Source organism: Nicotiana attenuata, unplaced genomic scaffold, assembly GCF_001879085.1.
Source record: "Nicotiana attenuata strain UT unplaced genomic scaffold, NIATTr2, whole genome shotgun sequence".
Lineage (NCBI taxonomy): Eukaryota > Viridiplantae > Streptophyta > Magnoliopsida > Solanales > Solanaceae > Nicotiana > Nicotiana attenuata.
The window spans coordinates 102192-173274 of NW_017672467.1; the positions used below are offsets into that span (position 1 = coordinate 102192).

The following is a 71083-nucleotide window of genomic DNA, read 5'->3' on the forward strand; positions in this document are numbered from 1 at the left end:
TGGTCCCTGAAGTTTCTACGCCTGCCGCGGTTTTGCCGCGATCGTGGTGGAGCCGCGGCCAAACACCCTCGCGGAATCACTGAGTTTCTGCAGCTGCTTTCCACCGCGGTTTTGCCGCGGTCGCGGTGGAACCGCGGTGGACCCAGTGTTCTGAATGTTCGGCCTGTTTTGCATGGTTCACTTGGGAAATTTCACAGTTGGCCTCTTTTTCATCACTTTTAACTCCAAAACTGCTCCTTAGCCTTCCTTATACATATATCACCTGCAAATCATGAAAAGCACTAATAAGAGCATTTTGTTATCACTTATAGCATTAAAACTACACAAGAAGGTGATTATTTAAGGTGTGATTATAGTCAAATTCACCTATTATCAGTTCTCCTCTTTTCCAGCTTCATGTCATCATCTTCATCTCAATCTAGTTCTTCAACCTCTAGTGTTATGGCCGCCTCTTCCTCTCTTCCAGTTTCATCCCAATCTGCACTATATCTTTCTAACATAAAAGAATCTTGTTCCCACTGTTCTTGATTACACCAACTACATGCTATGGAGAGAACTCTTTTTACCGTATTCAAAGGTCATGGAGTTTACGGTTTTATCGATGGGAGTTATCCTTGTCCTTCACCTACTGTTCTTAATGATAATGGCATCTCCACTATAAACCCAGCCTTTCAACAATGGATTCAACTCGACTCTATTGTTCTTTCATGGATTCAAGCTAACTACTATTTCACAAGAGATTCTTCAAGCTATTATCAAACCCAATCATACTCTAACCTCTCCTGAAGCTTGGCTTCAAATAGAACGTTTATTTCGTGATCAAGTTTCCTCTCGTACTCTCCAACTTAAAGTTCAGTTTCATAACCTTAAAAAAGGCGATCTCTCCATTAATAAATATGTTCATCACCTCAAATCTATTGCAGATGCTTTAACCTCTATTGGCAATCCCATTTCTGAGACAGATCTAGTCCTTCAAATCCTCTCTGGCCTGCCTGCTGAATATATTTCCATTAGTACCTCTATCTCCACTCGTGTCCCTCTTCCTTCTTTTGTTGAAACTCGTTCTCTTCTTTTTCTTCACGAGTCTCAATTGGCAAGTATCTCTACTCCTCCTTCAGATCAATCAACCACAGCCTTTGTTGCAAAACAACAATTTTCTACTTCTCATGGTCGAGGTCGTGGTAAAAATTATAATGGAGGTCGTAACTCTAATGGCGGACGAGGTAGAGGCCGTCATAATCATGGATACTCAATGCCTTTTGTTGCCATGCCTCATCAATTCAACCCTCGACCTCGTGCTTCCTCTATTTTAGGCCCACCACCGCAATAATTTTCGTCATTCCGTGGTTACTCTTCCATTCAATGTCAACTTTGTTTCCAACCAAATCACACAGCCCGTGAGTGTCCTTCTCTTAACCAAAAATCACTTTTTTCAAACACTCAACCTACTCATGCAACAACATCACATTCTTCATCAAATAATGATGGTCATTAGTTTGTTGATACCGGTGCTTCGTCACTTATGACACCCAATGCTACCAATCTATCCTCAGTTTCTCTGTATAATGGTAATGATCGTGTAATCATAGGTAATGGCGCTTAACTTCCAATCTCATACACGGATCATGGTAATATTTCTACTCCCTTTTCAATTTTTTCTCTAAAAGATGTCTTAATTGTTCCAAATCTATCCACTAATCTACTTAGTGTTCAAAAATTTGTCAAGGACAGTAAGTGTTCTATTGAAGTTGATGATTTTGGTTTTTCTATTAAGGACTTCAAGACGAAGAAAACTCTTCTCAGGTGCAATAGTACTGGACCTCTCTACACTCTATCGTCTTCCTTTGGTGATGGTACTGCTTCTACTGCTTTTGCTGCAATTCGTGCTTCTCCAATTCTTTGGCATCGCCGTTTAGGACATCCAAGGACTTTAATTTTAGTAAGTTTAGTTCGAGAAAATAAATTACCTTGTACTTCTTCATTGAAGTGTTTAAATTCCTCATGTAATGCTTGTCAACTTGGCAAGCACCATAAATTACCTTTCATGAATTCAAGTTCTTTTACTTCTTTTCCATTTGAATTGATACATAGCGATATTTGGGCTTCTCTTATCCCCTCATTTACTGGTTTTCATTATTACATACTCTTTCATGATGATTTCACTAAGTTATCTTGGGTTTTTCCTATTAAACGCAAAAGTGAAGCTTTCACAATGTTCAGGCAATTTTATGCCTATGTTCTTACTCAATTTTCTTCTAAAATTAAAATAATACAATGTGATGGGGCTGCAGAATATGTTAAACTTGGTGATTTTTGTTCTTTTCTTAATGACCACATATGCACCAACAAAATGGCAGGACCGAGCGTATGCATCGCACTATTCTTAATATGATACGCTATCTTCTTTTTTAAGCATCCCTTCCCTCTCAATTTTGGGTGGAAGCACTCCACACTACTGTTCATCTCCTCAATATTCTACCTTCTTCTATAGGTAATTATAAAACTCTATTTGAACTTCTATTTGGTAAGTAACCTACGTAAGATCATTTACGTATTTTTGGTTGTTCTTGTTATCCTAATTTAGGTGACTATTGTCAAAATAAAGTAAGTCCTCGTTCCAAACATTGTGTTTTTCTTGATTATCCATCTAATTACAAAGGTTTTCGATATTTTGATCCTTCAAGTAATAAAGTTTTTATTTCATGGCATGTACGATATGATAAAGATTATTTTCTTTTTCCATATCTAACTTCAAAACTTTCTAATTCATATTCCGTATCTTTCTTCAAATATCCTAACAAAATTGATCGTTATTTGCCTAAAAAGTTTCCTGTTTCTACACGGCATTCCATATTAGTGCCTAATATTTCTCAATCATATTCTTCCTTATCCTTATCTTCTAATCTCAAATCAAATCCTATGACCCCTAACCACACCCCGTTGAAGATTCTTCTCAATCTTTTACTCAATTTCCTAGTGACCAACATCTCCCTTCTACAAGTCAAACTCAAACTAGTGCATCTACAATATCTTTATCCTTAGCCAACCAACCATACAATCCTAATTTTACCAAATTCCAGCTCTTCTACCAACTTCATCGATTCCTCCTATCCATACTACACCTAGAATTTCTGAAAATTTACTACCTTCTCCTATCCAACAACATGCATCTCCAAGCCCGCAACATTCTCCTAGTACTTCAACTCAACTTATCACCTCTACTCCAACTATTAAGATTCATCATATGGTTACTCGCTAGCAAACTGGTTCTCTTAAACCACGGATACTCCCATCCTTAATCACCCATATCTCTTCTCTTCCATCTGAACCATCTTCTTTTACAGAAGCTAATAAATGTCCTCATTGGAGACGTGTGATGGCTGACGAGTCTAATGCTCTCATGGCCAATCACACTTGGGATTTAGGGCCTCCACCATCCAATGTCAATATTATTGGTTGTCGCTGGGTTTTTCGAGTTAAACAAAAATCGAATGGGTCACTTGAGCGTTATAAAGCTCGTCTTGTTACTTAAGGTTATAATCAACAATATGGACTTGACTATGATCAAGGGTTTAGTCCAGTGGTTAAACCAGTCACCATTCGCATTATTTTAGCTCTTGCTGCATCTAAGAGTTGGCATGTCCATCAATTAGACGTTAAAAATGCCTTCTTACATGGAAAACTTGATGAACTGGTATACATTAATCAGCCTACTGGCTTTGTTCATCCACAATTTAAACATCATATTTGTCGGTTGAACAAAGCTCTTTATGGCTAAAACAAGCCCCAAGGGCATGGTTACTTCATTCCTTCTTCGTAATGGTTTTCGGAATAGCATGTCTGATTGCTCACTTTTTATATATACTTGTCATTCTGAGATTGCTATTCTTCTTCTCTATGTAGATGATATTCTCCTTACTGCATCATCTACTACTTTGCTCAACTCTTTGATCAAGACTCTTAAATCTGAATTTTTAATGAATGATTTGGGTTAATTAACTTTTTCCTTGGTATCTCAGTCACTCCCCAGAATAATGATTATTTTCTTTCTCAATCTAAATATATGAAAGATCTCTTTAATCGTGCAAATCTTCTATCTTCTAAGCCTGCTGCCACTCCCATTACTCCTAAATATTTTCTAAATTCAGATGAGTCTCCTCTTTATATGGTAGAAATCGAAGAGCTCGATTTCTAAGGATGGATTACACTCCGAGTCCGAGTTCTGGGAGCTCAAAGTAAGAGTCAAGCCAGGCCCGGATGAGCGCACCTCGAGAAGCAAATCGGGAACGCGTCATGATCTGCCTCGAGGGGAGTACAATTTCAATGGTACTCAAGAAAGAGCCGGAATTTCTCAAGGACAAGTGGGTCAGGACATAAATTATAGGATAAGATTTGCACGAAAGAGGACAAGTCCGTACTAGGTTGTTATACAGTTGTACCAATAGAATTCTTTACCATAATTGGAAATGTACCATATTAGAGTTTTCCCCTTCTATATAAAGGGACCCCAATATTTGTAAAGGATATCTCATTCTCTGCAATAGAACATTCTACTTTGCTTTTCTTGTTTAACGTGCTCAACAATTGTTCTTCAGCTTTATTGTTCATACTTTATTGTTCTTAGCTCACCTCGAGGCCCCTGAGATAATCGAGCTCGAGGTCCTTATTGCTCTAACAACACTGGTTTGGTTCATCAATTCTTCTTACTTAAACTTAATATTATTCGTATATTCACTAGTATTGAAATAAATCACATATCTTTAAAACCACAAATCATATTTTTGTTATTCATATTTTTCGAGGTAAACAGTTTGGTGCCCACCGTGGGACTAAAGATAATAGTGATTATTTTGGTGCTATTTTTCTGATAACACAAGTTATTATTCACACTTTTTCTTGCCGAAGATTCTTTGATTTCAGGCTAAGATATGTCTAGCACACAAAAGGCACCAGCTCACGACAGTGAGGAACTCGGAGAAAACAGCAGTATAAGGGTCGGTGTACCAGTGCCAAATATGGAGCCAGTTGATATCAGTTTGCATAACGCTCTAAACACGGACGCGAGCACAGACTCCATAAGGAATGCACACAGGGAGGCTCGGCCAGGGGACCAAGGAACGCCAGGAATGGAAGAAGGGGGAGACAGCCTCCAAGTGATATTCGAGATGCTGCAAGCTCAGCAAGTCACCATCGCTCAACTTCAGAGTCAGAATAGAACTCCAAACACAGTTGAACTAGTGAACACTCAGCGTGCTGAACCAACGCTAGAAAGGCCCGATGAAAATGGCTCGGGGACTGACCCCGCTATTATGAAAATGCTCGAAGAACTAACCAAAAGAATCGAGTCCAGAGAAGAGAAAATTAAAGAAAATGACTAAAAAGTTGAGACATACAATTCAAGGGGTTGACCAAATACTAGGAACACCTCCGATTTTTGAAGGGACTGGACTCGAAAATATCCATACAAAAACCTTTCCCCCCAAGTGCGGCTCCAATGCCCATTCCAAAGAAGTTTCGCATGCCCGATATACCGAAATATAACGAAACAACTGACCCTAACGAACATATTACTTCATACACTTGTGGAATCAAAGAAAATGACTTGCATGACGATGAAATCGAGTCAGTATTATTGAAAAAGTTTGGGGAAACACTATCAAAAGGAGCTATGATCTGGTATCACAACTTAGCTCCTAACTCTATTGATTCATTTCCTATGTTGGTGGACGCCTTCATGAAAGCACACGCCGGGGCAATAAAGGTGGCCACAAGAAAATCGAACGTCTTCAAAATAAAACAAAGGGATGACGAGATGCTAAGGGAGTTTGTCTCCCCGATTCAGATGGAAAGAATGAAATTACCACCGGTCTCCGATGTCTAGGCAGTTAAGGCCTTTGTGCAAGGTTTGAATGAAAGAAGCTCGATTGCATCTCGACACCTAAAGCAGAACTTGATCGAATATCCAGCTATGACATGGTCGGATGTGCACAATCGTTATCAATCAAAAATTAGGGTCGAGGACGACCAGTTGGGAGCCCCTTCGGGCTCAGTTCATCCTAACAGATTTGCAGCCAAACCCCCAAGGGACAAGGACCGGGGATCAAGGCTCAACAAAGAACGGTATCAACCGTACATAGAAGATTGAAGGAACATTTCAAGGCGTAAAATACCTCGGAATGATCGAAGAGCAGATTGAGGCCAAAGTTCCGGGGGACTCGTGAGCAAAATCTGGTTTGATAGGCACTCGGGACCGGTGGAGACACCCAGATTACTAAGATACAACTTCAGTGTCGATGCCTCGGGTATCGTCTCAGCCATTGGAAAAATTAGAGATGCTAGATGGCCCAAGCCTATACAGAACGATCCTTCTCAGAGGAACCCCAACTTAATATGTAAGTATCATGGTACTCACGGGCATAGGACCGAGGATTGCAGGCAGCTCAGAGAGGAGGTAGACTGATTGTTCAACGAGGGGCACCTTCGTGAATACCGGGCCAAGAACCATTTATGAGAAAGAGATGCAAACAGGAAGAATGAACCTGAAGAGCCTCAACATGTCATTCACATGATCATCGGTGGAGTCGACATCCCACAGGGACCTATATTCAAACGTACCAAAGTATACATCACAAAGGAAAAATGGACTCGGAACTATGTGCCCGAGGACGCTCTATCATTCTGTGACGAGGAAGCAGAGGACGTATCCCAACCTCAAAACGACGCCCTGTAATCTCTATCCTTTTAAATAAAGTTCAGGTTAAACGTGTTTTAGTGGATCCAAGTAGCTCTGCGAACATAATTAGATCGAGGGTCGTGAAACAACTCGTCCTGCAAAATCAGATTGTACCTGCGTCCCGGGTGTTGAATGGCTTCAACATGGCAAGTGAAACCGCAAAGGGAGAAATTATCTCGCCAGTAAACGTAACCGGGACCATACAAGACACCAGGTTTCATGTTATCGAAGGTGACATGAGGTATAACGCACTCCTCGGGAGGCCATGGATACACAACATAAGGGCAGTGCCTTCGACTCTCCATCAGATGATGAAATTCCCGACAGAGGAAGGAGTGAAAACACTCCATGGAGAACAACATGCTGCAAAAGAGATGCTTGCAATCGAGGAAGTGGTACCGATACCGAAACCCTTGACCTCGGAGAAGTCGAGCCTCAAAGGTAAACAGGTAGCTAAGTAGCAATCACAGCTCCAAGCCTAGACGGAAGCAGGATAACAAGTAACTGATGGCGAAGACGGGAACTCCCTAGCTCCTCGAACCTTCGTTGTTCCCGAGAAGCCTGATGCTACCAGGTCAACCGCTCAAAAGAAAGGTACACCTGGGAACGGGATTAACTCCCGAACTCGGGAAAAAACTTATTTAGTTTCTTATTAATAATATGGATTGCATTGCTTGGTCCCATTTAGATATGATAGGGATTCCGCCGGAAACCACCACACGTAGGCTGAGCAACAGTCCCAGGTTCAAACCAGTAAAACAAAAGGGAGGCCGTCAGTTCGGAAAGCCTCGTATCAACATCCAGTCAATAGGATATTTGAAGAACAAACAGGTAAAATAACGAAAGACTTTATTAATGATATGACTGGTTAGGTCCCTGTGCGCAGAGGACCACTTTAATTCATTTGCAGGAAACAGTCAACATTTCGGGGCGATGTCGTACGAAGCTCAACCTAGAGAAACGTACCTTCGGAGTTGGCACGGGTAAGTTTCTCGGATTCATGGTGTCAAATCGGGGCATCTGAATCATCCCCGACCAGGTCAAGGCTCTCGAAGATATCACGATCGCGAATAGAAAGATAGGACCGCATTAAGCCCTCGGAGTCGTTGGTAAAGGATCTTACAAGCTTTGCACAATAGAAGCTCTCAAAGGCTCGTGATCTCGAAGACACCCCTTCTTACACAAAGGCCTTTGGTTTTAAAGCACGTGTTGCACTCTTTTTCCCTTGGCTCGAATTTTGTCCCAAATGGGTTTTACCGGCAAGGTTTTTAACGAGGCAACAACTATGTGCTACCTAAGGAAAGCTCGATAGTATCCAAGTTATTTTTTAATCAACCCCGCATACTGGGGGGCATAACCCTCGGAGGTTATATTTTCAAGAAAAATACTTCATGCCTAAGAGAACCTCAGAAGGAAAACTTTGTAATGGGCCAAACGGTCAGATGAACCGTGTCCATATAGTAGTCAAGCCCCGACAACAAAGCATGTACACATGTATCAATTTTGTTAATATCAAAAACACTTGGTGTTTCAAAGAAGTCTACTATTCCACGAACTTTACATCCCACGGGAAACGGCTTAAGAGCCGAAGCATAGAAGCACCCCGAATACTCGGGGACTGCCATCGATAGTCAGTACACCCGAGTCATCAAAAATTCGGATTAATAAGACCTCAAAGAGGCACCCCCTCGAAACAAAGGCCAAGGACAATATACTCGGGGACTAACTTCTCGAACAAATTCGGAAAATTATCGGGAAATGAGTCCAAGTGACATACCCGAAGGCTACGACCATACTAAAGACTACGGTCATATAAAGGCTACGCCAAATAATGCGGCTCGGAGACGTCCGACTTCCGCTATAAATTAAAGGCCTTAAAAAACTTTGTAAAAACTGGTTAAATCAAGCTACCCTCGGAAAAAGCAAAACATGAAGGGCTTCGATAAATTCAGCCCTCGAAAAATCTGAGGGCTTCGATAAAATCGGCCTTCGGAAATATCTCAAGAGGTATTCGATTATGTTTACACAAACAAATTACTAATAAGGTTCCAATATGTCAAACCTTTGAAAAAACCTACGGGTGCAAAAAACACATGCCAAGGCATAATTAAAATTTCACCAAGTCTTTTAAGCCGAAATGAGGGAAAAATTATATAGCCATTCTAAGAGGCCGAATCGGCCCAACTTAAAGAGACTAAGGGCTGATATATAAGTGCCCAAGGGACAACTTAAAGAGCCTAAGGGCCGATATATAAGAGCATAAGGGCAACCTTCAAAAGGCTTAAGGGCCAAAAACGTATTATACGAGACTCCGTTCTCACTCAACCCGGACTCAAGAGTCACGGTATCCCGAGCTTTATCGGATCGATTTAAACTTAGCTCAATGACTATTATTTCTATCAACAATGATCTAAGGGTTTATTATCCCGAGCCCAAACCCATTTCTAAGCCCATCGTTCAAGTTATGCAGAAGAAGCATTCCATAAATCAAAACAGTATGAAATCCAGTACAAGTCGGAAATGAGATGAAGAGTTCCTATTATATTTCCAAAAGATGGTCACAAGGAATGTTTTCACAAGGGATACCTACACAAAAACAAAACAAGGAAACCTAAAACTACTTCGGAGTCACATCTTTGGCAGTTGCATCCTCGGGAGCTTTTTCAAAATACTCATCCTCGGAGACTTCACCTTCGTCTCACCCACTCTCGGAGCCACTGGATGAATCATCCTCGTCAGAAAGAAGAGTGGCAGAGTCTTCTTCCAAAATCTTTGCCTTTTCAATATCGGCTGAGAGATCGAAGCCGCGAGCATGCACCTCTTCGAGGGTTATCCTCCGAGATTGACGCCTATCATGGTCAAGTGCACTCGATTACTTGACTTCTGCTGTAGAAGAGATCTCCTTTTCCTGAGCATTAGCTGCTTTGGCATCGGCTCGGTACAAAGACATAATTCCCTCAGCGTCAGATTTGGACTTAGCCAACTCAGCAATGGATTTAACTTTGAGCTCCTCGATGTCGCGGCCTCGAGCTAGGCTCTCCTCCTTCACACTTTGGAACTAACGTTCGAGGGAAGCCAGCTCTTCTCAAAGAGTTTCTTTCTCGGAGGCGAGACTATCCATGCTTTGCCTCCACCCCAAGGTCTCGGCCTCTTTCATATTAAGCTCCTCCTGAAGCTGCGCCACCAAGTTGGCCTTCCGATAAAACTGCAAAATTAAAGGTATTAGACGTCAAGAAAAACAAGTTCATAACAGGTCCTCAAAGGATATATTACCTTCTCAACATACTCGCCCCATCCTTGGCAAGCCCGTGTCAATTCCACTCGAAGATCGTTGATCTCCACCTCTTTCTTAACATAGAGGTTTTTAAGATCGTCCCTCTCTTTTGAGATCTTTTTAAGCTCAGCCTCACATCGAGCAAGATCGGTTCGAGACTTGGAAAATGCCTTTTTGTGGAGCACCACGGCCTTCACAAAAAAGGAGGAAAAATGGATTCAGAAACAGCAAAAGCGCAGGCAGAGGCATAACAAACAGGAAACTCACTTGTTTGAAGAGTCTACGAGCCTTATCGAAAATGAAAGAAGCGTCTGAGTCGGGGACATCATCAAGACCTGCAAGGCATTCTCGAAAGATGTCATATCCTTCATGGCTTGCCTCTACTTCAGAAGACCTCATATTCTGAGCATCTCGAATTTGCCCATCGGAGAACTCGGAGCCAAGAGGTGATTCATCTACATTGATTACTCCAAAAGATACACTTGGGGCGTTCTCTTTATTTTGAAGAGGCTCGGGACTGGGCCGTTTGGCCTCACCCTCCAGATGGCCTCCTAGGCGAGGTACCTTTTTTCTGCACGACAGCTCGGGGGCTTTATTTGAACTCCCCTCGGAGATTTCTTCGATCGTGGAATGTGCCGCATTGACCTTCACCGGCTCGACGGACTTCGAAGCACCGACATTTCTTTCTTTCACGGGCTACTAATTGTTGATACCTAATTTTTTCCTATAATATTTTAAAATACATATATACCTTAAACATATGCATTAGCATCAATTGGCATTTTCCATAATTTCTATGCTTAAATTAATTTGCCCTATCATTTTTATCTTATATAAATAATCACAAAATTGCATCACAAATGATTTTAAACTATTTCTTGATCTAATATTACCATTTATGGTCCTGTTAAGTCCAAGTTATTTCATAAATGGCCAGATTGGCACTTTTTGGTTACAATTGCAATAACTTTGCAATCGTGGCCCATGCATAAATTATTGCATTATTATACCAGAAATTGGTCCATTATTTTTTTAAAATACTAAATAATTATTGCAAAATATTTCTATGCATAAAAATCATTTTTATAATTAGTTAATTATTTCACAAACTAATTTATTTCAATTGTTTTGGGTATTTAATAAACAGCCCTTTTATTTTCAATTTTGGCCTAAAATAACTAGCCCAACACCTCTTTATAAATTAGCCCAAAACCTTAGGCCCAAATCATTTACCTGCCCGACCCAATGCTTAGCCAATCCTTGCCGTTGATCATTTTTTATCAACGGACCAGGATTTTCCTACCATAATTAAACTAACCAAACCCCCTCTAACCCTAATTATTTACCCCTTCACTTCGCCGTCATTCTGCTCCTTTCTCTCTCAAACGCTCTCTAGCGAAACCCTAATTTCCCCGCCGTCACCGGCTTACGCTGCTATTCCATGGTGTTTCTTTATCATCTCAGGCCTCTACCGGCCTCCTACCGGCTATGGTCTATCATTCTCCTAGATCCTTGAGGGGATTTTAAGGGACCTAGGCAGATATGTTTTGCACCTTTGGATTTCTTGCCTGTTTCAGGCTATTTGTCCGGCCTTGAATAAGAATGTTTCTTATTTTGTTACGAATCCATGATTTTCTAAGCCCATGTTCTCGTCTCTGTTGCAATTGCTAAAAAACCCTAATTTTTGGTCTCCGATCTTCTCAGATCTGTACAGATCTGAGGCGAATCGAACATATTTCACATGTTTTCCTTGAAAGTCTTCTAGTTTTCAACTGATTTCCCGTTTTTCCTAAACTAGGGTTTACTATAAGTTATCTTCTCAAAGGGTTTCTGATTTTTAATGCTTAATCGTTTGTTCTTATGCGTTCTCCACTGATTTAGGCTAAGGCCGCCTAAGCCCTAGTCGATTATGTGAAAACCCTAATTTTCTAATGCTTTACTTCAATTCTGAGTTTTTCCATGTTACCCATTGCATTGTTTCATTATGTATTTTGACTTACATGCTTTTCCTTAGTCAGATTCATTGCTTTGTGACTTTTACCCTAATTAATCCCTATTAGGGTTTCAGAATTATTTTCCGTCTAATTTCTCTATGTTTATGGAATTTTACTTAGCCTATCTTCTATTTGTGGAAGTTGGTATCTTTCCAGAAATCAGTATCACTTTGAAATTCTGATCGGCTGATTCTCGATTATTTTCCTGTTTATGACCTTAATTGGTCTTCTTACCTAATTTAATTGCCTATAATATTTACTGATTCCTTATGTAATTATTTCTATAATTAGACTCCTAATTATTCACTCTTTGCTTAAGTCTGATTTGATTTCTTTCCTTAAATATTCCTGTCCTTACCGTTGGTTAATTACCCTTAATTAAGGGAAGACTATACAGATTTTCTTCGTGTAGTTGATTCTGTGATCCTCCCTTGATTGACTGAAGTTGGTACTGTTACCTTATTTGCCCTACCTTTGAACTACTATATAAACTCCTCTGTTTTACTTCTTAAGACACGAACATTAGTTCAAAAAAACGCACACTTACACTCAAAACTCTCCTTTTTTTCTCTGCTACTTGTGATAATCACTGATCTAGACGGCTGTAAGCCAAGGCTAGATATTGAACTGCACTCGTTTTACATTCTGTGCTCTCTTCCTTAACTGGTATGTCTCTGACTAGATTTTGAAACCTAAACTCTATGTGTTTCATTACTGCACTATTTCGTTGACCATGAATTCAACCTGTTTTCTTGTTTACTTCTTTGCTTAGCATGTTTAAGTTCTGTCCTGTTCAATGTATGATTAGCATGTCTACACTTCACCTAGTTATCTGATACTTAACCAGCCTGCTTGTGAATATCTTTTTAATCCTTTAACTATGTGATCATGTTGGTTATTTGATGTATGTAATTGACCCTGCCTGTATACGTAATCCTGTTTAAGACATGCCCTACTTCCTATATTACATCTGTGATCTATGTCTTAACCATTTACTGTCCATGACTAACCTGCTAAGTGTCTAAGACCCTAAGTATTTTATGCAGTTGTTGTCTGTATGTTTCCTCTATACCCTGTCCATGTACCCTCAATGTGACTCCTATATGTTCCCAACCCCCTGTCATCCATGTGTGAGGTTAGTTTGTTGGATGTTTGTGTACCCTATAACTAATTGACTATGTGCTTGCACTCTTCAGAACTGATTTCAAAAAATATGGTCTTACTGTTCTCTTAAATGGTTTTCACTCTAGCCTTCTCTTACAACTAATTCCTATCTCAAAATCTTTTACTCCTAATGTTATCTCCACACTATTTTTCACTAAGTCTTTCAAAACTATGTCAAGCACTCTCACTTACTCTTAGATTATTAAGTTCTGCCCCTCCGGTATGTGTACTGCTTAGGGATCCTTGAGATCTCTCTGAACTCTGGCATACCAGGGCTGGCTCTTCCACACTGCACATAACCAGTCCCTATTTGAGAAAAGTCTTGGTGTGAGCACTGCCCGGGATCCTTGAGGTCCTTAGGGAACTTTGACACACCTGGACACTTGTTGGCTATGAGATTTCTGGGCATTTGAGACTACGTTGAAGGCCTGGTACTTCCATGTTTATTTTGAGCCTGCTTCAGGCTCCCTATAGTTCAGTTTACATCTCATTTATGCAATTTACTCAATCTTGGTATGTATTAATCCTTTGTAATCAGATATTGGGATAACTAGTAAAAAAGGGGAGGGTAGATATATGATTCTGTGGGGTAAACTTGGTAGAAATCATGTTTTAGGTTTTATATTATGTTGAGTTGCTGTAGAAATCTTGTTTTAAGTTTGTGTGATGCATTAGATATCATGCTTTAGGATTGCTATGATCATTCACATTAAACCGTGTTAAATTTGTGCATTAAATACCCTGTCGTAGGACAATCATGTTTACTGCTTCTGCATATAATATGTTGTAGTTCATCACTTCGCTTCTGATTCTGCATAAGTCGCTATCACTTAGATATTCTGCCCTTAAGTCACTAATACTGTTTAATAAAATAACCTTCTCCATGTGCATTAGAGATCCTGTTTCAGGACTGCATGTGCATTTGCCTTGAAACATGTCGCTTAAATAAATAGGTTAAAACAGCCCTACACATATATATTATGTGCTGGTGTGAATCAGTATAAAATCACCTGCTATAATATTCATCACTTAGATCAGCATGCTTATAGGATGAAATGACTTCAATTTGTTTAAGTAGTTCCCAGATTATGACTGGATATACACGCCTAGGCAAGCCTTAGGCCGTTAAATAACTGTGAAATCAGGTTCTGTTTATCTGTGAAATTGTCCAGGCTTAACAGGCCATAAAACCAGGCAAGCTGGTTAGGATTCTGCCACTTCCCTTAAAACAAACGCTGCATAATATGTATCTGTAATGTTCATCTAGATATCATGTTCCTAGGCTTTCTGAATTTCTTTAAAATCAGCAGTTTGAGACATGCTGCTTATTTGCCTATGTATATGTGGAGGTAAACATGAGCCTTCTATTTGTTTCTTATTTGACTGTCCTACGTGTTATTTGTTTTTTCCTTTTAAACACCTTAGGATTATCTGGAACTGCCTAAATATAGAGGTCCTAAACTCCTCCGGGACCACAAGGAAGGGACGGGTAACAGCACGCTTAGAGGTAGTTAATCAAATTTGCTTATATAACCACTAAGGGGAGGGTAATGGGTAGTAAAAGGATATGATGACCTACGCGCTAATGTCACGTGTAGCCCCTCTAATTGAGGAGGATTACCTGGAATTGCACAGATTGATCCAATAGGCTAATCAACTTAGGACTTCCCTTTCCCAATTCACATATATGTTTAAACTGCCTAAGCTTCTTTTATTTACATATATGTGTTTAAACTGTCTAAACTTCTTTTACTTACATGTGTGCGCTTGGACCATATAAACTTCCCTTATTTGCAAATATGTGCTGAGACCGCTTACTTGTTAAATGACTAATTTACATAGTTTAAGTTCGGCCGGGACCCACCGTTGTGGACCGCGAGGGGTGCCTAACACCTTCCCCTCAAGGTTATTTCGAGCCCTTACCCTAATCTCTGGTAATGCAAACTGGTTAATTGAGTTAATTGCTCTTGGTACCCTAACGCACCTTAATCCATTTAGGTGGCGACTCTTCAAATACCCAATTCCCAAAAGGAAAGAAGTTGTTCCCCCATGAATGTCGAAACCCGGACTTCCGCGAAGGAAAAAGGGGGGTGCAACACTAATAGGCAGTCGTCATCTACTTCCTCCTCCTGATCTCAAAGGCGTTGGACCTTTTCCGGAGATAAAGCTGCTGTATCAACCTTGGACCTTCGAGCCACGCTCTTCTTAGGCTTCGGGGGATTGGCGGGCGATTCACTTTTTCTCTTTCTTTCTTTAGGAGACTTCGGAACTTCTTCTTCATCATCCGGAGCCGGCATCAACAACGGCGTCTCCAAGACCTACATGAAACCGAGGTAAGTATCCCATGGTAGAAGTAAAAGAAAACTGACCATGGTTTTTGGCCTCCCATCGACCCTTGCCCAGGTCTCGCCAGCAACGCTCCGAATAAGATGAGGCGGAGGCCAGCTTTCGAACCCAGCCCTCGAGGTCCGGTACCCCACCAGGAAACCAAGTAGCGGATACACCATCATAAAGGGGTTAGACCAATGAAAAGTATAGAGCCGGTGAAAAGAAAAGAAAGCAGGGTATAAGCCTGCTATGTACTCACGTTTCATGTTCCACTCCTCGGGGAACGACATCCAATCAGCAGGAATCAGATTGGAGGTCCTAACTTGGACGAACCGCCTCATGCATCCACGGTCTTTGTCCTCATTGATACTAGAGAAGAGAGATTTTAAGGATCGGCGTTGCAATTTTATCAAACCCCCATGATAAAGTCGGGGACTGTACAGTCTGATCAGATGATCGAGGGTAAAAGACATCCCCTCAACTTGGCTCGAGAAGAACCTGACTAAGTAAACAATTTGCCAGATGGAGGGGTAGATCTGGCCAAGCGTCACTCGGTATCGTTGGCAAAAGTCAAGAATAACTGGATCTATGGGACCTTGAGCCGGAATTGCAGAACCCAATGTATATAGGTAGGTATATACGCTCAAGTACCCCGCTTTTTAGGTAGTGATGTCCTCCTCGGAGGAAGGAATCATTATTTCTTTATAATCCCACTTGCAATCCTCCTTTACTTGCCCGAGCTCGGCCTTGGTCACCAAACAAACATATCAGGACATGGGCTTGCATCGGCCTGGTGTCGATGCAGGTTTCTCGACTTTGAAATCGGATGTTATTTCACATGGCGGGGGGATGCACTCCTAAATACGAGGGGCATTACCGGTTTACTCTTGGTTGATCGAGAAGATGAAGAAGATTTTTCTTTTTGGGAAACCGGTTTAAAGGTTTTAGCCATCGCAATGCGGAGGATCCAAGAAAATGAGGGGTATTGATAGTGAAGAGAAAGGAGAGTCGTTGAAAAAGGCTAATGAGACTTTGAGAACAATATGAGAATAAAGTTTTTAAGGTTGTGAAATTTGTCTATTTATAGAGGTAATTTAAGCGTGTTGGGGAAGCCAAAAGGCCGACCGTCATCCGCCTCCAATTAATGATTTTGGGAATCGCACAAAATGTAAATTTTCAGTCGCTTCAACCGCTGATGTCATGATATTATCATCATGACCGAGGCATCCGGGATTAATTCATCAAAAATCATAAAGGGCAGCCTATAAGTCAAGTTCGAGCAGAGTATCCATTCGATTACTAAGCCCCAGGGCTATCCGAGTTTGAGGAATTTCTCGCTCGAGAATTGTGAAAAAGCCTAAGGGCTATCCTTATTACAAGTTCGAACAAATGCCCGCTCGACTGCAAAGCCCAAGGGATACCCGAGTTGGAGAATTCTCACTTAGGGACTACAAAAAGATCTAAGGATTAACTCCATTTCGAGATCTCGTTCTCACCTAACTCAGGCTCAGGATTCACGATGTTCTGAGTTCACATTTAAGTTCAGCTCGAGGATTAACAAATACCTCGAGGGGTATTATATTGATCAATTAAAATCCTAAGGGTTAATTATGTCCTGAGCTCGATATTTGGGCTGGCCACTGAAACCATATAATCGAGTATTTTACAAATAACGATAGAATAAAATTCAGCGTGGATCGAAAGTTATACAAGGATCCTTTTATACTCCCAAGAAATGTTTACAAAGTATAGCTACGGCACCCACAAAGGATACTTACACAGGAACAAAGAAGCAAAAAACAAAAGCCAAAGAACCTAATCCACTTTTAAGAACACGTCCTCGAGAGCATCGTCTTCGGAAATCCTCTTCTCGGGGGCACCATTTCAAATATTTGGAAACATTTATATAGGGCAGAAGGCCCTCGATAGATGTAATTATATCTTCAGCAGCCGAGATTGAACATTCCGTTGAAGTTTTGGGCCGCAATACATTAAGAAAGAACAAAAAAACAAAAAAAAAAATTAAAAGGGGTTGCAAGATGCACAAGCCACATTCCAAGAGTGTTCATCCTCGGAACTCTGTTCCGGTGTGGGATGCAAAAGTTAGTAGATAATAGTGCCACCTCATTTCATGGAAAGCAAAATGAATGAAGCGCCACACCAGGTTGAAGTTAAGAGAGATGAGCAGCAGTGTAAAGTTCGCATATCTTCTGATACGGGAGGGATTCGGTGCCTTTCTCTCGTTGTCTCGAGCCGAAGCTTTGAAAAAGGAAACTTTGGCGTAACTGGTAAAGTCGCTGCCATGTGACCTTGTGGCCACAATTTGAACCATGGAAATAGGTGATTAGAGGAAGAGGTAGAGAAGCGAAAGGACTAAAAGTAGATGAAGAAGGAATAAGTGTAGTTTTTTGCTCAGCCAAGTAACCTCTTATTTATAGAAAGCCGGCGAGGGAACCGGCGGCGCAAGTGGCCGACAAAGGCTGAAGCGTATTTGACCGTTTGGGGAAGCACGTTCACATGACATTTTCGATCACTTCAAGTGCCTACGCCACGTGCATGACATCATCACGAGTGGTTTGGGAAAATCGAGGTTCAAATCGTTTCTTATCATCTTATTCTAAGAAATGCGGGGACTATCTGTATACGGTAGAAATCGGAGAGATCGATTTCTAAGGATGAATTACACTCCGAGTTCGAGTTCTGGGAGCTCGAAGTAAGAGTCAAGCCAGGCCCGGATGAGCGCACCTCGAGAAGCAAGTCGGGAACCCGTCATGATCTGCCTCGAGGGCAGTACAATTTCGAGAGCACTCAAGAAAGAGTGGGAATTTCTCAATGACACGTGGGTCAGAACATAAATTATAGGATAAGATTTGCACGAAAGAGGACAAGTCTGTACTAGGTTGTTATACAGCTGTACCAATAGAATTCTTTACCATAATTGGAAATCTACCATATTAGAGTTTTCCCCTTCTATATAAAGGGACCCCAATCTTTGTAAAGGATATCTCATTCTCTGCAATAGAACATTCCACTTTGCTTTTCTTGTTTAACGTGCTCAACAATTGTTCTTCAGCTTTATTGTTCATACTTAATTGTTCTTAGGCCCCTGAGATAATCGAGCTCGAGGTCCTTATTGCTCCAACAACACTGGTTTGGTTCATCAGTTCTTCTTACTTAAACTTAATATTATTCGTATATTTACCCCTTCTATCTCCTTCCACTATATTTTGTGACAATGTTAGTAGTATTTATTTGGCTCACAATCCCGTTCATCATGCGCGCACTAAACATATTGAAATTGACATTTATTTTGTTGGAGAAAAGGTCGCTTCTGGTGCCCTACAGGTTCAATATGTTCCCAGCCAAGATCAACTTGCAGACTTATTGACAAAGTCTCTTCCTTCTCCAAGGTTGATGTTTTTGCGTGACAGGCTCAACGTTCTTTCAGATCCTGTATCGCATGAGGGGGGTGATAAGTATATTAATTTGTACCAATCTCTTGTAAGGATAGAATAGTCTTTACATACCAATGTATAATCTATATATATCTCATGTAAACTTGTATATGATTAACAAGATTCATATACAAGTTTGTTAAGAAGAATCATAAACTTGTATATCTCAGTTTGTTACACATTTGTTTACTTTTTGTGATGGACGTAGCTGCTACAAAAGCTAATAATAAAACAAATCAGTTTTTGTGAATACTAAGCTCGAGACAAATAGTAAATAAATGCGCCACAAAATAGATTTAAAGTAGGTCGCCTCTGAAAAGGCAACTTATAGGCACTTATTTTTGGTGGCGCAGTAAGAATCGCCACAGAGTGACATCACTGAAACCTTATTTCCTGTAGTGAATTCATTGAACTTTGACTAGAATATTTGAAAATATGCTACATAATAAATCAAGCATTGAAAGGTTTTGGCATCGTCAATTATATGGTGCATCTTTGTTCATTAATTTTTCATTAATTAACGATCCGTGTAATCCCAAAAAAAGATTCTTTTTGGGGAAAATCATACAAGTGAACGTTGTATTTAATCATAATTTTACTGTTGACCCTTTCTATAGCCTAGTGACAGAGCAATATATTGTGCAAAATATTTGAAAAAATTCGGCATGAATGATCATTAACTCAAATAATATTAGTCATAGATTTCTTGTAAGACAATGTTTTAGCTTGATTACTCTTTTTTGCAAAATACTAATACTACTTAAATATACAATATGTGAATTGCACCTTTTACAAATATAAAAAAGTAAGTTTAATTAGTTAGGAAGTTTGAAAAAAACATATATCTCCCTGGTAGTTCAAACGAAAAATATCTTTGTTACTTACTATTTTGGGAACTATATAGAACGACCATTTTAGTGATACTTGTACACTCCTAGTTATGGTTGTAGAGTCTTGAAATATTTGGTAAAAACCAAAAAGTAACAAGTCCAAAACCAAAATAAAGATATATTAGATATTCCACCAGAACTAATCATACTATACAACCTATCTTTCTTCTAATTGCGTGCCTATTGCCGTCTTCGTACAAAGCATGATTCATCGCTTATTCTCTTAATTTTAGCTTAAGAAGAAGTTTGGCAGGTTAATGAAGACAAATTTATCTTAATATCTTATACGGTCCTCCTCTTACAAATGAATATATATATATATATATATATATATATATATATATATATATATATATATATATATATATATATGAAATACAAACTTTATACACTTTTTTTCTACCGAATATAAATAATTTCTATCACGGGCTAAAAGTGAAAAAAATCCATGATAATTCTTATTAAAAAAATAGTGTCACATTGAAATGGAATGAAGTGAGTAACTAGTTATAGTAAGAATTCATCCGCATCCAATTTGTACATAAACTAAATTAATGGATGAATGATATGTATTTTCACATAATTTTTTACTTAAGCATATTTATTTAATATATAATTTCACTTTCACCATTCATTTCAGTTTAAGTAATTTAGTTTGACCCGGCATACAGCTTAAGAACAAAAAAACTTTTGAAACGTGTAGTCTTAGAAGCTTAAACGGTAAAACTTATGGGGCTATAATATTTATGTGAATAAAACTTGTCATTAAGAGAAAAATGAGTAAAAATAAAAAATTAAAATTAGATTATTTTAAAAAATAATTTTTTTCATTCTTTTGGAACAAACTAATAAAGAAGTGTGTTACGTAAATTGAAATAGAAGAATAATATATTTTCTTATCGTAATAAATATTAAGTACAAGTATTTCAAATACAAAGTATTGTCATTCTCAAAATATGTTATAGTAAAACTTGTTCTCTTTTCTTCAATTAAATGATCATTTTCTCTAGTCATACTTGTACATACACTCCAAAAATAGTAGTGCAAAATTGAAAGAATTTAGTTAAAAAACAAAAATCAAAAGAGTCCAAAACCAGAACAATGACAGATTAGATCCAGCCAATATACCCCACTCTACTAATCTTTCCTATAAAACCAACATTCATCCCCTCTTTCTTTCTTGCCCTGCCACTAGCTAATCTTCCTCCTCCCTTCGCTCCGCCTCCACCCACCATCCGCCGCCGCAGGCATGGATGTAAAACACCCCCAACCACCACCTCCCCCCGTCAAAATCAAAAGAACCACCAGCTCCGACGGTAGCGGAACCGGTACAATAATTCTCAATAAATACCAATTGGGTCGTCTTTTAGGCCGTGGCAGCTTTGCTAAAGTCTACCTTGGCCGTTGTTTAGACGACACTAATACAGAAGTCGCCATTAAAGTTATAAACAAAACCGGTTCAACAACTACCTTCGATGCTTCTATGGAACCTCGTATAATCCGAGAAGTCTCCGCTATGCGCCGCCTTAATCACCACCCAAACATCCTTAAACTCCACGAAGTCATGGCTACAAAAACCAAAATCTACTTCGTAATGGAACTCGCCCACGGCGGAGAGCTTTTTACAAAATTGAACCGCCGTGGCGGCCGGTTTTCTGAATCAACCGCCCGGTTTTACTTCCACCAGCTTGTCTCCGCCTTACACTTCTGCCACCAAAACGGCGTCGCACACCGCGATATTAAACCTCAAAATCTCCTCCTAGACAAAGACGGTCACCTTAAAATCTCCGACTTCGGACTCTCCGCCTTGCCGGAGCAACTACTTAACGGTCTCCTCCACACCGCTTGTGGAACTCCGGCGTATACTGCACCTGAAGTAGTTTACAGAAAAGGATATGACGGAGCTAAAGCAGATGCCTGGTCATGTGGGGTTCTTCTCTTCGTATTTCTCGCCGGTAGTTTACCTTTTGATGATTCAAATTTACCTAGCATGTATAAATCTATACATCGCCGTGAATTTAAGTTTCCCGATTGGGTTTCAAAGCCGGCTCGGAAAGTAATAAACCGGTTGCTTGACCCAAACCCGGATACGAGATACGGTATTGAGGAGTTGATGAATACTCCATGGTTTAAAAGATCTTCATCAATGAAACAAGAAGAGATTAAGCAATTTGGTGAGGGGATTTTGGAGAAGGAAAGTAGTAAACATATGGGGAGAATGAATGCGTTTGATATTATATCGATGAATTCGGGTTTGGATTTGTCGGGGTTGTTTGAAATGGGATTGAATAAGAAGGAAATGAGGTTTACGACGAATGTGGGGGTGATTCAGGTTGAGGAGAAAGTGATGAAGATTGGGAAAGATGGAGGGTATAGAGTGGAAAGAAGGAAGAGTGGGGGAATTGGGTTGGTGAAAGGGAGAGTGGTTTTGTTGGTGGAAATGTTGGAGGTGGCAAAGGAGTTATGGTTGGTGGAGTTTAAGGTTGTGAATGGTGGAACAGAATTTGAGGATTGTCAATGGGAGGAATTGAAAATTGGGTTGAAAGATATTGTTGTTTCATGGTACAATGATGGATCTTGAAGAGGATTGGTGGTGGTGGTGGTGGAACATGGCAGTGGCCAGCGGCCGGCGGCGAAGTTTGAGTTCCCTTTGTGGTGGCAGACGGCGGCGGATGGAGGCGGCGTTATATAGTGGTAGGTGTCTTTGATACTTGATCTTCCAGGGTGTAAGGCATTAGGCAGTAGTTAGGGAGCTAAAGTGTAGTTCTTGTTAGTCTTTTTTGGACTCTGTAAATTGAAATGGAAAACATTTTTTTTTTTGGTTTAGTTGCATATATGTTTTTTAATGTTTCTTTTTAATATTTCAATTTAATTTGAATCTAATGCTAGACCCATGGATCATGAAATAAATTCTATGATTTTCCCAAGGTTGATAATCAAATTTGGTTTGTATGTCTTGAGAAAATAGTTTTGAAAGGGTGGGTGGCTGACTGTGTAGAAGATACTGAAAATGACAAATTAAATAATGTTTTACAATCTCAATGGAAGCTAAGCATGTTCTATTAAACGGTTCATAAAATCAAAATTTTCAATGTCTTCATGAGTTTCTCAGTGTTTTCCTTTCTGCAGTTTCTTTCAATTTAAGTCTGCAACATAACAGTGGCAAAAATAAGGCTAAGTCAGCAGTTTGACAGCACAAATGACAGCAGACAGAAACGATACAGAATTTTAAGTTTATGAATTCTTAGAGCGATTTCAAGTTAATATATACAATAATAACCGAGTTCACTTATTTAAAGGATTATACTTATAGGGACGGGACATATTTAGATGATTTCTTAACATACATATAGGGACGGGACAAAAATTGTTGGGTTCACGTGAACTCGTAATTGGCACTGTAGATCCGCCCTTGGACAGAATACTCATGGCTGCCATCACAAGTTGCTTAAGCAACAGTAAAAATCTCTTTTGGTCCCCCCACCAAGTAGTCCCAACTCCCAATAAGGTAGATGCAATGAAAGACCAAGAACCAAATATCTGACGTACATAAATATAGTAGTATTAGCTTTTTGTCAACCAAAGTTTCACTCAAGTATAATTTGCTGTAAACATAAATAAACAAGTTGCAGAAAAGAACCAATTGGAGATAAAATCTTGTACAGTGCAGAAAAGCATAGATCTCCATTTCACCACACAACAAATACTAGCAGCTGTTCAGCTAGTTGTTGGATCCAGCAGCTTAATCAACAAGGTGCTATTTCAAAGACATTATACTGCTGCAGTAAAGAGCACTACCAGAAAGATGCACTTAATAAATAAACGTATAGATCTGGCAAAGAAAATATCTACACATGCTAGATACGCTTAAACCACTTACAAGATAGCATCTAAAAGTATCTCCACTAGCACATAATATAATGGAGTTTTCCTGTTAATGAGAAAAATATAATGACCTGAAAAAGGGATTTGGATATTCTCTGATGCTTCTGTATTGATGATAATCCTATCCCAGTTTAATAATGCCATGTCCAACTTTACCATGTGACCAGGAGGTCACGGATTCGAGCCGTGGAAATAGTCTCTTGCAGAAATGCAGGGTAAGGATGCGTACAATAGACCCGTGTGGTCCGCCCTTCCGTTGCCCTTAATATGTCAAAAGAATGCTTAACCTATTGATTATTTTTTAGTGCAGGCAACGATAGAGTTATGGTAAATCTGTTTTCTGAAAATGAGTTAGACGTTGATTAGCACTAGTCGTCATTTTGCACAATCTTTTGTTTCTCAGTTAGTAGCACTCCAAACCAGTCAAAGTTTTGGCTCAAACTGCTGCAGAAACTGAGTTTTAATTACCTAACAGACTTCAGCAACTAACAATTCTCAACTAGTAGATTACTGTAAGCTTCCATTAGTTCATATAGTTCACACCATTGAAAGGCAGCTCCTTATTCTTAAAGCAAGTTCAAATTAGGGTCGAGAATTGAACCACTTACATACCATCAGATAGTGTTTGTTAAGTTTTTGATGCATAGCATTAGTATTAATAAGTTTGACAAGCAACAGTCTTTGACGCATCAGTGACACAGTTAAGTAACAATGTGTGTCTTTACTACTTGCATTTACAGTTCCTCAAGCTACCTCTCTCTGGCAAAGCGCTTCTTGCTTCCCGTAGCATACCATCAGACAACAACAACAACAACGACAACAAACCCAGTGTAATCCCACAAGTGGGGTTTGGGGAGGGTAGTGTGTACGCATACCTTACCCTTACCTTATGAAGATAGAGAGGCTGTTTCCGGTAGAGCTCAAGGAACAATGAACCGAAACAACAAACAATAGCAATAACAAGGTAATAGGGTAATGAAAGCGAATAACACAATATGTACTAATAACGAACCAGGAATAAGCAAATACAACAATAGGACTAGTTTTACTGACAAGCCTAGGAGAGACTTGCTACTATCTATCAACCTACAACCCTAATACTCGTCCTCCACGCCTTCCTATCGAGGGTCATGTCCTCGGTGAGCTGAAGGTGACATGTCCTGCCTAATCACCTCACCCCAAAACTTCTTAGGCTTACCCTACCTTCCTCAAACCCGCCATGGTCAACCTCTCACACGTCCTAACCGGGACAGCTATGTCTCGCCTCTTCACATGCCTGAACCATCTCAGCCTCGTAGCATCCCATCAAACAATGTTTGTGAAGCAGAAATATGGAAGTGGAGAAAACATTACAAATGGTACCTGCTTGATAAATGGGCTTCAATTGATAGTCCTCCTCCAAGAGAAGCAACCTGTAAATAAGGAATTGCAAAAGCTTCATACAACTGTTAAATTTAGAACTAAATGAAGATAGACCATGACCTCAACAACTAGAATCCCATTCTATAAAGCCGTATGTCTCATTGAGTAAAGACCAGTTAGAGTTATTATCATTAGTTGACTGATACTGCTTTCGCAGAGTAATCAGCTGCACCCCTTTTTTGGTATTTATAATTAACTTAACATTTTAAAAATGTTCCTTGGAACAGATTTAGTTATAGTAGGTAAAATTGGGATCACCCTCAAGAAATTACCACAATTGCTCCTTTAAGTCACAGGAAGAAGCTTTTCTAATGTAGTCTAAGGGGACATGGGGTTGAGGCGCAGTCAACTTATAGTTGATCGATTGCTCTTGAAAATACCAGGAATAGTCCTTACTTCTAGGTAGTCTGCCATGAAATCAATAAATAAATTATGCTTACTTCCAATCTTTCACAACTATAAACATCAAAGGCAATGGCAATCTAGAACAAGATGATTTAAAATGCCAAAAGTTAGACAAGATGAGAACTAGACAGAAACTCAACGTCAGATCACAAATTCACAATTTCAATTTCAGTCCAACTGTAATCCGTTTCTAATTCCAGTTTCAAAATGGACAAGACAGAAGTAACAATCCATCTTTTCAATGCAAGTATTCAATAAGCATTGAAAGTTGAAGTTACATGGTATACTAGTATCTATAGGAAGAGCTAGGCATCTTCTCTATCAGGACTGTCAGTATCAAGCACACCGATAACAGAAGATAATGTTGAACTCCACTTTTGCATTCCACTCTGAGGATCCTTTTTCCTCATACATTCCAGCTTCCCAACAGCCTCCTTTGGAACACCACATTTAAGTAGAACAATTCCAAGTGACTTGAATGTTGAATCATCAGGTTGGATGGAAGAAGAAAGCATATCGTTGTAAGTCGCCAAAGCTTCTCTAAACCTCCCATCAGTTGCATACAATCCAAGCACATTGTTGCAACTTAACAAGTCAGTCAGAAGTCCGAGTTCTCTCATTTTACGGGCAATTTGAATGGCTTCCTTAAACATTCCGGTTCTCTTGTACATACACAGCATCATCGCGTAAGAAAACTCATTTGCATTTCCCTTTCTCTTTAGGTTCTCAAAAATCTCTTCCGCTTGTCCAACCATCGAGCGCTCGCTGTACAAGTCAATCATGCAATTCGAAGAATATACATCAGCCCCTGCCTCAAACGACTGAAGCATTTTGTATGTTTCTTCGGCTTCTCTCAAATACCCGACCTTGGTGTATAGCTTAATCAAGGAAGTATATATAACAACATTTATCTCTAAACCAGATTTTCTCATTTCAATCAAGTATTTTGTAGCTTCTTTAACACTTCCTATGTCGGCAAAGGCATTTATCAGTACACCATAAACAACAACATCAGGCTTGACATCAAATGCAATCATTTCGTCGAATAATCTTACAGCCATTTCCAGCTGACCTACTTTAGCAAAACTAGATATCACAGCACAATAAGGGATACAATCATCAACTAATCCCGCCTCCTGCATTTTCCTCACGTAAGATGCTGCTCTCAGTGGCAGATCTGCAGCAGCAAGCATTTGAATGAGCGAACTAAAGCTGCATCTATCAGGAGATAAGCCATGTTTCTCCATGCTATCAAACAAATAACACGCCTCATCGTACTTCTTGCTAATTCCATATGCTTTGATCATTACATTGAACTCAAGGACAGTAAGTCTTTTTCCCTCCTTACAGCAGTTAAAAACTCTCTCAGCTTCCAAAATATGGCCACGTTCGCCGAAGGCATCAATGTTGGCAGAGTAGCATTCAGAGGCCATTTTTCCAGCAAGATGAAACCTCTGGAACCAGGACCAAGACTTCTCTACCATCCCAGCTTCTAGATACATCCTAGTCAAAGCTGACTGAGTGAATTCGTCAATCTCTAGATCTTTTTTATCCATCTCCAAAATGAGCTTCTCTGCTTCAATTACCATATTCCTTATTGAAAATGCATACAAAAGAGTACGATAGGTCACGGCATCGGGCTCTAGAGAAGCCTCCTTCATAAGTTTAAAGTAGGTGGCAGCCATTCCTATGTTGTCGTGCTTGGCATGAAGGGAAATAAGAATATTATATGTTCTTGTATCAGGACGGCACTGAAGCTCCTCCATCTTCCTCATCAAGGAAGCAACTTCTTCCATTCGGCCATTATTACCACACATGTGTATCATTGTATTGAAAGTAACTGTTGTTGGCAGGATCCCTTCCCTCAACATCTCGTGAAAAGTGTCATATGCTTCTTTCACTTGCCCTGCCTTCCCATAAGTGTCAATTAAATTGTTATAGGTATGTGAGCTCAAACAAACACTTGTACCAGAAGAACCATTGACCCGAATACCACTTCTTGTCGCACCATTTACGCGTTCCTCCACCAGACATTTGCATAAAGACCACTTTTTTAAAAATTCTTCTGCCATCTTAAACTCCCCCGCCATTTTATACATCTGTACGACAATTCCCATTGTCACCTCATCCGGCACCATACCTCGTTCATTCATCAACTTCAACCACTTCATTGCCTGCTCCCTACGCCCACCCTTGCTGTAGACATCGATCAGAGTCCCATAAGTTGAATTTATTGGCTCAACTCTCTTTACCCTCATTTCATCCCACAAGCTCTCGATCTCGCCCCACCTCCGTGCTTTCCCCAGAATCCTAAGCATAATATTATAATGTATAACATTCAATTCATGGCATCCTCTTCTCTTAAACCACTCAAAAATATCCATTGCTCGTTGCCACTCCACCTGTTCCTTCAATATAATAGTCCTTTCTTTTTTAGTCAAACTCTTTTCCCATGGCTTTAATGCCTCATCCAAATCGCTAACCGTCTCCAAAGCTTCCAGCATAACAGGAATGCAGCCTCCATATCTAGCCCATTTTGTCGAACATTTAGTCTGCACTTTCTCCACCACATTCCCCGAGCTCAACTGACCACCAATTTTTTTCTTATTCTCACTGCTTTCAACTGGTTTCCTCAAAAAATCATTTTGGGTCTTCAAAACACTACCTTTCACCACATGGGTAGGTGAGTCTTGGCCTCTTTTCACGTCATTGCCGCATTTCGTCGAACGCTCGGTCTGCACTTGACCACCAATTTTCTCCTCACTCTCAGTTTTATCAACTGGTTTCCTCAAGAAACCATTTTGGGTCTTCAAAACACCATTTTTCCAAACATGAGTACGCGAGTTTTTGGCAATTTGATAGTCCAGCTTCTCTTTTTCATCACTGTCATAGCCAACTCCAGGCCTGAATTTGACCCCTAGATTCTTGCTTTTCTCAATTCTACCATTTGAGTCATGCAATTGGTTCTGCTCCTTGTATTTCTTGGTGGTTGGGATTGAAATTCCTATACTTGGAGTGGATTTACTTGAGTTTAGTATGTGGAAGCAATTGCTGGTATCAACATACTGTAACTTCCCAAACATTTCTTCAACCTGTCAGTTGATTAAAATTTCAGTAAATGCTTTAAGACATGAAGCACATTAGGAACTTCAGAACGAATTGGTGTGAAGAAAGTGAACGAAAGAAGATGAACAGAATGGCTAAGCAAGAAGAAAATTGAGACGGAGAACTGTCAATTATTGAAATTTAGAAATGTAAGTATGCACTACCACGAAGCCGTCTTAGCTCAGTGGTAGAGCGCGTGGCTTTTAACCACGTGGTCGTGGGTTCGATCCCCACAGACGGCGGATTTTTATTGATTTTGGTAGTCAAACTTTTTCTTGGGTTTATGTGGATTCTCTTTTAGTTTGACTTATATATTACTCAATTCTTTTAAAAAATATTAAAATGAATAAAATAGTCTGTAGAATGTTAAGTTTTTAAGATAAGGATGGGTATAAAGCACAAATTTTAAAATTCATTTTTTCTTAAAAATCGAGTCGAAGGAAATAATTGGTTAACCCTTCAAATTATAGAAGTGTCTAAAATAAAATAGAGAGAATGTATCTGTAGTTTTGACAGAAAAAAAAGATACCAGATATTTAAGGAATTATTTTGATAGAAATATATTACTCCCTCCGTGCCAATTTATGCGAATCTGTTTGACTGGGCAAGGAATTTAAGAAAAAATGAAGACTTTTGGAATTTGTGGTCCTAAATGAGTCAAAAAGGGTCCCAGAGTATTTGTGTGGTTATAAAAGATAAGGGTAGAATTATAAGTTTAAGCTAAATTGTTACCAAATTTAGAAAGGGCTCATTCTTTTTGGAATGGACCGAAAAGGAAATAGATTCACATAAACTGGAACATAGGGAGTACATTTATATGATGGTGCATCACGCCGCATTCAAGGAAAGGTGTTGTGGTGCATATTATTCGCATATGACATTGTTGTGATTGATGAGATGCGAGGTGGTGTTAACATAAGGCTAGAGGTTTTGAGGAAGACTCTAGAGTCTAAAGGTTTCAAGTTGAGTAGGACCAAGACACAATACTTGGAGTGCAAGTTCAGTGTTGTGGATTAGGAAGTGGACGGGGATGTGAGGTTGGATTCACGAGTCATTCCTAGGAAAGATAGTTGCAAGCACCTTGGGTAGTTATATAGGGGAATCGGGAGATTGGCGAAGATTTCACAAATTGTATCGGGGGGAGGGGGGATTGGATGAAATGGGGGCTCGCTTCCAGTATTTTGTGTGATAAGAATGTGGCACCAAAACTTAAAAGTAAGTTTTACAGAGCGGTGGTCAGACCGATTATGTTGTATGGAGCTGAGTGTTGGGCAGTCAAGAACCCTCATGTCCAGAAGATGAAGGTGGCAGAAATGAGGATATTGAAATGGACGTGTGGGCATATTAGGCTGGATAAGATTAGGAATGAAGTTATTCGGGACAAGATGAGAGTGGCTTCGGTGGAGGACAAGATGCGGAAAGCAAGACTTAGATGGTTCGGACATGTGAAGAGAAGAGGCAATGATGCCTCAGTAAGGATGTATGAGAGGTTGCTCGTGGGGGGCCTAACGAGAGGTAGTGATAGACCGAAGAAGTATTGGGAAATTGTGATTAGGCAAGACATGGCGATGCTCCAGCTCACCGAGGACATGACCTTTGATAGGAAGGTGTAGAGGTTGAGAATTATGGCCGAAGGTTAGGTAGCCGAGTGTCTTCTTTGTACCAGTAGTTGTAGTGCACTATTTAGTGCTAGTCTTGTATTTCTTGTTCTCAAATTTCTTTTATTACCCATTGATTCTTGTGCTTTGGTTCTCTGACTGTTTTGCTGGTATTGCTGCTTATTGTTATTTCCTGCTTTTACCTTTCCTGAGCCTTTTCTCCGCTTTACTTCTGTATCTTTTCTGAGCCAAGGTTCATCGGAAACAAGTCACTCTACTTTCTCAATGTAGGGATAAGGACTGCATACACACTATCCTCTTCATATGCCACACGTGAGATTTCACTGGGTTTGTTGTAGATGGTGCGTCGATAGTTTCTTTTTATTCCTTATAGGAATTATATTCTTCTAATAGTATTCGAAGAGAAAGAATCACAATAATGCTTAAATTTTGAATAGTTAAATGAATTGAACTCTCAATATAATTAAAAGTCGTGGAAAAATATTATCTGTAAAGTAGTTTCAACAATTTGATTACATTCCAACATAGATGTGTCTGTGTTTACCCTCGAATCCGGATAACAATTGAATTTATATGGGGTTTTAAGGATCCGTGAACTAAAAGATACAAAAGGTTTTTATGTTGAGGAAAATAAAGATAAAGACTCAACAATTGCTGTTAAAGTAAATAATCGCAGAATATAATATTGCTTAGAACAATTGTGCTTGATGATCTACAAGAATTTAGAGAGATCCCCTTTTATACATTCTGATTAAGGGTAAAAATAAGGTAGGTAAATTGATTACATCGTGGATCCCTGTAATTACGCCTTAATGGCCTGAAGTGGTTGAGAAAATCACGTTTGGGCGAGATATCCGGCGACGCTTGGTTATCCGTTACGAGTCCGGCTTCCGACCTTGTGTGTTTCTCCATCCGGTGGTGACTCCTATCGAGCTCTGTAACGGTCTCGAAATGACTCGACCTCGGTTGTAGACGTGGCCGTCGTTCTACCTTGCATCCAGGTCGGGTTCGATGGCCCCGACTTGCTCCGGACCGGACCCAACCCGGTCGGGCTCAAGCAAAAAAGGGTATCACCCAATACAGTCTGTCACAATCTGACCAATTAAGATGGAATTTAACAATTGCTAAAAGGAATTGCAACAATTTTTTATTGAAATGAAAAACAGAAGGCTAAGGAAAATGAAAATTAAGAACTAAATGAAACAGAGCTCCATGACTGTACTCTAGATCTGCAGAAGAAGAGAAGGATTTGGGTTAGAAGAGAAGAGAAAGAGGTGAGAACCAGAAGAAGAGAACGAGGAGTGAGAAGAAAGATACCGTGTAATCGTTACTCTTCTCTGCAGGGTCTGTTAGTTAAATAACAAACTCTTTGCCAGCTGGCAAAATCTGGACCTTTGAGCTTCATTAAGTGACGACTCTTCTGAGCCGTCGATTAAGTGATCCGTTAGACCTCCCCTACTGATTCAAGTTCGAACTCCGCTAGCCACATTTATTTAACTAATAATTTCAGGATCACAACAGTGTCAAACGAATTACAATAAAGAAATATTTATTCAATTGCTCTTTTCTTTTTTCGAAGAAGAACCTTTCGATATCTATCTACTACTCCATCCATCTCAAATTATTTATCGTGTTTCTCTTTTATACGCCGCTTAAGAAAATATTAATTAGAAGGGATTTTGGACTATTTTACCCTTGTTTATGTCTTAAGATATAATCTCTCTTCATTGAATATTTACTTTATTTATGTGCTATATCTCCATCTTCAAGAACAATTACTATTAAGGGTAATGGAAAAAAAATAATTAAGACAACTATTTTTTAAAAATTATGACAGATAATTTGAGACGGAGGAAGGAGTATATAATTTCAGTCTCCATTTTGTTACTGCTGGAATTTCGGGAAAAGTTTAATGGCCATAAGCAAAAAGGGGAAAAAAGGAATTTTAAATACTTCATGGTTTGTGCAAAAAAGGAGCACTTATCCCTGAAAAAGTGCACTAATTTGATCAGTAAGAGACATATTTCAAGTGCTATATGAGAATTACAAGCAATTTAGTATAGTAGTATGATCATGATGAATTTGAGTCAATTATGACCTTCATTTTCTTGGAAGAGCAGGCCGTGAATCTCTAAACATTTTTGTTGCAGAAAGGAAGGGGAGCGGGGAGCAACGGTAAAGTAATCTCCGTGTGACCTATAGGTCACGGGTTCGAGCCGTATAAGTAGCAATTAATGCTTGCATTAGGGTAGGCTGTCTATATTACATCCCTTGGGGTGCGGCCCTTCCCCAAATCCTGCGTGAACGCGGGATGTCCTGTGCACTGGGCTGTCCTTTATTCTTGTTGCAGAAACACTGATTTATGTGGCAATCTATGAGCAGTACTTCTTAAACCACACTCCAATGTTAAGAAAACTTTCAAAGTCTGTTCTTGGTCTGCCAAAAAAAGTAAACACATAGCATTAGATCTCACTACATAGACACAACGTGAAATTTAATTACAGTGGAGGGTAAGTGGAGAACTGTTATTGATCACATCAGGTGAGGAAAGAAAACTAGTACAGTCAAACCTCTCTATAACAGCATCATTTGTTCCAAATATTTTTTGATGTTATAGCGAAGTGCTGTTATGGAGAACATATATTTATAACATAACATAAAAATTGGTTCCAGAAAAGCTTGGCGTTTATAGTGAAGTGTTGTTATATAGGGATGCTGTTATAGAGAGGTCTGACTGTAGTACTGAAATTTAGAGGGAAGGAACACAATTACCTATCGAGCTCGTGTATATCATCAGGAAACATCATCACCTTAACTTCTACTCCGTTCTCCTTTAATGCTCGCGCATACTGCATCAGACAGAAGAACAAAACATGTTTACTGAGACACAATGTTTTATCAAACACCCAACTTGCAGGCAAGACGTACTAAGGTTCCTCCATTAGAATGAAAGAGCGCGAGATAGCACTGTAGGAAATGTTTTCATATTTGTATGAAAACTTAACTTCATTGTCACAAGATGGTCAAATAAGCTGAATATTTTTTTTATTGAAAGTCCCAATGAATAGGAGAATGTATGCTTTCTAGTTAGACTCGGATAAAATTGGAGAACTCAAGCGACAAAAAGGAGCCAAGGAAGCGATGATTTCCATTGTTATTACGATTTTATGTCAAAAAAAAAAGAAAAGAAGAAATGTACATACTTGTAATCCATCAGTAATGGGCACGCGAAGGTCCTGAGCACCTAATACCATGAGCGTGGGAGTTTTGACCTGAAAGATTACCTCCACGTGAGTACAGAAGCATCGATAAGACAATCTAGTGCCAAGTAAATTCCAATATGCACCAGCAAATTATATGTCTAGAAGGAATTAACTGTAATTTTTTTCCCCTCCCATTTCCAGTTTCTTTTTGTTTGGATGTCAATGAGAAGTAGAAAGAACCAGATGTAAAATGATGAGTATAATCTTTGCATTTTTCAGTTGCCAAGTTCTACGCTCCAGTGCAATAAAACCCAGTGTTAGTCGCCCCTTATTTGACGATAACATCAACATAGCTGATGAAGCAGACCTTGGATACATGTGAAATTGGGAACTTGTCGTAGAATAGAGCAAGATGTTCAGCTGAAGGTGCTGCTGTGAAGTTTGATTTTGCTTCACTTCCAAATGCCTCAAAATAGCACCAGTCAGGTATATCAGTTGTACCAACCATTAGCGCCAGGTTGCACACTGGGTTCCTAGCAGCAAACTTGTCCGGTGCCTGCATGATGTGCATGAGCAAGAAATAGAATTAAGTTTTTAACTTTTCCTATCACCTTACGACGAAGTATCAGAACGTTTGGTCTTATGGCCACATGCAAACATTTAGTAGATGTGAATATAGCTATAGTGAAAACAGGTAGGTTGTGGAACTAACAACCTGGCCTATCAAGTGTGTCGTCAAAAATCCACCATGAGAAATACCAACAGCAGCAATTTTGGATGGATCTGCAAGTCCCATACTAGTGACATGGTCTATGGCAGCGAGTACATCATTAACATCCTGTGGAAATGTGATACAATTGAAAGAAATTTAAAAGAAAAGTCCTCATTATGGATAAAAATATGATCGGAGAGAACAGCAATGGGCTGTCGTAAAGAAGTTTGGAGGAAAAAGCACCTGCGTACCCGCTCTCCCTGGTAGAGATTGCAGTGCTTCCTCACCAAATCCCAAGGAACCTCTGAAAAGACCTCAATAAGGGATTGATTTTGTAATGTAATCAGAATAATGCTAAATTTGAGATGAGAGGTTATCAGGTTTTCTGAGGTCTAACTAGGTGAAACAGTAATGTGTTTCTGCCTTGACTTTCATCATAAAGCCAGAGACCTCAAACTATAAAATCAAGAAAATAATAATAATATAATGTGAGAAATCTATGAATCAGCAACTCAGATCAACCACTTGACAGTGTGAGTGTACAAATATATCAAATACTGTTTTGATAACTAACTTTCCAAAGTACAGTAGGCAAATGCTCAATTCACTGCAAAGATAAATGGTACCTATAAAGAATCTCTCTTTACAAGTTTATCAGAATGTGAAATTAGGACTAAGTGGTTATATCAAACACACTCTGCTTTCAGCACAAGTTATAGTACACCGAAAAGCACATCTCGATTGCCACTTCCTGACAAGAATTACGGATGCCAAAAAGTATTATGGTACTATTTAACTTACCTGTAACTTACAAGAAGCAGGCTAAATCCAAGCGAGCAAAGGAAAGCTGAAGATTTTGAAAAGCTTGACACTGAAACACAGTGAGGACCCCCGTGAAGGACTACGATTAGCGGGTCACATGCATCATGCTTCTTAGATTTGGAGGATGCGAAAATAGCTTCATACGGTTTGCTTGCACCTACCATGAATTAGACACATGCACTAAATTAGAAGCAGAGAAACACAAAATGTGTGCTAAAATTAAATATTACATCTGTTGGTTAAAAAGAGCGATTACATCCACTAAACATTCTTGACATGCATAATATCACATACCTTTTGTAAGGTTCTCACAGAAATCTCTAACAGGTATCGGCATTATACAGAACTCCTTGGATGACAGCAAAGACCTCACCTTTGAAGAATCGCAAGAAAATAATTAGGACTGTGCTAGTCTTTCTTCGTGGTAACCTAGCCCAAAATGGTTTAAACAATGTGGACATTATATTCACCTTTTCGGAGCATTTGGTTATGGGGCTTGAGATATCTAGCCAATTCCATTTAGTGTTATCGCAAGCATTCCCGACAAGATAACCATACTTGATTTCAGGAGCATCAACTGGACTGCTACATACTTCAAAGATATAAAAAACATCAGAAGAATCTCTTGGTTTTTGATTAGGCAATACATTTTCAAGCATATCAGACAGAGGACTTCAAGTGTCAACCCTGACTTTTATTAACAAGTTTAAAATATCAGCATAATCAGCAACATGGTAAGTAAAGAGTCATATGGCGGAGCCTAACTTGGTTGGGATTGAGGCATAGTTGTTGTTGTCAGTTAAAAAGTCAACATTGACTCTTACCTGCAATTATATCGTCACCATCCAGAGTAAGGACATCCCATGAAAATTCTGATGTGCTAGGGCTGATACGTGATACATCTCCGCTGAAAGTAAACGAGCATGTGGTCGAACACAGATATACAACATTTGAGTACAATGGAGATAGAATGGCTTCCTTCTTTACCTCAAGACATCAACGGTCAGTATAACTAGGGTGCTGCCCCAGGCAGATGATAAAATCATAGTGCGACCATCAGAAAGCCACGGGTTACTAAGAATATTTGAACAGTATAACCCAGGGAAGCTTCCATCTTCAGCACACATCACTACAGGAACCTATAGATGTCATTGAACACCAATAAGAAGAAGTGGTCTATCTAATAAGGTTGATCAAGTGAAACAACAAATTACGAACTCAGAAAATGGAAAAGGTGAAATCATTATTCCATCAGTGTGTTCAATTTGACAAGAGTTGTGAGCGCCAATGTTCAGCCGCTCGTATAAGTTTGTGAGCAAAGCAGAAAAATACTACCACATCAACAATTTTGTTATGCGGACATGGCTCTGCATCAATGGACCAATCAATTCTATGAAGTGAATCTGTTGCATTATGTGCTCCAGAATCTACAGCACTTTTTGAAGATAAAAACACCAGGAACTTTCCATCTGGGCTGAGAAGTGAGAAAAACAAGAATGAGGTTGTTAGATTTTATGTTATAGTTTTTAAAAAGTTATTTTATTAGAGTTTACAATTGATATTTGCCACTAGGCTATGCAATCATATCACCTTTTTATCTATTAAAGAAAAACTAAGCCAGGGAAATAAAATGCATCAGCCTCTCAAAGTGAACTTCTGAATTGTTTTCTTTTTATTTCTTACCTATTTGCTATTTCCATTTTTATCATTACTCTTCCATTTTGCTTTCTTCTTTTCTTGGTAGGAGTTGTTGAGAGCCAGTAGTTATAACAAGTAGACATACCTAAAACGAGGGAAGAACGCACTACTTATGCTTTGTGTCAGCACAACCGCCAATAGGTTTGCATTCGTTCTGAAGAAGGAAAAAAAATGAAATTATGATAACATCAAAGAAAATTTATCAATAAATACTTAGTCGATTCAGTGGAAATAGAAATGAACGTTTAAGCTTAAGCATGATGTCGAAATCTTTGAAAAAAGAAGGCTTCTTTAGAGCAAGCAACCTACGCAGATTGTTCTGGTTCTGATCTAAAAGGAGCTCTAACAGCATACAAAGAACATGACCTATTAGTGCAGTATTTGATACCAAACTTTCTCGTCCCCGATGGCCATCCGACGAACACTAGATATTGTAGTAAGTCCTTCACCGATGGAGCCCAAATAACTTGCCCAACACTCACTGACTTCTGGATGCCATCTACAGCGCGTACCTCTCCACTGCAGAAAGTTGCATTAAAGGGTTCCCTCATCAAGTTTAAATGAATAAACTTTTCCAAAACTACTTAAACAGATACCAGCTATATTAACCTGTTAATGTTGATTACGAAAAGCTTAGGTAGTCTTTTCCCCGCATATGCTTCGCCCCAACCCTCTTCCCAATCCCCTTGACCTTTCCAGCTATTACAATCTTTATCTGGACAATTCCCTTTCTTGTCGCCAAGACATGCAAATGTCGGTTTTGCAGAAACAGGCTCCTCAGCAACATAAGCAATCAAAGTTTCGTCAGAATTCCAGGAAATCCCCTCGAACCTGAGACCAGGCAATCGACAGAAATAACAACTAATGACTGCTAATACTATTACCACAGGATATAGTACTTTTTGGATAGCAAATAAAGTTACCATCCATCTGAATATACAGATCCATGCATAGACGAAGGAACATGAAACTCCCTTTCCACCTGAGATGAACTCCAAATCTCAAAGCAAGTAGGAGAGTCATTTTCAGCAGTTCGAACAACAAGAAGCTTTGAACCTGATGGAGAGGGAACCATCAAAGATGCTGTCCCCATCTCAATAGGGAAAGCAGCCCAGTGAAATTGTACAGAATCATCTCTTTCTTTGGCAATGTGACTATATGATACATATCTCCTTTTCTTGTTTTCCAGGAGATTAGGTTGGCTAATGAGAACATAACCTGTGAGCCTCCTAACACCGAAAGAACCAAAGAACATCGCAATTTCATCTTTTGTACATATTTATTCCTTAGAAGAACTAGAGAGAATCAAAGTAGCAATACCAGTATTAGATTTTAAAGTCCACGCCTTCTCAATTGTGGGGATTTCAGTAAATTCTTTGAGTAATGTAGACTGAGAAAAGTATTCTTCCTCCGAAAATGCATCTAAACCAACAGGAATTTCTTTGAAAGGGCTTGCTCCAGGATTTTCCATTTGCAAGCAAACTGAAGAAATTCAATTATGGTTAGGCAGAACTAAAATAACAAGAATTCTACAGTTAAGTAATAATTTGCTTGAGAGAACTACAACAGATGGATAGCCATTATTGGATTTATATTTTCTATTGTTCACCAAATTATTAAGCCCTAATAATTGAAAAACAATCTAATCACTCCTCATTCATTACTCTTGATACCTACTGTTAACAAAGAAAAAGAATCAATTCCTTCAACCTTCTTTCTTTTGCAGCATTCTAACTGTAACATTTTAGGACTATTCAGCTCATTCTGAACATAAAAAAATAAATCTTGGCTAACATAAACTACTCCAACAAAGAAAGAGAATTCAAAGATGATGGAGAAAAAAATGACAAAATAATGCATATACAGACACACAACAATAACAACAAACCCAGTGTAATCCCACAAGTGGGGTATGGAGAGGGTAATGCATAGGCAGACCTTACCCCTACCTTATGAAGGTAAAGTGTAGGTAGAGATGTTGTTTCCGATAGACCCTCGGCTTAAGGAATAGTATACAGACACACACAATATATATATATATATATATATATATATATATATATATATATATATAAACGTGTCTTGCNTATATATATATATATGATATTCATACTTACACATGCAGATAAAGATAAACCAAGAAAGCTTACATGGAAAATGAAAAAGGGTCTAGCTGATAATAGCTTGAGGAGAATTGTAATGAAGAATGGAAGAAAGAAGAAGAAGAGTAGAGTAGCAGCAGAAGTGATCACTTTGTCACTAAAGTCCAATCTTTTTGTTTTGTCTGTTTATTATGTCCCACTTGCCAAGAGCATCTATAAGTCATTTTTCTTTATTCATTTCCTCTCTGAGTGCCTCATGATAATAATTTAACTCAAATTTGGAAATATATATTCCTTACATCTAGATAACTCTTTTTAATTTAAGCTGCATTTGATGTTTTAAGATTAAAATAATGATCTCTATTCAATAATTATGCATCAAAATATTATCTTGGCACTTCAGAATATAGTATCCCTCCACTCATTTGTATAATAATATGTTTCATTCTAAACTACTTCCTTTATCCTAATCTTTTTGATACCCAATATCATTAATTTTTAGCTAAAGCAGGTTAGATAAATTCTTTAGATAAAAACAAAAACACTTTTCTAAGAAAATCAAAATTATTTATAACTTACTTTATCATTAGTCTTGAATCATTTTGTGGCTAGAATTTAAATGTCAGTATTTTGCTTCAACTGAGATTTAGGGCAAACAAGAAACAAGTATCAACTCTTTTATGAGCAAAACTAGCTAGAAACTATAAAGCTGAATCAAATGGTATATGCATTTTTCAATTTTTACTTGATAAGAATAAAAACGAAATCATATTGAGTCAAAAAAATACCTTGTATTATGTTGTTAAAAAGTTGAAAATCACATTTTTTTTAAAATAGAGGTAATTTAACTTCCTACATTAAACCAAATAGAAATTGGAGACAATATCACCCAATATTAGTATTTATGAAATCTTACCACTCATGTCTATCTGCAGTTCATAGTACAGTTGGAAATGTAGACAATCTGCTCTCGCGTATGAGAAATACTACAAAAGAAACTACTAACAAATATTGCTCCCATAAAAATGGAGAAGTCCTTTTGATGATTTATTGAACTGTACAAGGACAGCAACAGTTAGTTATTTTACATACATTTGAGTTTGACAATGAGTGCTGAATGGCCAGTCACTGCAGAGGTCAAATATATACAACAAATTTCCTTAGGTGAACATGTTTTAAGAGTTTTCATTCAGATGAGAGCTTGAATGTGAAGGTGAGAACGTGAACGAGAGGAGTATAATCGCCGTGGTTTGAAATTTGACCTGCAAATCACTTCATCTCTTCTTGCAAAGGAGAGTGGAAGAATGTGGAAATCTTGGTTTGAGCCATGAAAAATATGTCTATTTGCAATGCTTCTTAAACCACACTCCAATATTAAGAAAGCTTTCAAAGTCAGACTGTGGTCTGCAAAGACAGAAACAGGTTAAGTTTCTGGTAGGAAATGAAACTCAGCAATACCAATGATGCACATAAATTGGTTCAGGACTATCCTACCTATCAATAGCGTGATTGTCCTCGGGAAACACCAGCACTTTGACCTCAGTTCCTTTCTCCTTCAATGCACGTGCATACTGCGTGCAATGAAAGGAAAAACATTTACTTTCTGAAATTATACATCTTATAACATGGACTAACCACAATTCAGTTATTCATGTTTCTGAATTGATATTTGGAACAGAAGTTATTACAAAGTTGAATGAGACTGACTTGTTCAAGAAAAGCCCTCTCTAAAAAAGATTACTGATAAATACAAAAAGAATAGCGTTACTTGCCTTAAAGTAGAGCCAGCCACTGGATAGTCTTCTAAACAATATAATCATACTACGAATTTATGGTGAAAAATGAAAAATATATCATCATTGCAACTGCCTGGGACAAGTCTGTGTAAGTATCTAATATGGTGTGTTCAGGTTTTCGCTAATTTTTAGTGTATCTTGAAGAATCTGCATAAAACCCACACTCATGACACATCGGTTCAACACGGGTACATTAAAGCAAATGAACGATCCTTCCAATGTACAACAACAAACCCAGTATAATCCCACAGGTGGGGAGGGTAGTGTGTACGCAGACCTTAACCCTACCTAGTGAAGGTAGAGAGGTTGTTTCCGATAGACCCTCGGCTATACATGATAATACAAACCTGTCAATATCATGTTGAGAATGAACTGCAAACATGTAATTGATAAAAGTAATAAAAAGAAGATGATATTAATTCTTACTTGCAAGCCTGTACATATTGGTACACGGAGGTCCTTGGCACCTAACAAGAAGAGTATAGGAGTTTTGACCTGCAATATTAGAATAACAAGGATGTAGAGAATGCATTGAGAAATATAGGATCCAGAAAATTCTACAACTATTACCAATTATCCCTGAAATCCAGAAAAACATGATACTTCAATTTTTACTCTATGATGGGAAACGCGGTTGTGTAAAATGGAAAGCTTTTTCAAATCCAGATTTTGTAGATTACAGCACACCTTGGAGATGTGTGATATCGGTGATTTGCTGTGAAAGGCAGCAAGGTGTTCAGATGAAGGAGCTTCACTATACATCGATTTTCCCTGTTTCCCAAACGTCTCCGCATAGCACCAATCAGGGATATCAGCTGTACCGACCATCAAAGGAAGGCTGCAGACAGGATTTCTTGTAGCGGCTGCAGCAAACTTATCTGGTGCCTGCATAAACAGTAGCAAATGAATAGATTGTAGAAACCGTAAAGCCAATATTTGTAGGACTAGTAGACCTGGCCGATCAAGTGCGTTGTCAAGAATCCACCATGGGAACCACCAAGCACAGCTATTTTAGCTGGATCTGCGAGTCCCATATTAACGACATGATCTATAGCAGCTAGCACATCATTAACATCCTGCAAACATTTATATAACAGAAGGTACAAACAAGGAAGAAAATTTTTCAGTTCCAAATCCTTAATAAGCAAGAAACTTCTATGGGAAAGAACAAGAATAGTGTTGATGATTTGCTTCAGTTACTATTGCATATTTTTTAGCATAATAAGTTAGCTTAATTTTAGGATAAATCTACTTTTTTTAATTCAAATTTCAGTTAGATTTTTTAGGTTTGTTGAGATATTTTAGTTTTTTTTTTTGAATTCTTGTTATGCAGATTTTTCTGCAGATTATGTTCCTAATTGGCTAATTAAAACCTTGTTATGCTTAATAAAATTATTGAGAGACTTTTTCAATCAATACTTTAAATTCTTTTGCTGCCCCATCTTTTAAAAAACCAACAGTGGTAGCAGAGCTTCTTGATCTTACGGGATCTGTGAGTTCTTCCACAAAAAAAAAAAAAAAACCATTTTCAAATCATTTTTAACCAATATCAATTTTTAAACCTATTTTCAAACATGGCAAGCAGCAGCCTCTCTTTGAATGCCCCACAAACTTTCACCGGTGAAAACTATCAGATTTCGTCAGTAAAATGAAATCATATCTTGAAGCCTATGATTTATGGGAAGTTGTAATGGAAGATAGACCATTACAAACACCCTGCAAATCCTACTCTTGCCCAAATTAAAAACCATTCAGAAGAGAACCAAAAAAAACAAAGCCAAAATTGTGATTCAAAATTCAGTTGCAGATTCAATCTTTTCTAAAATCATTGAATGTGAGACAGCAAAAGAAGCTTGGGAAAAGCTTAAAAAGGAGTACCAAGGAAGTGATCGAGTTAGACAAATGCAAATTTTAAATTTGAAAAGGGATTTTGAATCTCTTAGGATGCAAGAGGACGAGACTATCACTAGGTATTCTGATCGGATTTCTTCTATTTTTAATAGAATCAGGTTGCTTGGCGATGATTTTAAAGATGACAGAATAGTTGAAAAAATTCTTGTGACGCTTCCAGAGAGATTTGAATCCAAAATTTCCTCTCTAGAAGAGTCTAAAGATCTCTCTACCATCTCTGTTGCAGAATTAATAAGTGCTCCTCAAGCACAAGAACAAAGAAGAGCATTTAGTAGATAAGAAATGGTTACTGAAGGTGCTTTTTATGCACAAAACAAAAAAGAAAAGGTCAATTATCCTCTTTGCAAATACTGCAAAAAGAAAACACACCTAGAAAATTTTTGTTGGTGGAGACATGATGTAATATGTGGTATTTGCAAACAAACAAGCCATGTTACAAAAGTGTGTAAGTTCAAAGACGCTCAACACAGTCCTCAAGCACAAACAGCAGAAGCAGTAATTGAGGAGGAGCAATTGTTTTAGAGCAACTGAAGCAAAGGAGGAGTGTTTGATGATTTGCTTCAGTTACTATTGCATATTTTTTAACATAATAAGTTAGCTTAATTTTAGGATAAATCTACTTTTTTGAATTCAAATTTCAGTTAGATTTTTTAGGTTTGTTGAGATATTTTAGTTTTTTTTGAATTCTTGTTATGCAGATTTTTCTGCAGATTATGTTCCTAATTGGCTATTTAAAGCCTTGTTATGCTTAATAAAATTATTGAGAGACTTTTTCAATCAATACTTTAAATTCTTTTGCTGCCCCATCTTTTAAAAAACCAACAAATAGGATCACAGAAAAGTACCTGCGATCCAATTTTCCCTGGAAGAGATTGCAGTGCTTCTTCACCAAATCCTAAGGAGCCTCTAAGATAAGGTAATAAAAGAAAGGGAACTTAATAACTGTTGCTTAGACAAACACAAAGTACAGTACTGAAATGTTTCTAGAAACAGAAGCAAATCTATATGTGCATTTGTCTGGCTTGGATTGCCTCAAAGGCTCAAACAAGAGACTAGCAATTATTTTAGTGTTTGTCTGGTCTGGATTGCCTACAAGGAAAAGGTCTCATTCTCGAAAGTCGAACCAAATAGGAATAGGTATTACAAGTTGATAATTAGATTGAACAATTTCCCTCAATATCTTGAGGAAATTCTGAAACATTAGAGTTTTTATCGTACAAGGACTGCGGAGTGAGGGTTTGTTACGTATTCATATTTTGGATCTTATATCAAAAACAAAGAATATGTGAATGTTCAAATATCTTTGATGAGCTTTGCTTTTGCAATTTGTGGGGTTGAACATTCAACTAGCTATTTCATATGCATTACTAGTATTTCGTTAGCAGTACTTAAAATAAATCTCAACATCCTTCAGAAATCAAGAGGAATGAAAAGTTTCTCACCTATAATTAACAATCAACAAGCTATAACCAATTGAGGAAAGGAAAGCTAAGGACTTAGAGAAGCTTGATAATGAAATGAAATGAGGACCCCCATGAAGGACAACGATTAGCGGATCGCACAGATTACGGCTCTTAGACTTGGAGGACACGAAGATAGCCTCATATGGGTTGCTGGCACCTGAAAAGAATTAAACTTTTCGAGATTACAATTACAGACAATTATTATAGTATCACTAATCTGGAGTGAGCATTTATTGACTTGGCAAATCGCACAAAAGGTCATAAGCACGCAGGGTTTCATATGATAAACATATGCTCAAGCTCCGAGGGCATCAATGACTAATATCTAGTATTGCCGTAAAAACATCCTTTGTAGTTCTCTGACACTAATATTCATCAAACATGACGCTTGTTTTTATTTTTATATACATATCTTCTGATTCTGAAAGATAGAAAGCAACTATATTCCATGTAACATTTGAAACCCAGGCAAATTGTTGGAGACATGGGAGAAATGTTGGCAAGCATGCTTGGCCGAGAATGTCCAAAAATGTCAGTCACTCCCATCCTCTTTCATTAGTTATATTCATTGAAGCTCCTAGTAGCCTATTTCCATTTACTTTACACTGCAGGGTATGGAAAATTGAGGCCTAGAGTACATAATTAGAAAGGCATGATAAAAGCGACCACAGACATTCACCAATTGGATTATCCTTAACGAATGATTTCTTATCCACATGGTTCATTTCCATTCCGTGGAGCTTCCAAAAAATGTGTCTTAAACTAGTCTATCTAAATAATTAAGTTTAGTCACCCATGTGCACATCAATAAGCAAGTCTTTAGTCAGATCATGACGAATAAGTACCTTTTGTAAGGTTCTTGTAGTCATCCCTGACTGGAATTTTAATAATTTCAAATTGGCGGGATGATAGCAGAGAAATAACCTGTGAGCATCATAGATGGATATGAATATCAGAAATGTTATTCACACAAGTAAACACTGAGCAGAACAATCTGGATGATACAATTAGTTAATGAACAAAAAAAAAAGGAACCTTTTCAGAGCATCTACATCTGCGACTTGAAATATCTAGCCAACTCCATGAGGCCTCCGCAGATGATTTTACGACAAGGCTACCGTACTTGATTTCAGGAACATCAGCGGGACTGCTACAGACTTTGAAACAGATAAATATCAGCTTTATTCAAATTGGATTGATCAGAATAAACAAGTATACGAATAATACAAAGATAAACACTTTGTGCAAAATAGATGCGAGTCTTACCAGCAACAATGTTATTGCCATCTAGTGCAAGCAAGCTCCAAGAAAAGCTAGAGTTTCCAGGGCTAATGCGTGACACCTTTCCACTATTAATTAACCAGCAATCATTAGTCTAGAGAAAATTCGAAGAAAGCCCTGACACCATAATGTCAGTCAAAAATTGAGTCACATTATCCGTAGTTACCTCAATACATTCACTGAAAGTATTACTTCAGTGCTTCCCCAGACAGAAGATAAAATCATGGTATATCCATCAGAAAGCCAAGGTTTACTTAGCAAATTAAAACAGTAAAAACCCGGGAAGCAGCCGTCTTCAGGGCACATCACAACAGGAACCTGCAGTTGTCACATAAGAACGAAAAATGAACAATAGTAACAATGAACTAACTAGTATATGGGAGATTTTTTTAATATTAATAAGAGTATTAACTTTATAATGATAGTAATAATGAACGATTATTGACTAGCCTCAAAGTGCTGATATAAGTTAACAAAACAGAGAAACAGAACATACCACATCAACAATGTCAGCATCTGGACTTGGCTTTACATCTGGGGACCAATCAATTCTATGAAGTGATTGAGTTGCAGAATGTACCCAAGAGTCTACGGAACTTTTTGCAGACAGAAACACAAGGGACTTGCCGTGTGGGCTGGAAAATTCAGTAAAAGTAACAGTTAGTTTTAACTTTCTCGAACAAATTAACTTTAGAAATTATATGAGATAATGAAAGATCCTATATTAAGCGATTAAGGTTCCGATTAATTTTCAAATAAGAACGACATGAGAATAAGTAGCAACATGCTTTCACTAATTTCAGAATTACTTATTCATCTATATGTCTCGTCTTTCTAGAATCTGTATAAGCAGACATACCTGAAACGAGGAAAGAATGCACTACTTATTCTTTGTGTCAGCTTAACAGGAGATGCTTCTTCACTTGCATTAGTTCTGAAATTGTTAAAATGCCATCAAAACATGTAGGAGAATACATGAAAATTAAGGAAATTCTCCCTAGCTCGGTTGACTGTGCACTATATTCACACAGGAACAGTTGCAGCTGATCCAAAACATATTTATCTTAGAAGCTAGCAAGTTACATACCCAGATTGGTGATCTTGTGATTTTGAAAATGGAGATCTAACCGCGTACAAGGCACACGGCCTATTATAGCAATACTTAATGCCCAACTTTCTAGTATCTGATGGCCACCCAACAAAAACCAGATATTGTTGCAAGCCTCCAGAAGCTGGAGCCCACACAACTTGTCCAACACTAAGCTTCCTTGTTCCTTCAACAGGATGTACTTCTCCACTGCACAAATTTATATTTGTCCAAAGAAATCAAATATTTACCCCTTAGACTGATATAAGCACTTATTTTGGTAATGATGACGATATGAGTTGAGCTTAATGAAAGGAATGAGGATTCATATCGCCGACTCCAACTTATTTGGGACTGAAGCGTAGTTGTTGTTGTTGATGTAGACTGATATAAGCAGACAATATAAGTTATCATACCTGTTAACATCGATAACGAAAATAGCAGGTTCTCTTTTTCCAGGGTAAGTTTCCCCCCAACCCTCTTCCCAATCACCTTGACCTTTCCAGCTACCACATTCCTTATCTGTAGAATTCCCTTTCTTGTACCCTAAATGAGTAAACACGGGCTTAGAGGGAGCCGGCTCCTCAGCGACGTATGCAATAAAGTTCTCATCATCATTCCAAGAAATTCCCTCAAACCTGCATTGTCAAATTCTAATTAACACCATATGATGGTGAAGTGAAAAATCAGAGACCTTTAGTAGGTAAGATATTTTACCATCCATCCGAATATACCGAGCCATGGACAGAGAGCGAGACATGGAACTCCTTCTCGACTCGAGATGGACCCCAAATCTCGAATTTGGTTGGAGAATCATTTTCAGGATTTCTAACAACAAGAAGTTTTGAACCTGAAGGTGATGGAACCATTATCGACCCACTAGACATCTCAATAGGGAAGGCATCCCATTGAAAGCTTACATCATTTGTACTTCCCTTCGAAATATGACTAGATAATATGTATTTCCTGTTTTTGTTGGCAAGGAGATTTGGCTGGCTAACTGAGAACATACACTGGGAACCTTTTTGTGCAGCAAAAAACAAAAGAGGGTCATTTAGCAGCTTTGAAGAACAACAATTCTTCTCTCTTAAAAGTCGAAAAACAATAATTCACGAATAGATATTCTTTATCCTCAGATTCTTATTGTCATTTTTATCATCAAAGATTTTTAAAGATATAAAAAGGAGAATGATAGAAAAGAAAAAGAATTCATACCACTGGCAGATGTGAAAGTCCATGCCTTATCAATGGTAGGGATGCTAGCAAAATCTTGGAGCAAAGTGGACTGAGAAGAGTATTCTTCTTCAGTAGTTTCATCCAAACCCAGAGGGAATCTTTTGAGAGGGCTGGATTCAGCATTTTCCATTGCCGAGCAAGAGGACAAACGTCGTCTAGAAATTGGTATACAACAAAGGACCAATCAATATAGAAAAACTGATAGCATCAAGTCATTTTTTAGCTTACAATCATTAAAAAAAGAGAGAAACACCACAATGTATAGGCATGCAATCAACGCGACGACCAATAATTGAAACAATAATGGGAAAATATCCTGATAAGGAGCGTTTCCCCCTTTAATGGACCTCACACGGTGCGAATCCAAATTAGTCGAGGCCCCAAAGGGGTATTGGAGACCGTGGGAAACAAAAAAAGAACGCAAAAACGATACTTGAAACAAAGAAACTGTACTTAATTTTCCTGATTACAGCACCTTATCATGACCCCCAATATTCAATAGTTGCTCATGACAACCCAAAAACACTCTTCTTGATTAATTCATAATAGTAGCAAATAAGCTTAATTTGTAATTATCCACAGTAGAATTAACCATTTAAACATGATTCTTGATTAACTGTCAAGTATAAATTAACCAAATGGGAACATTAGGGGTGGCAGATGGGCAGGGTCAGGCAGATGAGCGGGTTGAAAATGGGTAATGCAAAAATGAATAAAATATCCGATCCGCCCATATTTAATACCGATAGAAAATGGGTTAACCGGCGTATAATATGGATACACATATTATCCCTGGCTTCTTAAATGTGATCACTTTTGGGGAGAATTTCTAGTCTCCCATATTTGAGGAACACCCAATTTGAGTCTTTGCAAATGTAAAAGTTAAACTCATTGGTTATCCGTTAAGTATCCATTTTTTATTGATATTATCTTGACCAATTTTTAAAAAGTTCATTATACGACCTATTTTTTAGTGGATAATATGAATGTAAAATTATTTTTTAATCCAGTTTACCACCACTAGATACGATGAAGAAACTCTGAATACACTAAGCAAACACAATCTAAAGAGAGACAAATACAGGTAATTGAGCAAACAGTAAACTTGCAGACTTAATCAACATCATTAATACACTAAGCAAATGCAATCTACTGTCTAATACAACAATACATACATATATATATAGCTGCTTGAAAGGGACAATTTGGGAGAAAGATGAACAGAGCAATGAGAACTGTCAACTGAGTAGGAAATGGATACCTCGACTAAAAAGCTGCTCGGACACCACAGTTGTAATAAAAGGGTGGCAGAGTAACAGTGTTAGCAGCTCCAGAGGTGAATCTTGGTGCTCTAAATTGGTGTACAAATATATTCCTCATGTTCCAAGATTCATTATTTTTCAATCTGAATAAGACCCATGTCAAATAATTTGCCAATTATTTGCTTTGTTAATTGTTAAAGATAAGAGGAAAATAATATATTCCTCTATGGTCCAAGATTATTTTTCTTCCCCATGCTTTTCTCATTTTCCTTTTTTTATTTTTATATATAAACTTGAAAATCACTTTTGTCCTTATATCGTCCTTATAGTATTATTTTTCACTTGTAATTGAAAAGATTAATGGATTATTAAGTACCCGTTTGGATATGGATTCCCAAATATTTTTTGAAAAAGTTGATTCGGGTGTAGTTTGATTTGAAAATGAAAATAAGTTTGGACATGAATTTTTGGTCTTTTTTTTCCAGCTAAAAAGTCCCAAATTGTCATGATTTGACCCAAAAAGATGTCTTAAGCTTTATTTGGAATTAGAAGTTTTGATTTTCAAAATCTCCAAAAAACTATATTAATTCTATAAACAAACATATTTAAAATATTTCTTTGAAAAAAAGCTTTCAAAACTTATGGCCAAACGCAATAGTGTAACATTTTAATAATATAATATAGGTATAATTTCAGAGACCTCCCATCATGTTTCGCGACATCACACTGACATCCCTTGCGATTTATGGTATTACGATTACCTTCCTTATTTTGATTTCTTTATAACAATTTTTTAAATTTATTTACTATAAGTATAAAAATTAAGATATGACAAGTTTGCCATATTAAAAATAATTTCTTTTTTCCTTTCAAAAGTTTCCACTTATCTCAAACTTTCTCATCCATTTTTTGAGTAAATAAACACTCATAAAAAAGGATAGGAATATTTTTTTCTTTTCTTGTTTTTTTTTTTTCTCGAAATTTTCCGTTTCCCTCAAACTTTATCATCTAGTATATAAATTGAGTGGTAAGGAAGAAAGTAGACATCTTAGTCAAGACAAGAGTATTGGAAGGCTGATGCTCATAGCTAAAAAGATAGTAGTCTTGTACTCTCGTTCCATTTCTATGGTCCATTTTCTCATTAGTGATTTTTGTAGCTACTCCCACAAACATGGCAACTGCTGCCTCAACTCTCTCCTATGCCTTCAGCAGCAGCAGCAGCAGGTTCTTGATCAAGAATAATGGCTCTTTTCGCCACCATCCAAATGTCACATTATCCACTGAGGAGCAACCATGTTCTTCTTCAGGTTATTCCCCGGAACCTCGTCTTAAATTCCTCTGTATACACTTCTGCTATAGTAGAAATTGTTCTATTCTGCTCGAGGTCATAGACGAGAGCAGGGGCGAAGCTATGTGTGGCTAAGAGTGGTCAACTGAACAGGCTTAGCTGACAAATTGTACTGTGCATAGGGTAAAGTATTACTTCTTAGTGATCAAAAATAAACTTCCAACACCTTTTGCATAGCCTACTGGCAAAAGATATTCAAATTTTGAACACCCTTATTGAATTTTCTGAGTTCGCCACTAGACGAGGTTTTATCGGAAACAGCTTTTCTACCTCACACGAGGTAGGAGTAAGGTCTATGTACTCCCCATCCTCCCAGGTCCTACTTGTAGGATCATATTGGGTATATTGTTGTTGTTGTCTCCTTGTGCTCGCAGACATAATAGGCCTAACAATATAAATTTCAATGTCTATTTATTGCTTTCATCAGCAGCATTATTGTATTCTATTATCCTGTCTCAATCAAACGTGCTGGTTGATCATTTCCGCGGGCTAATTCGCTCTATAAATGCTAAGTTGCTAGTGTAGTGGAGAAATTTCGAGGGCGAGTGGGTTATGGTTTGAAATTACGTAGGTAATGGGTCCGCTCTTCTACCCTTTGTTTCCACTTAAATACTAGGCTTTTTGTCTGCAATAGGATTTGAACTGGTGACATGCGCCTAAATTATAGGCTGCATTTTCACCACTAGACCTACTGATGCCTTTGTTTCAATTGTCATTCAGTTTCTTTAACTCTTAAATTTACCATGGCTCACTTCCAAAAATATTATGTAGGCAGGGAACAAGAGATGGTTGGTAATGTACATGTCAATCATTTATTTATGACAAATAAACCAAATCCTTTATCCTTACAAAGTCATAAGTAAATATAGTGGTGACATTGTCTTATTGTCACTTTTGTGCTTTGTATATGTGCACTCCAGGCTTAAAAAAAGGCAGCCCAGTGCACTAAGCTCCCGCTATGCGCGAGATCCTGGGAGGGGCTGGACCACAAGGGTCTATTATACGCAGCCTTACCCTGCACTCTAGGCTTGATGCTATAAAATGATTTATTCAGTATCATCCATTCTTCACCATTTCTGAAATTCAATGTACTATGAAAATTTGAACTAAAATGACATTTGCAGCCTGCTATCAAGGGGCAATACTGTCTTACGGTCTGCAGAAGCAACGAGTACAGTTAAATAGCACGTCGAAGACTATGACAATGAGAAGACTTGGAAGACAAAAGAAAGCACTAGTTAGATGTAACATTGAACTTGAGGACTTCATAGGTGGAGATCTCATTAAGTTGGATTTAGGCCAATGGTTATCAGATGTTGAAGAACACAAAGCCTTAGCAATTTACTCTCCACACGAAGGCGGTTATGAAGGGCGCTACCTTACACGTCTTAAATACCAGGGATATCATTTCTTGGATCTTTCTGCTCGTGGCCTCGGTGATCCTGAAACCACTCTTACTAAGTTTCACCCTGTCTGCCCTGTAAGTTATTGTAATTCGCGCGCAATATGCTTATTCTCAAATACAATAATCTGATTGACTTGCACTTGCAATAATGACGCTGCAGGCGCATGTTGGGAAGCAACCAATAGCTAGATGGTATTTTCCTCCGGAAGTTGATTATAGGCTTTCTTTACTTCCTCCAAATGCCAAAGGATTAGTGGTTTGGATAATCGAAGCCAAGGTTAAATTTACATCTTAAAATGTGCATAGTCTTATTAGTTTGTTAGCTGTATTTTGGCTTAGATCTTTTAACTTCTTGACTTAAACTGTTCAGGTTTTATCAAAGGCAGAGCTGCAGTTTCTTGCTTTACTTCCTTCGCTTCGTCCTAAAGTAAAGGTTATCGCGGAGTGTGGTAACTGGTAAGGCTTCCCTTTTCTTCATCGTTGAAACAACATTATATGCAAAAGCTACCTGGATTTACTTCAGTTTAGGCTTCTGTAGTCAATGCTACATTCTTTATTATCATTCTTAGACTGTAGATGCAGGAGTCAGGACAAGTACTTTAATATAGAAAGTTCATGTTTATTTTTGAATATATAGGAGCCTTTTATATTTTGATTCATTACATGACAATTCTATTTATGGCATGTATAGGAGAAAGTTCATGTGGAAGCCACTCAAGGAAATTGCAGGTTTATCTCAATCATAGGAATAATATGTCCACCATATTGGAACTTGACTAAGGTTTTTCTGAGCCGAGGGTCTCTCGGAAACAACCTCTCTACCTTCACATGGGAGGGGTAAGGTCTGCGTACATACTACCTTTCCTAGACCCCACTTGTGGGATTCAATGGTATCGTTGTTGTTATTGTTGTGTATTGGAACTTGAAACTATTACATAGACAGTTTGATTAAGGTCATGTTGCAAATGTATACATCAATGTATATGAAGTTTAGCAAAAATTTCAGATGCTTCCTTATATATAATTATGCGTTATTCCTCCCATTTTCCTTCTGATTAATTGACTACATCATTGTGTCATGGCACCCTTGCATCATCCCATAGTCAACTTTCCAACTGTGCTAACTACATTTATTTGAAAGATTCAATCAATCAACCAATGATAGCGCACCTAATTCCAAACTAGCTGAGGTCGACTATTTGAATCATCTGTATCCGTTCAAACATTTTGTTCAGTCCATTTATTTTAATACTAAATAATTTGACTCGTAAGAGCTTTAAGGATCCCCACACCCCACACTGTGAGAATACACTAGGTATGTTATTTTTGTTGTTGTTGTTAAGAGCGATAAGGATTTCTCTAAAATTAGAGATTCGATTCAGGTAAAATACATTGTGTGCGAAACAAATTCAAAGAGCAAAACCCTTTTCCAACATCAAAATGAAAATAAGAGACCTTTACTTAACCTTATTACTAATGAAAAAGAAAAGGCTGAATACATATACGACCGCTCAAACTTGCCGAGATTATTTAGACATTTGAACTAAAGGTGGTATCTATATTGAACACTTGAACTCGAGCCAAACTATGTCTAATTCATGGTTCAATTTGCACCGTAACAAAGATAAAATCATTCTTGGTCTATCTTTTGAACATTTTTTGGTCCATAATTAGCTGCTGGAGGTTTAAAGCATGTGCACTTATGTGTAGTCAAGGAACATATTGGAACCCCTTCTTTGCATTTTGCAATTCCAATGCAATCTCTATCCTTAAAGCATACAAACGCCCCATTGCTTCCTTGTCCTAACACCATTGACATTGTTGAATAAGTTAATGAAAAGAAAATAATTAAGAAGCTAAAAATAATTGGTGAATGTATAATATATGTATAATTCATATATAATATATGTATAATCAGGGTATAATCTATGTATACCGGCTAGGAAAAGTAAATATTGAATCTGGCAGGTATTTCTGTGAAGATCCCCTCCTTCTCACAAATTGCTAAACTTTTTTTCGAACACAAGGTTTTAGATAAAAATATGTTAATTACCAAGTTCTTTTAACATGTATTTGTGCAATATTAAGCATTAATATTAAAAAACTGTATTCATAGAAGAAAAGATAACTATATCTATGTATATATCATAACAATTTGACTTGTAGATCGAAATTGCTTACCTAACAAAATAAGCAAAAAGGAGACCAAAAAAATCTTTAGAAATGTTGCCTTCTCCATTCTCTTCCAAGTTTTTGTGGTAGCACTACTGTAAACCTATATGACTATTATTATTGATATCTTTTTGCAATTTTAATTGTTGCATTTAGCAATGTATTTATAGGAAGCAAAAGATCTGCACCAACGACTAAACTTTTAATTGATGCAGAAATAGTAAAAAAAATCAAACAACTTTATGTCCTTCCATAAATAGTGTAGCTAATTAAGGAAATTAAACATAAGACAAAGGTAAGACAATCTTTTCTTGCAGAAAATATTTGGGAAATGAGTTACTTATTAATTTGCCTTTGACCTTTGCTAAGTAATCTAAATTCAAGTTCATTTCTAGTATATAAACTCATTTATTGTTGAAATATGCAATCAGAAACTTCCTTTAGTAAGTATTGAATAATTTTGTTATTTTATCCCTATGCTCATGCCTATCTGTAAAAAGAAGAATAATGTTCAGCCAACCAGATTAACAATTAAAACTTCTAACTAGTATTACAGCTCGAGTGATTCGCGATTTATATTAAAGAAAATTAATCATAAAAGATTGTAATCTTATTTTTTTGAGCACATTAAGTTATTATTAGTACACAACTTCCTTTGTTCTAATATTAAAAACATTTCCTCCCATTTTAGCAACGACCACCTACAGCATTAGTTTTACAAAAGAATTATATTAGAAATTTTATTAAAACAAATCCTTATTTTTTTTTGTTAATGTACGTTGAAACAAAATCAAATAAAAAATTATTATAAAATAAAAACTTGCACATATAGAGCCCACTATGATTAATCTAAGCGTATGCTATTAATCATCGTACAACATTTCTGTCACTGATTCAATTATAGAACAATAAGACTAACAAATAAAATTAAAAAGTTAAAACTTTTGATATTTGGTGAAAAGATATTTGATTCTTTCTCCCTACCTGAAGACTCAGATGGATAGTATTTGATGTTACGAGCAACTGCTCTCGGGGCCATAAACCGGAGCTCTCGGGGCGACTTGCCATATTGTTAGTTGAAATTAAATGTGTATATAGGCCAGGTTCGTTCGGATTTTTTAGTTACCAAATCAAACCAATTGTCTCGAATTTTTAAATTTATAAATCAAACCAAACCAACAAAAGTCGGATTTATCAATCACGGTTTTTCTCGGGTTTTTCGATTTTCTCGGGATTTTTTTAGGTTTTTTTCTGACAAAATCTTCATAGCATAAAATTTACAATTTGTGCTCTAATATTTCTTAGGTCCTAGTAGGATAAAACTATATAAGATGTTACCCAATAAAATAATACAAAATAATGTGAGATGAGTTATAATTATACTAAAATACTCAACAAATCGCATAAGATAAATATTGCTAATTAATAAGCTATAATAAAAATAAACATAATCTAAGTACTAAGTCATGTTAAAATAAGTACGACTAATAAGTACTAAGTATTAATTACATGACCAAATAATATTAAAAGTGAGTTATGCATTTCCACTATCTAAATCAATGCAAACTTTAAAAAAAATATCCAATAGTATTGTCATTTCTGGTATTGAATTGACTTTTTTTGTTAGCATTAGTGTTAATTTGATTTTGCTTTGGGCTTTATTTGAGTTACTAACTTTTATGGGCTATAAAACATATTTGACCATTCAAAAGTTCTAAGTCCAAGCTTGAAATAATACATTAAAAGAGAGAACTATTAAAGAGTTAAATTATTTATAAATTACATCAATAATTATTTTTATGTATAAAATATTTTTAAAACTTGTATACATGTTGTAGGCATATTAGTTTTACTTAAAATTAAATCCATAAAATAATTTGGACTATATTTTAAATTCAAGATATATTAGTCCAAATAAATATTATGGGCTAATATATAAATGAATTAATTATATAAGTCCAATATATATGGGTTAAATAAATAAGTCTTAATCCATTGGGCTAGCCCATTTAATTTGGCTAAAGTGATGAGCCCACTTCATCAAGCCCAAGATGTAATCTTTCTAGAGGCCCAGTTTGGTGCCATATGTCAAATGACGTGGCGCGCCAAGTCAAGCGGAAGAGCCAATAGGATCATGCCACGTGTCAAAATGACAAAGCATGCACAGTCACACTAAAAGGCCAATGAAATCGCGCCACGTGTGCAAGTGATATGTTCTAGCCAATCAAATGCGGCCATGTCACACTTCAATTTGATTGGTCGGAAAGAGTTTGTTCTTATCATGATTCCTCCCGTCCACAACTATAAATAGGGGTCTTCATAACTCAGAAAAGACACCAGAAGTTATAACAAGAAGCAAAGAGAGAGCTCGTGGATCAAACGCCGCAAATTTCTCTACAAGTTTCAAGCTTCAAGCAATCAAGTTCAAGTTCAAGAAATCAAGTTCAAGCTCAAGAACGAAGAACGAATCAAGATCAAGTTCAAGCAATCAATCTCAAGCTCAAGAACAAGATCATCGTTCGTGGAAGCAAATATAGATTCAAGATCAAGCTCAAAGGCCCTTGAATTTATTTACTATTGGAAGGAAGATTCAGAGGATTCATAGAGATTGTACACTCAAATATTCGAAATCATGCGATATATTTCGGTCTTGATTTTATTTTCTCGACACAAATTTATTGTCCACACATGTAATGTTGGTTGGTTTGGTTTCGGTTTGAACTTTTTTAGTTAAAACCAAACCAAACCAATGGATTTTTTTTTAACACCAAACCAAATCAAACAAAACCATAGTCGGGTTTTTTTTTCTCATTTAGACTCGGATTATCGGTTTGGTGCGGTTTGATGGTTTCCTTTGTACACCCCTTGTTGAAATTAGTGAAACCAATATCATATATCAACTCCATACCATATTGCTGTCAAATCACAAGTCTTAGCATACTTTGTAGCTGACTTCAGTACGAGTATACCTCTTGAGCAGAGGCGGACCCAGGATTTTTACGCGTTGGGGGCACAATATTCTGCTCAACCAGCTGTGCTCCCACTACTAGAAACACATGGATTTTCCGCGGCGAAATCAGTGGGAAACCGGTGGGAAAATCGAGTTTTCACACCGCATTCCCACCGAAATGAGTCACCAGGAAAATGCCTGGTGGGAAATATCTTCCCAGAGACGCGGTGGGAAATTTCCCACGGGTTTCCCAGAGAAACTTTAATAGGAAAAATAATGAAATTTCCCACCAACAATCAGTGGGAACTATTATTAGTAATTTTTATTAATTTTAATACATTAGCCAGGGAAGTGATGGAAAAAATGAACTTTCCCACTGATAACGGTGGGAAATATGCAAGTTCTGAAAAATAAAGTGTGAACATTTCCACCGATATCCGTGTGAAATGTGTTAATTCTGAAAATAAAAGTATGAACTTTCCCACCGATATCAATGGGATAAATGCAAATTATGAAAAATCGTATGAACTTTCCCACAGGCTTTTAGTATTTCAGGGTGCCAAAGTGCTTGAAATTAACTTCTTCTTTTTTGCTTTCCCACCCGCTGTCCGGTACCCACATTGGGGCCCGACTAAATCCGGATTCGCGCCGCGAAATCTCACATTGGGGGGTAAAGCGCCCCCTAACAAAGGCGACTCCATACCCGGGGGCTCGAACCCGATAACTCTGGTTAAGGATGAAAGAGTAATTACCACTCCACCACAACCCTTCTTGGTTGAAATAAACTATTTTCAAGGTATATACATACACATATACAAGATTTGCCGAAACTTAACGGGTCCGGTGACCCTCACTATAACATATAGGTTTGCCTCTGCTCCTGAGGCTGAAAAAAGAAGCGCCTAGTGCTTCTAAGACCGTTCTCGAAACATAAACCCTCTATACAGACGGGTCATCTAATATTAAAGGTTCTGAACTCGGAATAGTGCTTGCCGCACCATCCAGAGAAGTGGAAAAATGTCACTCTATCACTAACAAGGAAGCCGAGTATGAAACTGTGGTTTGAAGCTTGAAATAGTTCAGTGGACTCGATATTGAACATATCGAGTCGAGAAGTGACTCTCAACTAGTGATTAGTCAAATTCAAAGAACATACGTGGTGCGAAAACCCCGAATGCAACAATATTTAGAGAAAGTAAAAGCTATCCGTTTTTGAATCATCTGTATCCATTCGATCTATTGAATCCTGTTTAATTTTTGTCCTCAAATAGGAATTACTTAAAAATTAAGTTCCTTAAATCCCTTAAACATAATTGGCTCGAAGAAATTCATAGAACGAAAAATGCATTATGCAAGTATTAAATTCAAAGGGAAAATATCATTTTCCAACATATATCAAAATGGATATAAGCTAGGGACTTTTATTGATCCTTATTACCAATGAAAAATTCAACCACAAATCAGTTTTGGTCAGTCTTGTGAACTCTTTTTGCTCCATTATTAGTTGATGGGTGTTTCGGACAGAAGCACGCTTTTGTAGTTAAGTCGCATTTGGGCTCTGCGGCGTCTATGCATTTCATAATTCCAGCGCAATCGGCATCGTTAGAGCAAAAAAATATCCCATTGCTTGAATGTCCTAGCAACAATAAGACATTATTGAATACTAAGTTATTAAAAAGAAAAAAATTTAACTAGGGATCATACTGCAACATATAAAAAGGCACAAATTGCTATACTTTTTAGGGTACAATTCGCTAGAAAAGAAAACATATAGTACAATATATAGCATCAATATTAAAAAAAAAAATTATTTGTAGAAGAAAAGATAATTTAATATCTATATATTTATAACATTTTGGCTAATATAATGCAAAAATAAAAGTAGACACTCGATCTTTGAAGTATGAGCGATATCTTTTAGATACTAATAGCATGTTTCGTCAATTTTTTGGGAATTAAAAAATGCTTATTTTTCAGAAAAACTGTTTATATTAGGATCGTCTGACAAAATATACTTTTCAAAATAAGCAGATTTTGGAAACTTGATCAAAATAAGTACTTTTTAGAAAGCAATTCTGACTAAAAAAAATGCATTGCCTCAAATCTGTAAACAAAATGCGACTTTAACCTGGTTGAATGGGTAAGTTGATCTAAATTGCTTACCTAACAAAATAAGCAAAAAAGAGACCAAAAAAATCTTAAGGAATGTTATCTTCTCCATTCTCTTCCAAGTATTTTGGTAACACTATAGCAACTATATATGATTGTTATTGTTGATGTCTTAATTGTTGCTTTAATAATGTATTTATAGGCTATAGGAAAGAAAAAGACAAGCACCAAACTTTCAATTGATGGAGATATAGTAACAAAATAAATTCTAATATGAAAAGGTCAAACAACTTACCTTCCAATAATTCTGTAGCAGATTAAAGAAATTAAATCTAAGAGACTAAGGTAACAACATATTCTTGCAAGAACTACTTTGAAAAGTGAGTCACTTAATTTTCCTTGATAATTGACGAGTAATCTAAATTCAAATTCATTTCTAATAAACTCATCAAGATGGTCAAATATACCGTGGTTATTTTTCAGTTACGTAGATGAAAAGTGACTATTTTTGAATTTTAACCAGGGAAGTGCACAAATAGCCATCTCTCCATTCCTATTTAAATGATAGCCAACTTCGTAAAGCTAATAAAGTTTAGCTGCCATAGAATCAAACTCATACTTATGGAACTGAATTTGAAAATCCCGGGTATGAAGTTTCAAACCTCAGCCTATCAGGTCTGAAGTTGGAATTGCCAAAGGGTCTAATGTCGGTTCTCAATTGGAATACAACTTCAGAGCTTTAGGCTGAAGTTTTCAGGGATTGACGTTAAAAATCCCGAGTATGAAATTTGAACTGAAGTAGGAACTGTTAAAGTCTAATTTCAGTTAGTTTACAACTTCGTACCTTTGGGGCGAAATTTAAAAACTTCACCCCAAAGGTCTGAAGTTGGGAACTAGCTAGCCTAACTTCACACTTTCGAGTTTGAAGTTAGCATGAGCTACAAAAGCTTCCTCCATTCATATTTCACGTACCAAATTATGAGGAGCTTACGGATTATATAAAAATATATAGTAGTTAATTTCTCAAAATTTTCAAGTGATTGTGATGATTCTGTTCTGTCATATATTAGGTATTTCCTCATATTAAAAGCATCAGCAGATTTATGATGGTACGACAAATAGGCGTAAAATTGAGGATTTTATATTTACTTTTTTTATTTCCCTCCCATTTGATTCCCCTTTATTGGAACTATTGTTCCTTTGGTGACTTGAACCCATGACCCTGAGGTTGTAAATGGGGATGCTGACCATCTGAGTGACCCTCTTGTCCGTAATTTGAGGATTGATTATGCATAAAAGCATGGTTTCTTAACTCATAATGGTAGGTGGGAGGGACAGCCTTTCTGAATTGAAGCAATATGTGCAACTTATTTTACTTCCAAATTCTGAATCACCTTACAGCAGTAACAATAGCTAGCTTAGCTATGTTCCTAAAAAAAAATATCCCGCTATACAAAGTATCTCGTGTTCATGCAAGGTTCGAGGAAGGGTCGCACCCCAGGAAATATGATGTACTATTAGACAACCTACCTTAACGTAAGCAAAATAATTATTTGATTTTGTGTAAGTATCATATAAAATGTCTCTTTTATTTTCTCCTAATGACTTTTTGGGAAATTTGGGCGAGGTTGATGACTTTTTAATATAAAAAAGACTTTCATTATTTCATTACAATTAAAAAGAAAATAGTGGCCTTAGTGCATTAAAATAAAAGTGGAAAAAGGAATATCTACAGTGATACTTTGATTCTTTGTCGCTACGCTAAGATTTAAATAAATATCAATGACGGTTAGATCAACTAGAATTTTGTATATTTGGCTCGAAGAAAATCATAGAAAGTAAAATGCATTGTGCAAAGTAATAAATTCAGAAGGAGCAGGCCCTTTTCCAAAATGAAAATGGAAATAAGCTAGGAACTTTAATTGATGTATATCCTTATTACAAATGAAAAATAAAACCATAAAATCAGGTTTCAATTGCATACAGCAAATAGTAATAACAAACATAAATAGATCAGTTTTGGCCAGTCTTCTGAACTCTTTTTGCTCCATTATTAGTTGCCGGAGGTTTTGGACAGAAGCACGCCTTTGTAGTTAAGTCACATTTGGGACCTGCGTCTATGCATTTCATAACTCCAGCGCAATCGGCATCCTTAGAGCATAACGCGGCATTGCTTAATTGTCCTAACAACAATAAGACGTTGAATGAGTTATTAAAAAGTAATATTTAACTAGAGCTTTTATATTTCAACATATAAAAAGACACAAATTGCGATACTTTTTTTTAGGGTACAATTTGCTAGAAAAGAAAATACAAAAAATGAGCCAAAACTATCTCTGATCTTTGGGAAGTAAAAAAGTGCTTATTTTTCAGAAAAATTATTTATGTTAGAAAGTTTGATAGTAAGAACTTTTTAAAATAAACAGATTTTTAAAACTTGACCAAACTAAGTACTTTTTGAAAAATACTTTCGAAAAAAAAAAAATGCAGCGTGCTTCAAATCTATAAACAAAGAAGACTATAACCTGGTTGAATATGAACTAAATATGAACTACTACATAATGTATAGGTAAGTTTATCTAAATTGCTCACCTAACAAAATAAACAAAAAAGAAATCAAGAAAATCTTAAGTAATGTTGCCTTCTCCATTGTCTTCGAGTATTGTGATAGCACTACTGTAACTATATAATTGTTATTACTGATGTTTTAACTGTTGCTTTAGCAATGTATTTATAGGGGGAAAAAGATATACATCAAATTTTCAATTGATGGAGATATGATAAAAAAGATAAATCCTAAACAACTTACCTTCTCAAATTAAAGAAGTTAAATCTAAGATTAAGATGACAAATCTTTTCTTGCAGTAACTACTTTGGAAAGTGAGTTACTCGATTTCCCTTGATGTTTGACAAGTAATCTAAGCATAAATTCTTTTCTAATAATGTCATTAAGATAGTCAAATATACAGTAGTTACTTTTTAATTACATAGCGGAAAAGTGGCTATTTTTGAATTTTACCCAAGGAAGTGCACATATAGCCATTTCTCGGTTCCTATTTAAAAGATAGCCAACTTCATAAAAATTTTAAAATTTAGCTGCCTTAGAATCAAGTTCGGGCATGTGGAACTGAAGTTGAAAATCCCGGGTGTGGAGTTTCAAACTTCAGTCCTTCGGGTCTGAAGTTGGAATTGTAAAGTCTAACTTCAGTTACTTTACAACTTTGGGCTAAAATTTGAAAACTTCAGCTCAAAGGTCAGAATTTGGGAACTAGCTAAGGTTAACTTCACACTTTCGAATTTGAAGGTACCATATAAGCTATAAAAACTTCCTCCATTCATCAGAGCATGGTTTCTTAACTCGAAATAGCTAGATTAGCTACGAATGCCTACGATCTTGTGAATCATTTATTCTATTGCTTCAATGGAATGAATCAATGTACACAAAGTTATCTATATTTTAAATTTTATATGTACTGGCACTTTACATATCGTTGCACATACTTCATTAGGATTTGCATACTATTTGGGATTTTACAATTAGCACTTTTTGTTTCCATGAAAATATGTAAATACAACTAACTTGACGTCTATACGCCATAGTTCATTAAATACAAAGTGTCAGTACCCAAAACCCCGACCTGTCGTAATGGCGCCTATTGTGATACTAGGCAAGCCGACATCTAAGTGTCACACAAGTCTGGAATACACTGTCCAACATAGTCCGAAACTAGAACAATGAAAAGAAAAGATAGAGAAGGAGAAAACAAGGGTTGCGAACACCAGACAACTACCTCGAAGTCTCCAAAGATCAGCTGTACAAGGTATCAACACCCGCTGTGTCCGGGAATACGTAGATGTGCACACGAAGTGGAGGGTGTAGCGTGAGTACAACCAACTCAGTAAGTAACCATACTAAATAAAGAACTGAAAGATAGTGACGAGCTACACAATAATAGTTCAAATTTCAGAAATTTTCAACATAGGAAAAATAGGCATGCTTCCAATTTCGACAATTTAGGCCAAATCAGCTATCTCATGTCAAATTCGAATCAAACAAAATATAACATCTTTCAGAAAACTTCCAAACAGTGACATGTGGCAGCTAAGTGCAACAATAATAACATCAAGAGCATCCTCTCAGAGTAACAATCACTCAATCTTTCTCAATAGCTCAGTACTCGGTACTTAGCACTCAGCACTCATCACTCGTACTCAATAGGTACATGCATTCACTGGGGTTGTACAGGCTCTAGAGGGGCTCCTTCAGCCCAAGCGCTATATCTCTGCGGCGTGCAGCCCAATTCCATCAATATATAAACAACCATAAGGCTCATTGCACGCAACCCGATCCACACATATACAGCTCTAATAGCCCGTTTGGCCAAGCTGCAAAAATCACCTTATTTTGAGAAGTGCTTTTTCTCAAAATTATTTTTCTCAAAAGTATTTTTGGTGAGAAGTAGTTTGTGTTTGGCAAATGGATTTCAAAAGTACTTCTAAGCAGCAAGTAGTGTTTGGCCAAGCTTTAAAAAACTGCTTTTAAGTGTATTTTTCTCAAAAGTACTTTTCAAAAAAGTACTTTTGGAAAGAAGCTACTTTTTTCTGCTTCTCCAAAACTGCTTCTGCTTCTCCTCAAAAGCACTTTTTTTCCTTTCAAAAGCTTGGCCAAACACCTTAATTTTTGAAAAAAGCACTTTTGACCAAAAAAAGTGCTTCTGCCTCAAAAGAAGCTTGGCCAAACACGCTATAAGGCTCGTTGCGGTGTGCAACCCGATCCACATATATACAACCTTGAGGCTCGTTGCCGCGTGCAACCTGATCCACATAAATACATATCGCTCACAGTTCGGCACTCAGGCCCTTACTCTGTCACCAACCTCTCCAGTTGATGTTTAGCTTAAAGTATATATATATTAATATGTATATTGCCTCATGTTTTACTTTTGTTTCGTGAATTTAGGATGTAAAATGTGTTAATTTATATTAATTTGAAATGTTTTTATGTGTAGGAATGATCTGGGAGCAATAGGGAGCAAAATGTGCGACATTAGAGCCAAAATAGACGAAAACATGAAAACTGGAAATCGCAACACCAGAGGCAGTGCCTAGCCCTACCTGTGGCGCCAGAAACAGTGTACTCCAATTTGGCAGCGCCATTGAGGGCGCCTGGCACTGGGCAGGGCGCCGGTGGCGTGAATCTTGTCCAAATTCGCCCGGGACACAATTATTTCGGCCCTAGACCTACCCAACACGTATAAAAGCAAGACTAAACTTATTTGTGAAGGGAGACGCCACTTTTGAGGGAGAATACACACAAGAAACATCCGGGAGAAAGAACATCTCAGATTTCTTCATCTTTTCTTAGTATTTTCAATTATCCAAAACTTATGAAATTGTTTGCTATTATCATAAGTGGCTAAAAACCCATAGTTCTGGGGTTGTGATTTAGCCATGAATATTATTGTTTAACGTTGACTTAAACTTGATTACAATTCACTAATATATGGTTATTTTGTGATTAATTGCTTAATTTTCTCGTCAACAGTTAGGTTCTATTTACTATCTATGCTATGCTTGGGAAAGCCGTGTTTAGATTAGAGAAGAATTGAAGAGAGCACGATCTTAACTCTTGTGGGGGGGGGGGGGGGTAGGGGGAGGGATTTGTGGTTAGGATAGGAATATACCTAGTCACCGTGCTTAATTAAATATCATAATCTTAATGCGTTCTTAATAGATTAATTTCATAGGAATATAGGCATTAATCTATTTTGAATAGGCGAATAGTATTTCGGGAGAAGGCTATAAGAGCAATTATCGATTAATTAGCAACCATGAGTGAATTGTATGAGAGGGAGACTTAACTAGAACACAATAGTATTGGTGAATCAATCACAACCCTGAAATATTTGTCTCTATTGAATATATAACAATTATTTACTGCTTGATAATTTAGTTACTACTTAGAATTATAGTTTAGTATAATCACATTCTTGAACTCGAATTTAGCTTGACCGAATAACAATATTGGTGAATTAAGGGATAGTTGATACAAGTCTCTGTGGGTTCGACACTCAACTTATCATTTTATTACTTGTACGATCACGTATACTTGCGTGTGCGTTTGGGAGCAACAAGTTTTTGGCACCGTTGCCGGGAACTTGAATATTGACTACTTTCGAGTTTTGCTTTTATTGTTTATTTTGCCAAGTCTAACATTACTTGATTGTTGCTCTGATCTAAGGAACTTTGATTGAATGCACAGGGTCAGAAGCCAAGACCGACTTCAAGGCTTTGACCCCGAATCTGAGAGAACATTTCATAGGAGGTTGAGGGAAGCAAAGGACATGAATAATATTCAGGCACTTGTTCAATTTCCTGTGAACATGGCAGAGGAGCAACACATGGCTGTTTAGGAAGTGGCGATGCCCAGCATTGCTAATGTCACCTCCAGCATTGTGAAGCCCAGAATCACTGGGCACTTCGAACTGAAACAGAGCATGATCCAGCTACTTCATGCGAATGGGCAGTTTATGGGTCTTCGACACGAGGATCCACAATAGCATATCCTGAACTCTCTTGGAGATAAGTGATACTTATATCACTAACGGAGTAACTCCAGACTATGTGAGGCTCACACTTTTCCCATTCTCTCTGTTGGGCGAAGCAAAGCGATGGCTGAAGGTAGAACCAGCTAATTCTATTACATCATGGAATGATTTGGCAAGGAAATTTCTGGCAAGGTTTTTCCCTTCAGGCAAAGCTGCAAAGATCAGAAGTGAGATAGTCACCTTCAAATAGAAAGCAGAGGAGTCTCTATACTTGGTTTGGGAGAGATTCAAGGGGCTAATCAAAGACTGTCCTCATCACAATCAAACAAGAGAAGTATTAGCTCACACTTTCATAGAAGGTCTACATCCTGAAATAAAGATTGTGGTAGATGCTGCAGCTGGAGGTCAAGTGTTGGAGAAAAGCTTTAATGAGATATATGCATTATTGAACAAATTCTCCAAAAGCAATCCGGATTGGCAAAAAGAGATGGGTAGACACACAATGCAAAAGTCTGCAGGGTTCTTGAGTTAGATGTCGTCTCGGCATTATCAGCGCATATTTCTATACTAACCAACCAAGTCAATCAGATAACCTTGGTGATCAACAAGCAACAAGCACAACCGGTACACATGTTCAAGTGTTTTGTGAAGTATGTGGAGAGGGTCACACGAGCGACTTATGCCTCGTTAATCCAGAGTCTGTGTGCTTTGTGGGTAATGCAAATAGGGGCCAAACAAACCAATATGGGAACACTTACAATCCCAACTGGAGGAACCACGCAAACTTTTCATGGGGTGGAAACCAAGGTACTCAGAATCAATACCGGCCTCAAGCACCTCAACAACAATATAGACCACCTCAGGCTGAACAACAAGCGAGTCCAACAAGTCACCTTGAGGACATGATGAAAAAATTGATGGCTGAACAACAAGCCCTCACTCAGAAATTGATGGCTGATCAGCAAGCCCAAGCCGCAACAATGAGAAATTTGGAGCGCCAAGTGGGACAACTTGCCAGTGCCCAAAACACTAGACTAGTTGGAGCTCTTCCAAGTGACACTGAAGCTAATCCTAAGGCATCCCTTAATGCCGTGTCATTGAGGAATGGGAGACAATTAGAAGAAGTCTAGTCGAAAAAGAGAAAATAGGCGACTTTTAATGAGAGGCCAGCCACTATAGAATCAAAATCAGAAAAGTCAAAGGAGTGAGAGAAGACAACTGAAGAGGCGGTGGCTGAGCAACTCCCACCATTGGTTGCAAGGCTACCACCTCCATTCCCTCAAAGATTACAGAAAGTGAAGGATAACGCCGCGTATAAAATATTTCTTGATATTTTGAAGCAGGTGCAAATTGATATTCCACTGGTAGACATTTTGCAAGAAGTTCCCAAATATGCTAAATACATAAAGGACATAGTGGCAAATAAAAGGAGGCTGACTGAATTCGGGATTGTGGCACTCACTGAGGAATGTAGCTCAGGAATTCAAAGCAAGCTACCTCAGAAATTAAAGGATTCAGGTAGTTTCACTATCCAAATATCGATTGGTAAGCATGCAATCGGGCGAGCTTTATGTGATCTTGGAGTGATGATCAATTTGATGCCGCTATCTGTGTTTAGACAGTTGAGGTTGGGTGAGCCACGCCCAACAACGGTAATGTTACAGTTCGCTGATCGCGATCCCTTGCTCATCCTGAAGGAGTGATTGAAGATGTGTTAGTTCAAGTGGGTTCATTCATATTCCCTGCTGATTTTATTATCTTGGACTACGAGCCTGATCAGGAAGTCCCATTTATTTTGGGGCATCCATTCTTAGCCACGGGCCGAGCTATTATTGATGCTTGCGAAGGAAAGATGACGATGAGAGTAGGTGATCGAGTGGAGGTATTCAATGTTTATAAAGCACTCAGGTTGCCAGCCCACTATGAAGAGATATCCATGATTTATATGGTGGAAAGTAATGCTACATCATTAGTGCCTTATATGAGCCCTGTAGATCCTCTTGAACGAGCTTTAATTGGGGATGAAGAAGACAGTGAAGATGAAATGATGGGAGAAATTGAGCAAGCACTTGATATGTCCTGCAGTTATGTCCATGGGTTTGGAAAATTTGAGGAGTTGGAAAGGCCTGTCACTCTGACTCCTCCTAAGCCATCTATTGAAGAAGCTCCAAAGCTAGAACTTAAGTCTCTACCAGTCTATATGCGTTATGCTTATTTGGGGAACTCTGAGACATTGCCCGTGATTATCTCATCCAGCTTGACTAACACTCAAGAAGAAAAATTGCTCAGAGTACTCCGCGAGCATAAAAAGGCTATTGGGTGGACTATTGCTGACATCAGGGGAATCAATCCATCATTTTGCATGCATAAAATCTTCTTGGAAGATGAACACCGCCCTAGTGTTGAGCAGCAAAGGAGGTTAAATCCCATTATGAAAGAGGTCATGAAGAAGGAAGTAATTAAGTTGCTCGATACCGGTATCATCTTTCCTATTTCTAACAGCAACTGGGTAAGCCCGGTTCAATGTGTGCCCAAAAAGGGGGATGACCGTGATTGAGAACGAGAAAAATGAGCTAATTCCTACTCGCACAGTGACAGGGTGGAGAGTCTGCATTGATTATAGAAGGCTTAACAAAGCACCCGCAAGGACCACTTTCCACTTCCATTCATTGGCCAAATGTTGGACAGATTAGCTGGGCATGAATACTATTGCTTCCTTGATGGCTATTCGGGATACAATCAGATTGTCATATGCCCAGAGGACCAGGAGAAGACCACTTTTACTTGTCCTTATGGCATTTTCACATTCAAGAGAATGCCGTTTGGTCTTTGTAATGCACCAGCTACCCTCTAGAGCTGCAAGATGGCTATTTTCACTGATATGGTGGAAAAATTTGTGGAAGTTTTTATGGATGATTTTTTAGTCTTTGGGACTTCTTATGATGATTGTTTGAAGAATTTAAGCAAGGTGCTGGCCCGTTGTGAAGAAATAAATCTGGTACTGAATTGGGAAAAGTGCCATTTTATGGTGCAGGGGGGCATTGTGTTGGGTCACAGAGTGTCTAGGAGCGGCATTGAAGTTGACAAGGCGAAGGTGGAGGCGGTTGAAAAATTACCTCCACCTATTTCTGTGAGGGGTGTCCAGAGTTTCTTGGGACACGCACGTCGCTTTATTAAAGATTTTTCTAAAATTGCTACTCCTTTGTGCAGGTTGCTTGAAAAAGATGTAACTTTCAATTTTGATGACACCTGCCTCAAGGCATTTGAAGAACTCAAAAAGAAGTTGGTGTCTGCTCCCACTATTGTGGCACCATATTGGTCCTTACCATTTGAACTTATGTGTGATGCGAGTGACCATGCTATTGGGGCAGTGCTAGGCCAGAGGAAAGACAAGGTGTTTTATTCCATCTACTATGCGAGTAAGACTCTTGATGATGCACAACTGAATTATACCACCACTAAAAAGGATTTGTTAGCTGTTGTGTGGGCCTTTGAGAAATTTCGTGCATACTTGGTGGGACCGAAAGTCATAGTCCATACCGATCATGCAACAATTAGGTATCTATTTACAAAAAAAGAATCTAAGGCTAAATTGATGTGCTGGGTTTTGTTATTGCAGGAATTTGATGTAGAAATACGAGATCGAAAGGGGACAGAGAACCAAGTAGCTGACCATCTATCAAGGCTGGAAAATCACGACCACGTGGAGGAGGGTGGCCAAATTAAAGAAGTATTTCCTGATGAGCAACTTTTTGCTATAACACAAGACCCTCCCCCATGGTACGCAGACTATGTGAATTATCTTGTGAGTGGGGTATTTCCTCCTGAAATTGAATCTGAAGCTAGAAAGAGGTTTCTACATGATGTGAACTTCTACTTTGGGATGAGCCATATTTGTACAAGCAATATACTGATCAGTTGATGAGGAGATGCATTCCAGAAAAGGAGGTAGAATTATTGTTGTATGATTGTCATACATCACCTTATGGGGGCCATCATGGAGGATATAGAACAACTGCAAAGGTATTACAGTCCGGTTTCTTTTGGCCAACATTATTCAAAGATGCCCATGTATTTGTTAAGAAGTGTGACCAATGTCAGAGAACAAGAACAATCACAAGGAGGCATGAGATGCCTTTAAATAACATCTCGAAATTTGAGATTTTTGATGTGTGGGGGATAGATTTTATGGGACTATTCCATTGTCCAGAGGAAACAAATACATTTTGCTAGCAGTTGACTACGTGTCAAAATGGGTGGAGGCAATTGCATTTCTAACAAATGATGCCATGGTGGTAGATGCGTTTGTGAAAAAGAACATATTTTCGAGGTTTGGGACTCCATGTGCCTTAATTAGTGATGAGGGGACTCATTTTTGCAATCGGTTGTTGAATAATCTTCTAGCTAAATATGGAGTCCGCCATAGAGTTGCTACAACATATTATCCTCAAACAAGTGGGCAAGCTGAGGTGTCGAATAGAGAAATAAAGCAAATCTTAGAGAAGACGGTAAGTGTGAATAGAAAGGATTGGGCTGCGAAGCTAGATGATGCCTTGTGGGCGTATAGAATTGCATATAAAACGCCAAGTGGGGAGTCACCTTATTATCTTGTTTATGGGAAGGCATGTCACTTGTCTGTTGAACTTGAATACAAAGCATACTGGCCCATTAAAAAGTTGAATATGGACCTTGACGCCGCAGGTGAGAAAAGACTCTTGTAGTTGAATAAATTAGATGAGTTCAGGCTGCACTCTTATGAAATTGCTAAGCTTTATAAAGAGAAGACTAAAATATGGCATGACAAACGTATCAAGCCACGTCACTTCGAGCCAGGCCAACAGGTATTATTGTTCAATTCTAGGCTAAGGTTATTTCCTAGGAAGTTAAAGTCGAGATGGTCAGGCCCTATTGAGGTGGTGAGAGTCACTCCTTATGGTGCAATTGAGCTGCGAGCTTTAAATGGTGAAAGAAATTTTTTGGTGAATGGACATAGAGTTAAACACTATTGGGGAGGAATAATTGATTGTGAGAAGACCAAAGTTGTACTCGATGATGAGTAGGTGAGGCCCTGCGTAGTGCCGCGACGTTAAATCAGGCGCTTGTTGGGAGGCAACCCAATTTTTATTGCTTTTGTAGTTTAGCTTCTTATTTTTGTTATAGTTAGAGTAGAATAAAGTTTGCATTTTCTTTGTAGGCATAGAAATTATAGGTAGAATGGTGTAGGACATGTAAATTGGGTATATAAAGGATCGGGGGATCGGGATGTTATATTCAAAAAAAAGAGGCAAAATTTCTCAAAAACAGCGCCCAGGCCAGCGCCTAGCGTTACCTGGGGCGCTAAAAATAGTATAAAAAAATCCCCCAGCGCCAGGCATAGCACTAAGCGCTGGGCTGGGGGTGTCCAGGTATTATTTTTTTTTTCTTTTTCGTTTTTTGTTTATCAAATGACCCATACCCTTATAGCCCAATCCATATACCCATATACACTAACCTTATAACCCATCTATTTCCCATACCCATCCCCCAACATAACTTAAACCTTAACCCAAATAAACTTAAAAATCTGGAAAAGAAACAACAAAAAAAAAACAGAACTCTCTCTCTTTCGCTGCTTCTACCGTGACTTCTTTTTCTTCTCTCTCAAAATTTTCTCAAGTTTTCCATTACTCTCATCTTAAATTCTACAGGTATGTTCTTCTTTAAT

The 71083-nt window shown here is 37.8% G+C and overlaps 6 protein-coding genes and 1 non-coding gene across 10 annotated transcripts; 4 read left to right on the forward strand and 3 right to left on the reverse strand.

Annotated features, from left to right (window-relative positions):
- The first annotated feature begins 546 nt into the window (after positions 1 to 546).
- LOC109213324 lies at positions 547 to 1330 on the forward strand. The gene is made up of 2 exons (XM_019377107.1): positions 547 to 630; positions 719 to 1330. Exons 1-2 carry the CDS (start codon positions 547 to 549, stop codon positions 1328 to 1330), a joined length of 696 nt encoding a protein of 231 aa, XP_019232652.1.
- Positions 1331 to 20990: 19660 nt separating this feature from the next.
- On the forward strand, positions 20991 to 22670 carry LOC109213328 (CBL-interacting serine/threonine-protein kinase 7-like). Its single transcript, XM_019377115.1, has one exon. The coding sequence runs from the start codon at positions 21088 to 21090 to the stop codon at positions 22417 to 22419; it is 1332 nt and encodes a 443-aa protein (XP_019232660.1). The 5' UTR covers positions 20991 to 21087; the 3' UTR covers positions 22420 to 22670.
- Positions 22671 to 24704: 2034 nt separating this feature from the next.
- Positions 24705 to 28774, reverse strand: LOC109213327 (pentatricopeptide repeat-containing protein At3g23020). Its single transcript, XM_019377114.1, has 2 exons — positions 25829 to 28774; positions 24705 to 25135 (listed from the first exon to the last, which is right to left on the reverse strand). Exon 1 carries the CDS (start codon positions 28631 to 28633, stop codon positions 25856 to 25858), a length of 2778 nt encoding a protein of 925 aa, XP_019232659.1. The 5' UTR covers positions 28634 to 28774; the 3' UTR covers positions 24705 to 25135; positions 25829 to 25855.
- A 51-nt stretch (positions 28775 to 28825) lies between these two features.
- Positions 28826 to 28897, forward strand: TRNAK-UUU. The gene has a single exon. It is a non-coding gene; the product is annotated as a tRNA-Lys (tRNA).
- Positions 28898 to 32204: 3307 nt separating this feature from the next.
- On the reverse strand, positions 32205 to 39002 carry LOC109213326 (acylamino-acid-releasing enzyme-like). 4 transcript variants are annotated; one of them, XM_019377113.1, is made up of 18 exons: positions 38860 to 39002; positions 38030 to 38191; positions 37633 to 37975; positions 37319 to 37540; positions 37019 to 37228; positions 36795 to 36863; positions 36347 to 36485; positions 35999 to 36150; positions 35836 to 35918; positions 35482 to 35603; positions 35306 to 35384; positions 34991 to 35168; positions 34433 to 34493; positions 34193 to 34315; positions 33845 to 34033; positions 33478 to 33546; positions 33047 to 33123; positions 32205 to 32710 (listed from the first exon to the last, which is right to left on the reverse strand). In XM_019377113.1, the coding sequence occupies exons 2-18, from the start codon at positions 38178 to 38180 to the stop codon at positions 32647 to 32649; spliced, it is 2331 nt and encodes a 776-aa protein (XP_019232658.1). In that variant the 5' UTR covers positions 38181 to 38191; positions 38860 to 39002; the 3' UTR covers positions 32205 to 32646. The 4 variants fall into 4 exon arrangements, with proteins under 4 accessions (XP_019232658.1, XP_019232656.1, XP_019232657.1 ...); XM_019377111.1 differs by having other exon boundaries at positions 37633 to 37938; positions 38860 to 39000; XM_019377112.1 differs by lacking the exon at positions 38860 to 39002 and adding an exon at positions 38659 to 38677 and having other exon boundaries at positions 37633 to 37938.
- An 808-nt stretch (positions 39003 to 39810) lies between these two features.
- Positions 39811 to 49094, reverse strand: LOC109213325 (acylamino-acid-releasing enzyme-like). The gene is made up of 18 exons (XM_019377108.1): positions 48847 to 49094; positions 47565 to 47740; positions 47067 to 47370; positions 46766 to 46987; positions 46350 to 46559; positions 46122 to 46196; positions 45759 to 45897; positions 45429 to 45580; positions 45248 to 45330; positions 45017 to 45138; positions 44827 to 44905; positions 43961 to 44138; positions 43364 to 43424; positions 41561 to 41683; positions 41295 to 41492; positions 41034 to 41102; positions 40306 to 40382; positions 39811 to 40215 (listed from the first exon to the last, which is right to left on the reverse strand). The coding sequence occupies exons 2-18, from the start codon at positions 47713 to 47715 to the stop codon at positions 40152 to 40154; spliced, it is 2307 nt and encodes a 768-aa protein (XP_019232653.1). The 5' UTR covers positions 47716 to 47740; positions 48847 to 49094; the 3' UTR covers positions 39811 to 40151.
- Positions 49095 to 49904: 810 nt separating this feature from the next.
- Positions 49905 to 52643, forward strand: LOC109213329 (NAD(P)H-quinone oxidoreductase subunit N, chloroplastic). The gene is made up of 5 exons (XM_019377116.1): positions 49905 to 50154; positions 51320 to 51675; positions 51761 to 51877; positions 51971 to 52056; positions 52292 to 52643. The coding sequence occupies exons 1-5, from the start codon at positions 50019 to 50021 to the stop codon at positions 52344 to 52346; spliced, it is 750 nt and encodes a 249-aa protein (XP_019232661.1). The 5' UTR covers positions 49905 to 50018; the 3' UTR covers positions 52347 to 52643.
- The last annotated feature ends 18440 nt before the right edge of the window (positions 52644 to 71083 follow it).

What these genes read in the sequence shown, in the direction of transcription:
- LOC109213324 (XM_019377107.1), top strand. Translation starts at nt 547, where the DNA reads ATGGAGAGAACTCTTTTTACCGTATTCAAAGGTCATGGAGTTTACGGT. An exon ending in ATCCTTGTCCTTCACCTACT is followed by an intron (nt 631 to 718) that starts GTTCTTAATGAT and finishes CATGGATTCAAG; the next exon opens with CTAACTACTATTTCACAAGA.
- LOC109213328 (XM_019377115.1), top strand. Translation starts at nt 21,088, where the DNA reads ATGGATGTAAAACACCCCCAACCACCACCTCCCCCCGTCAAAATCAAA.
- LOC109213327 (XM_019377114.1), bottom strand. Translation starts at nt 28,633, where the DNA reads ATGTTTGGGAAGTTACAGTATGTTGATACCAGCAATTGCTTCCACATA.
- LOC109213326 (XM_019377113.1), bottom strand. Translation starts at nt 38,180, where the DNA reads ATGGAAAATCCTGGAGCAAGCCCTTTCAAAGAAATTCCTGTTGGTTTA. An exon ending in CTGACCGTTGATGTCTTGAG is followed by an intron (nt 35,919 to 35,998) that starts GTAAAGAAGGAA and finishes GTTTACTTTCAG; the next exon opens with CGGAGATGTATCACGTATCA. An exon ending in GATATACACGAGCTCGATAG is followed by an intron (nt 32,711 to 33,046) that starts GTAATTGTGTTC and finishes TTTTTTTGGCAG; the next exon opens with ACCAAGAACAGACTTTGAAA.
- LOC109213325 (XM_019377108.1), bottom strand. Translation starts at nt 47,715, where the DNA reads ATGGAAAATGCTGAATCCAGCCCTCTCAAAAGATTCCCTCTGGGTTTG. An exon ending in TCGGTATATTCGGATGGATG is followed by an intron (nt 46,988 to 47,066) that starts GTAAAATATCTT and finishes TTGACAATGCAG; the next exon opens with GTTTGAGGGAATTTCTTGGA. An exon ending in GACAATCACGCTATTGATAG is followed by an intron (nt 40,216 to 40,305) that starts GTAGGATAGTCC and finishes CTGTCTTTGCAG; the next exon opens with ACCACAGTCTGACTTTGAAA.
- LOC109213329 (XM_019377116.1), top strand. Translation starts at nt 50,019, where the DNA reads ATGGCAACTGCTGCCTCAACTCTCTCCTATGCCTTCAGCAGCAGCAGC. An exon ending in AGTTTCACCCTGTCTGCCCT is followed by an intron (nt 51,676 to 51,760) that starts GTAAGTTATTGT and finishes ATGACGCTGCAG; the next exon opens with GCGCATGTTGGGAAGCAACC. An exon ending in ATCGCGGAGTGTGGTAACTG is followed by an intron (nt 52,057 to 52,291) that starts GTAAGGCTTCCC and finishes TGGCATGTATAG; the next exon opens with GAGAAAGTTCATGTGGAAGC.